Genomic DNA, 60,948 nt, shown 5'->3' with positions numbered 1-60,948 from the left:
CACGAGGAGAACATGCAAACTCCACACACAGGACGACCCCCAAGGTTGGACTACCCTGGGGCTCGAACCCAGCACCTTCTTGCTGTGAGGTGACAGCACTAACCACTGGGCCACAGCTTTTGGCTGTAAATGTCCTTATCATTAAAAAAAATACAAATCTGCATCAAGCATAGCCTTTGAGCATTCCTAAATATACCATAATTTTCTTGTTCAGGTAGGAAAACATTGCTTAAGGTGACTTCCAGTGATGTGGAGCAGCTGTTGTAGACCTGACCACTATCAAGTGTGCATTTTACTTTTTTCCACTAAACATTTAGACATACAATTACATGACATTAGACATACTAAACATTTGAAACACACACACACACACAAAAATCCATGAAAGTTCTCCATCCCACAAAAAGGTAAGAGCACAGCCTATCTCAAAGTCTGAAAAACATGTTTTATTATGTTTATACAGCATATTTGTCAGAAGTATACATGGTTTTTCCTCTTAAGTAAATTCATAAAATTTATAGCATATTCCTTCTTATAAGCTGAAATAATTCTCTAACCACAATATGATTTCTAGTCTCAGAAAAGATGTGACATTTGGGTTTGATGAAGACTGACCATTTAGCAGTAGCTGCTAAACACTGTCGACTTGTTATCCTCCACTTGTGTCAAGTTGCCTTTTTAAACCGCGCCCCACAGATAGCGGAGACAAACTGAAGGTGTGAAAACACCCTACAGCTTGGGTTAGAGGTTCATACTGAACCGCCCGATATTGTCCCAAGCCGCGTGATGGGAGGGTCACGGTCCTCAAGGTCTTGATGTTTCACTTTAAATTTAGTCAGCAAAGAAAACAAGGTGCTTTTTGTTTGAAGGAGAATGCAGCCATAGGAGGTTTTCAGCTAACATCAGCCGTATGATTCAAAGCAATATCTTGGGACTCGTAGGCGTCGCAGGCAACAGGGCAAGTCTCCTATTGTGAGGAGAGAGAGTTGGCACCATGGTCTTTTTTTTCCAACCTCCCATCAGAGGCAATTAATGTAGTCATACTGATGATACAGGGCAGAAAGTGAGTACTGTGTTAAAAGCTGGTACAGCCCACCCACAGACACAATTGGCTGTGTCTGTGGGTGGGAAGCCAGATGTGGGTATGTGTCCTGGTCACTGCACTAGCGCCTCCTCTGGTCGGTCAGGGCGCCTGTTCGGGGGGGGGGGGACTGGGGGGAATAGCGTGATCCTCCCACATGCTACGTCCCCCTGGCGAAACTCCTCACTGTCAGGTGAAAAGAAGCGGCTGGCGACTCCACGTGTATCGGAGGAGGCATGCGGTAGTCGGCAGCTCTCCCCGGATCGGCAGAGGGGGTGGAGCAGCGACCAGGATGGCTCGGAAGAGTGGGGTAATTAACTGGATGCAATTGGAGAGAAAAGGGGGGGGGGGGGAGCTGGTACTTCCAACACTGCTTTGTTATGTTGGCTCCAAGGAGAAGGTGACATGATGTCCTGCCCCAGATTTCAACATGTTTACCCCCGTATCCAGTGTCTGGATAACGTTTCTGTCTAGCCTTAGTTACTGTCAGTGCTTTTGTCCGATTCTAGTCTTGATCTGCAGCTGCCCCACATAAAATGTTATGTGAAAGATACACGTACATCATTGTGATTCCATCATTCAAAAATGAAAACACATTCAAATATAAAATTAAGGATAAATATCAATTGTACTAAATAAATTTTGGTGCAAAATCCTCCTTGTGCTACTGTCAGGTTCAGAGTCCTATCCACCTGAAGAACCCTGAAACAGATATGTGCATGATGCCAGTTAGGCTGGAGTCTGACTTCACATGGATATGGTTAATATGGTTTAGTGCATAACTGAAACAAGTGGTCATGGTCAGGGGACGTTCAGGTGGCCACCTCTGAACAAAATACTATCAACGTGTGTTTTTCTTCTCCGAGATACCCATGGATCATTTTAACAATAATCACCTGTGTATGGTTCCTGTCCGCTGCTGGTTCTCGAATTACAACACAGTTGACTTTCTTCTCCACAAATATCATCTCTTAAACCTCCTCCTTGGAGCAGGGCTCTCCGGCGCGCAGGGGCTGTGAGTCATGAGCACCAGGGACACTTTGCCAGGCTGCAGCCTGTGACGCCTACCAGTCTGGAGATTTAGTCTCTTCAAATGAGATGAGTGCTTTGAAAAGAACAAGGGAGTAGCCGTTTTTCTTTTGGCCTTTGTAATTGGACATTTTCCGCAATACGTCTGGGACAAAAGTGATTAATACTGATGACATGGAACAGCGTTACTGGATTTACTTGACAGTGCCTTTTATAATATGAAGATATGGTCATCTATCTACCCTTTTTCCAAAAACAAAACAGCTCGGTTATGCTCACACCTGGAGTTGTTACAAAATTAAAAACTGAAATAAAAACTTTTAGACTAAAACAGCATCAATCCAAACAACAAGAAAAAAAAGATATATTACAAAATCTGTTAGCAATAACTTATTTCACATCATGCAAAGTAAAAAAAGGACAAGAAAAAGATTGATCCCCGCCCTCTCCTTCCCCTCTCCTTTTGTCCTAAAATGTGTTGGAAAGCAAGTTAGAGTCCATTCTGCTGCAGATCAATCATGGATGTCGTTATTTTCGTTTTCGTTTTCTTTGTTTTGGAGGGGGGGTGGCACTTGTGTTGCTCTGACGTTGTCACTGTCGTCTGTCGAGATGTGGTGACAAAAAAAAAAGAAAAAAGATACGGTTGGAGTACAGGGATGAAGACGGGGCTGGCAGAGAGGAAGAGGAGGAGCGTGAGAAGAGTATGAAAGAGTGAGAGAGCACAAGCGAGGGCAGACACGGTCCCAGACGTGCTCAGATGTCCACCCAGCTTTGCTCAACGATGGCAGACACCCGCTTCTCGTACTCCCTCTTGTTTTCCTGATAGAGCTGCGCCGCCTGGCTGTTGGCTGGACTGTTGGGGTTTGGCTCATCCAGCAATGACTGAGAGGATAAAAATACAGTGACAGCACCAGTTAAACCAGTAACAATCTTCTATTCTGAGCCACTAGACATGTAGTTGCACACTTGGGTATCATCATGGATTACACAGACAGTTAAATCAGTTCATCTGGACACAACATTTATCGACAGAAACACTTCGTCCCTCATGTAAGTGACCTCTTCAGTCTCAACTGACTGCAGGTATCCCCACCCTTAGAAACAATACAGTGGCATAACAACTGAAAACAATGATCAGTTTCATATGCAAATTGCTGTGACCATGAAGACCCCGTTTAGACTGGCAGCCCAAATCTGATTTCTGGCAAATCCAGATTGGAATCTGATTTCTTTTATGTATTCCGAACAGCAAAAAACACACTGGAATCTGACCTTTGCAAATCGGATTTGAGCCACATTCAGAGGTGGTTTCATGTCTGATTCAGATCTGATTTCTAAAGATGTGTCTCAGTCTGGACGCTCTAGCCACTCAAATCGGATTTCAAACTGTCCATTACGTCACTCGCACGCGACACAACACAACACAACACAACACAACACAACACAACACATGTTAACGTCAGATTCTGAGCGCGGAGGTTCAAACCCACATGCAACGAGAAGGAAGACGACCTAAAAATGGAGAACAATAGTCCCTGGACAGACGAAGAAAACCCCACCTAGAATAGAATAGAAAGTTTATTTCGCCATATATAACCAGTGCTAGTACAGGTACATTGGGATTCTTGTTATTGCTCATCCTTACAGTGTCTTATCCGTTCTAATCAATTCCTTATTTCAGTTCCTAGGTTCACAACTAAACAGCTCATGCTAATGTGGCTATGACGGTAATATAGGCAGTGCTAATGTAAACATTCAAGTAATATTCACCTTGTTTTGAAGCCACGAATGATGCTTTGCAGGTGATCACCCACTGGAAGCCTGAAGTACTCGTTTCGCAGTGCAGACAAAGCGGTACAAACTTCATGCACAATCATGCACACAGTCGCTTTTCCCATCCCAAAGAGATGTGCAACGGTTCGGTATCCTGACCTGGTGGCTAGCCAATATAGGGCAACTGCGACCCGCTTCTCCACACATATTTCCCGCCTGAGCTGCGTGTCTCATCGTACGAGACTGGGTCGTAGGTGGTCACAGATCACATCAAATTTTCCCCGGCGCATTCTGAAGTTGGCCAGCCACTTGTCATCGTCAAATGTCCCGAGAACTACATTTTCCCACCAATCATCACTTTTCGGGTTGCACCACACCTCGCGTTCCCTAGCAAAGCCTGCCGTGACTGCAGCATGAAACATTGTGGTATATACCAGCCTCCTCCATCGCTGATATTGTCTGGTGTGATGGAGGAGTTCTGCACCACGACTTGACAGTGCCTGAAGGGTGAGATGACATATCTCCATGGTGTTTTATTGTTGTCTGTCTGCACAGAAGTCGCCAGCATATTACGTCACACAACACACATGCAACGTACCCACGCCTACGTCCTTACCACAGCAACCAATGCAGATCGGTCAACGATGTGGCTGCAGTCTGAACAAAGCCAAATCCGATCTGATCACTTGCAAATAACAGTCAGTCCTAAAGATCAGATTTGAGAAACAAATCGGATTTGCCTGCAGTCTAAATGGGACATAACTAGAGTTACAATGGCAATGTGTACTATTCCCAGAGGATTGGGGAATAGTTGCAGTTACAGCATTGTACAAACCCAATTCCAATGAAGTTAGGACGTTGTGTAAAATGTGAATAAAAACAGAATACAATGATTTGCAAATCCTTTTCGACCTATATTCAATTGAATACACTACAAAGACAAGATATTTAATGTTCAAACTGATAAACTTTATTGTTTTTTTGCAAATATTCACTCATTTTGAATTTGATGCCTGCAACACGTTCCAAAGAAGCTGGGACAGGGGCAACAAAAGACTGGGAAAGTTGAGGAATGCTTAAAAAACACCTGTTTGGAACGTTCCACAGGTGAACAGGTTAACTGGAAACAGGTGAGTGTCATGATTGGGTATAAAAGGAGCATCCCCAAAAGGCTCAGTCGTTCACAAGCAAGAATGGGGCGAGGTTCACCACTTTGTGAACAACTGCGTGAGCAAATAGTCCAACAGTTTAAGAACAACATTTCTCAACATACAATTGCAAGGAATTTAGGGATTTCATCATCTACAGTCCATAATATCATCAAAAGATTCAGAGAATCTGGAGAAATCTCTGCATGTAAGCGGCAAGGCCAAAAACCATCATTGAATGCCCGTGACCTTCAATCCCTCAGGCGGCACTGCATTAAAAACCGACATCATTCTGTAAAGGATATCACCACGTGGGCTCAGGAACACGTCGGAAAACCATCGTCAGTTAACACAGTTCGTTGCTACATCTACAAGTGCAAGTTAAAACTCTACCATGCAAAGCGAAAGCCATATATCAACAACATCCAGAAACCCCACCAGCTTCTCTGGGCCCGAGCTCATCTGAGATGCACTGACGCAAAGTGAACAAGTGTGCTGTGGTCTGACGAGTCCACATTTCAAATTGTTTTTGGGACCATCCAGATTGTTATCAGTGCAAAGTTCAAAAGCCAGCATCTGTGACGGTATGGGGGTGTGTTAGTGCCCATGGCATCATGGGTAATTTGCACATCTGTGAAGGCACCATTAATGCTGAAAGGTACATACAGGTTTTGGAGCAACATATGCTGCCATTAAGGCGATGTCTTTTTCAGGGACGTCCCTGCTTATTTCAGCAAGACAATGCCAGGCCACATTCTGCACGGTTAACACAGCATGGCCTCGTAGTAAAAGAGTGCGGGTACTAGACTGGCCTGCCTGCAGTCCAGACCTGTCTCCCATTGAAAATGTGTGGCGCATTACGAAGCGCAAAATACAACAACGGAGACCCCGGACTGTTGAGCAACTGAAGTTGTACATCAAGCAAGAATGGGAAAGAATTCCACCTACAAAGCTTCAACAATTAGTGTCCTCAGTTCCCAAACACTTATTGAGTGTTGTTAAAAGGAAAGGTGATGTAACACAGTGGTGAGCATGCCCCTGTCCCAGCTTTTTTGGAACGTGTTGAAGGCATCAAATTCAAAATGAGTGAATATTTGCAAAAAACAATAAAGTTTATCAGTTTGAACATTAAATATCTTGTCTTTGTAGTGTATTCAATTGAATATAGGTCAAAAAGGATTTGCAAATCATTGTATTCCGTTTTTATTTACGTTTTACACAACGTCCCAACTTCATTGGAATTGGGGTTTGTAAGACGGCAACAGATGTACTCTTAGCCCCCCACCCCACCCACCCTCAGTTTAGGGATGGCCGTTCCCTCTTCACATAGATGGCCTCTTTGGCTCCCCATTAAAACCAGCATTCCTCCCCATCAAGGATGTGCACACCCTCATCCTTGAAAGAGTGGCCACTGGCCTGTAGATGGGTGTAGACTGTGAAGTCCTGGCCTGACAAGGTAGCTCTTCTGTGTTGTGCCATCCTCTTTTCGAGCGTCTGTTTGGTTTCCCCAATGTACAAGTCACGGCAATCCTCCTGGCACTTAACAGTGTATACTATGTACACATGGCTAATGTATCTCTAGTTAATGGTCACACCCATATTTGCATATGAAACTGATCGTTGGGTTCGGTCGTTATGCCACTGTATTGTTTATAAGGGTGGGGATACCTGCAGTCAGTTGAGGCTGAAGAGGTCACTTGGATGAGTGATGAAACTTTTCTGTCAATAAACGTTGTGTCCAGATGAACTGATTCAACTTTCTGTGATCAATGACATGATACTTGTGCATGCATAAAGACATCATGGATCACAATTTTAAATTTCCCCAATTATAGGACTTCGACAAATTTGATTTCAATGACAGTGTTGACTTAAGTCTCGGACTAATAACTGCGATTCATAACCTAGATGAAAATACCTAATAAAATACTCATGGCAAAATGATTACAGTAATAACTAGAATCATAACAAGAATGAAAATTAGCTCCAACAAACTGCCATATGCTGTTAAATTCTGGACACGGCTGAAGGCCATTTCAGATAGATGAAAGAAAGAAAGAAAGAAAGAAAGAAAGAAAGAAAGAAAGAAAGAAAGAAAGAAAGGAAGAACACATCATTCAGACCCTGGTCTGAATTTAAGGATTTACCAATTCCTGTCGCAAGACTAAGGGTTTATTACGCTCCAAGACTATTCTTGATTTTTGGAAGTATATGGAGGGTGCCTGAGTCCTGCTTGTCCACTACTAAAGGACAGACAGACATACAGATGGACAGACAAATGCCATGTGCTAACAGAGGGGCTGACTGACCTGGATTGAGGTGAGTATGGAGGAGACATCGTACGTGGGGCTCCAGCGATTCTGTAGGATGTCTAAACATATACTGCCATCTGCATAAACTGCAAAACAGCAAAGTGAAAAATACACATGAATCACGCCTGTGCCGTCGTCAGTCAAACTAACTCCAGTACCTTTCATGCACACTGTGACTAAAGGATACGCTGGGTGTAGAGAACCAACACCACCTGCTTCTTCTTTAATAAGAGTGTCTGGCCAAGTCAATCAAAATGAATACTACAATACTCCTTTGGTGTCCTTTACTGAATCCACCTCAATCGTTCAGTGTGGTTTCAATTGAAGAACACAAAGACACTGGCACTGGAAATCTTCTAGTGGACTTTTTAACCTTGAGACAAATTTTTATATCATTTCTTTAAATATACCACGGGATTCTTATTAAGATCCCCTTCATTCTGCTGGACATTGTTTTGTGTTTATAGTTGGTTGAGCTCTCTGCATTACCCTGTTTTATTTTGTCAAACTACTTTACATGGGAGCAACTTTCAAATTGTCCCCCTAATTACATCTTTACATTAAGAGTAACCAAACTAGTCCCGAACCAGGAATGTACTCCTTACTTTCACCACAATAACTCACTATCACCCTTTCTTTCTTTTCATCCCTCTCTTTATCACGTTTCAAAAAAAATGTTTCAAAACTCCTGTTTTAAAATCCCTCTGACAATATTCAAACTAAACCCAAATTAAACTTTTACAAAAGGTGTTTTCCATATACAACTATGTACCTCCTGTTTTTCCATCCCTCCTTGACATCTATTGATTTCTTCAACTCTAAAAAACATGAACACTAGAGAAATCAAATTTTGCAGGCACCTTTAAGACAACTAGTAAGAAGTTTGCCCTAGCTCTCTTTAGAGATACATCATGTTTGTCTGTGTTTTCCATCACTTGTTCTTGCCAACACTTTCAGCGTGCCCACACATTCTCTGCTGAAAATGTATCTCACTGGTTTTTAATGTCCATATGAATGATATCAGTTTATTTTTGTTAACCGAGACATGTGCTGGGCCAAAAAAGGGGTCGCATATTTTCACCAGATGTATGCAGCTTTAACCTTCGAAACTCAGTTTGCTAAGAATATATCGCTCTAGCAACAATTAAGCCAATTTTAGAGGAGGAGATAAGGAAGTTGTCCAAGAATTCACTAAATTAGGCATATTTACATTGTTTGTCAGATGGACCACAAAATTCTTCTTCAAGAATACTCGTAAAAAAAGCAGACTTTTCCAGGTTTAATTCTCTATCGAGCAATAAGAGTTTCAGCCTTACTTGACTATGAGGGTCAATATGCTTTACACTTCATGCTTTGCAGTGTGACTATTGCATGTGTGTATATTGCAATATCGATTCTGAATTGATATACACTCACTGGCCACTTTATTAGGTACACCTTTCTAGTACCGGGTTGGACCCCCTTTTGCCTTCAGAACTGCCTTAATCCTTCGTGGCATAGATTCAACAAGGTACTGGAAACATTCCTCAGAGAGTTTGGTCCATATTGACATGATAGCATCACGCAGTTGCTGCAGATTTGTCGGCTGCACATCCATGATGCGAATCTCCCGGTCCATCACATCCCAAAGGTGCTCTATTGGATTGAGATCTGGTGACTTTGGAGGCCATTTGAGTACAGTGAACTCATTGTCAAGTTCAAGAAACCAGTCTGAGATGATTCGAGCTTTATGACATGGCGCGCTATCCTGCTGGAAGTAGCCATCAGAAGATGGGAACACTGTGGTCATAAAGGGATGGACATGGTCAGCAACAATACTCAGGTAGGCTGTGGCGTTGACACGATGCTCAATTGGTACTAAGGGGCCCAAAGTGTGCCAAGAAAATATCCCCCACACCATCACCCCACCACCACCAGCCTGAACCGTTGATACAAGGCAGGATGGATCCATGCTTTCATGTTGTTGACGCCAAATTCTGACCCTACCATCCGAATGTCGCAGCAGAAATCGAGACTCATCAGACCAGGCAACGTTTTTCCAATCTTCTATTGTCCAATTTTGGTGAGCCTGTGCGAATTGTAGCCTCAGTTTCCTGTTCTTAGCTGACAGGAGTGGCACCCGGTGTGGTCTTCTGCTGCTGTAGCCCATCTGCCTCAAGGTTCGACGTGTTGTGCGTTCAGAGATGTTCTTCTGCATACCTCGGTTGTAATGAGTGGTTATTTGAGTTACTGTTGCCTTTCTATCAGCTCGAACCAGTCTGGCCATTCTCCTCTGACCTCTGGCATCAACAAGGCATTTTCGCCCACAGAACTGCCGCTCACTGGATATTTTCTCTTTTTCGGACCATTCTCTGTAAACCCTAGAGATGGTTGTGCGTGAAAATCCCAGTAGATCAGCAGTTTCTGAAATACTCAGACCAGCCCGTCTGGCACCAACAACCATGCCACGTTCAAAGTCACTTAAATCACCTTTCTTCCCCATTCTGATGCTCAGTTTGAACTGCAGCAGATCGTCTTGACCAGGTCTACATGCCTAAATGCATTGAGTTGCTGCCATGTGATTGGCTGATTAGAAATTTGCGTTAACGAGCAGTTGGACAGGTGTGCCTAATAAAGCGGCTGGTGAGTGTATAGTTCACCCCTAGTATTCACACCACTAGCCAAAACCTCATGGGTTTTGAGCCTAGTATTGCTTCTTTTTTGTGGCACTTTAGGCGCTAATCAATAGGTATACATGCAATGCGTAAGGGTATGTCAAGTAAATGTTTGAAAAGTTGTGTAAAATTTTAATGAGAATCAATGGCATGTCCCTTGGCTTATTTGAAGTGATTAAAGTGGTCTCCCGGTGAGCAGTACTGCGTCATCGAGGCATGTGAGAAAAACAGGGAAGGGTTGACAAGAACAACTTGCTGTTATAGAATGTCAAGAGACTAGTTTCCATTGCCCCCCCCCACCTCATCCACATTGACGTCTTCTCACCTTGAGCCAACCAACATCCAACCCCCCACCCAATATTTTGAGATTAGTTTTTCCCCCAATAACTCCTTATTTTTTACTTCAAAACTTGCATCAAAGTAGTTTGATGGAAATACAGCTACTGTGAGCCAACCAAACATGATCTTCCCTGTGCAAATACGCTGGGGGCAGTCACCCAACATGTAGTGCAGTGGTACTCACTAATTTTCTTAGGAGAGCCCCTTATGAGTAAGACCATTCCTCAAAGAGCCACAGAGCTTGCAAAACATTTTGCAAATACAAAGCTACACACATAGGCTATACGTCTACCCATGATCCCACACTGTTACGTAGCCTACGTTCTTTGACGTATCTTCAGTATGCTGCCATCTGCTGGATAATTCATTTCAATGTGCTAAAACAGGACACAAACGGAACCTATAGAAGTAAGTTATAGTTATGTTCTTATTGTTATCAGGGGATCTATATGAGGTGCAAAACAAATTCTCGCGAGCCGCGTAAAGAGTAACACTGATATAGTGTGTAGCGTAACAACAGCACAAACAACTCTGTGTGTGTGTGTGTGTGTATAAACGTTTACCATTTGGGTGGAACATTTTGGAGACAAATCGAACTGTTGGCGGCTTATTTGGGTATTCTTCTGAAAACTCTATCACAAGCTTAAAAGTTCCTGCAAGAAGAAAAAGAGGTGGTGGTGGTGGTGGGGGGGTCAAGTGAGAGAGTCAAGTCAATTTTATTTGTATAGCCCAATATCACAAATGACAAATTTGCCTCAAACAAACACAACATCCTGTCCTTAGACCCTCGCATCAGATAAGGAGCAACTCCCTAAAAAAAAAATCCTTTAACAGGGAGAAAAAATAGAGAAAAACCTCCGGGAGAGCAAAATAGGAGGGATCTCTTTCCCAAGATGGACAACGTGCAATGGATGTTGTGTTAACACAATTTACACAATACAACATTGAAAGAGGATAACAGAAATATAATGGATTTATGAAATATATGAAGACTATGAAGAGGAAACGAGGAAGAGGACGGGTTGCGCGGACAGAAAGGAAATTTGCGAGTAAACAGGCGTGAGGGATCGCAGAGTGTGCAGAATGAGAACAAGCGAGTGAGTGGGAGAGGGAGACGGAGAGAGCGAGAGAGAGAGAAACAAATAAAAATAGCAAGGAATCCCCTCTCAGAGGAAAAGCAAAGTCTTTCTGGAGGCTGAAATGTCAGCTTGGCAGCCTAATGAAGAGGAAGATGACTGACAGAAGAAAACAGTGCGTAGCCCTGACTCAGCACGTCTGAAGCCCAATTCTACAGTTATGATTACACACAAAAAAAATTGAATTTACACGTTTTCCTTCTGTTATTGCTTCTTTCCTTATAACACCTTGCAGTCAAAGTGGAACGCTTTCATCAAATTCTGCGTTTGGATAAATGTCCTTGTGAAGCTGCACTGTACAACATCAATCAAGGTCTTACCGTCTTCAAATGGCGTTCCCACAGGCCTGAGAGGTAGAGTGAGCAACAGGGCGAAAGAGTAGGGAGGAGTGAGAGAGAAAAACAGAAAGAGAAGGGGAAAACACAAGGACAACAGAATTAGCTCCAATATCACGTCACCAAGGTTACCAATAAATCTTGACCAAGTCTGAAACCGAGGCCTGAAACAATTAGACTTTTGAGTCTTTATAATACAAGCAATTCAAACACATACAGAAAGAATGTGTGCATACGTGTGTATGCGTGCGTGTGTGCGTGTGTGTGTGTGTGTGTGTGTCAAGGTGTGAAAGACAGCCTTTGATGAGAGTGAATTAAAACGAGGGGTGCAAATTTTACTCTTGGCATCAAGCAGCACTGCATCTGAATTTCAAATGTACTTTGACAGGTTGCATTTCATGTTTTTTTTGTGTTTATTAAAAAAAAAAACCTTTGACGAGACATTCATTCCGATTGGTTATAACCTGTGCTTTCTTGTTACTTCTGCTGAGGAGTTGATCATTTTTCTGTAGATCGTCTGTCTGTCTGTCTGTCTGTCTGTCAGTGCTCAGTGTCTCAAAAACAGAGGGATGAGTTCTCATGAAATCCTGTAAGCAGGTGGGCTTTGGGCAGAGGAATAACTGATTGTGTTTTAGTGGTAAAATTCTTTTTACTTAGGGCTCCATTGGGGAACCAAAAATCTTTCAAGTGCAGCTAAATATTTTCATTGATCTTATCAATGCGCCTGAAATTTAGCAGATGTGTGTGTATAGCATCATTTTATTCCCACCCGCATTCTGCGAAGACATCCCACTGCATCCTACTCTGCCTCTGACCCTGACATTCTTATCCTAACCATCTCGCTCCTCACGCCTAAATCTAATCAACCTATCTAGCCAACAAAGCAACGAGTACTAGTGAATCAGAGGCAGAGTAGAGCGCGTCTTAGTGGAATGCAGGTGGGAAAAAAATAAGATATATGTGTGTGTATGAGACCGCACCCTGTAATCCTCCTCGAGCGACATCACAACCTTAAAACATACCGGTAATTCAAAATGAAGAGAACTATCAATATTTTTCTATCAAGAAAAATGCTGCAGTGCCTGTTACACCTGTCCCTAGCCCCGAAAGGCCCAGCCCAGACCTGAAATCATCGGCGGAGGTAACCGTTCCACCTGTCAGCTGTTATTTGAATTTGATTTATTTATTTGAGCTTATCAAGCCCTTTAAACATCCGCATTTTTTTTAAGTTCTTTTTTTTTAAATTGAGGTCATTGCAATTTCTTGTTGCGTGTGCTGGGATTTAAATAAATAAAAACATTTATCTGCACCTTTATTCCTGCTTACGATCATTTACATAATGTGTTAAGAAATTACCAATGTGTATGGGAACTGATAAAAAAAGCAAATGCTTAAAATTATTGCAGCGCTAAAAGGCGAAGTGAAAAATTTTGGGTGCACCTAAATTATGTGGCTGGTGCACCTAAATGAAAAAGTTAGGCATACCAGTGCAACCAATGTAAAAAGTTAAGTCTAGAGCCCTGTTAGTGAGCTATTAAACATTTTTGGCCATAAATAAATAAATACAATTTAAACTCATAGAAGTGAATGATGGGTATTTGGAATTTCCCAGAATGGGGTGGATCGGGTCTGCAGTAGTGTAGCGGTCTAAGCATTGGCTTTCTGTCGATGCAGTTGCCCACTAGGGACCGGGGTTCGTGCCCCGGTCTCGTCAGATCCGACTACGGCCGGACTTGATGAAGCAGCAATAATTGGCAGCGCTGTCTCTGGGAGGGGGGCGGAGTCGGCTTGTGTTCGCCACATGAATGCGTCTCTGTGTGTGTCGGATAAAGCAGTGGTTCGGCCCGGAGTCGCCTTGTCACTTAAGTGATGAGGCAACTCCTTCGAGACTGCTGGCTGGAGAGATGCAGTTGGCGAACGCACACAGTACGAGGGTGGGAGTTTCAACTAAAAAAGGGATCGATTGGCCACTAAATTGGGAGAAAAAGGGAAAATTCAGAAATAAATTATAAAAAAAAAAAGGAAAAAAAAGAATGGGATGGATCACATAATTCATTTCACATTTCCAATGGACCCTTTTCACACTTCTGTATACAGAGTAGGATGTCATAGGTAGGTAAACTAACAAACATGACAATGCAAATAGTGCATCCATCCATTATCCACACCGCTTATCCTACTCAGGGTCGCTGGAATGCTGGAGCCTATCCCAGCAGTCATTGAGCAGCAGGCGGGAAGACACCCGGACAGGCCGCCAGGCCATTACAGGGCCGACACATTCACACACACATTCACACCTAGGGACAATTTAGTATGGCCGATTCACCTGACCTACATGTCTTTGGACTGTGGAAGGAAACCAAAGCATCTGGAGGAAACCCACACAGACATGGGGAGAACATTCAAACTCCACACAGAGGATGACCCGGGACGACCCCCAAGGTTGGACTATCAACAGGGCTCGAACCCAGGATCTTCTTGCTGTGAGGCGACCATGCCAACTACTGAGCCACCATACCACCACAATGCCAGTAGTATTTTATAAAATTTTCAAATCCAGAATTTATATTGGGCAAGACAGATTGACTATCAGAGACAGTTCAAGGTAGCAACCGAGGAGGAGAAACCACCACTAGTTGAGCTCTGTTACATCATCAGGAAGAAAGAAGCTCATGACCCTGCGTAGAGCAGAATGACACAGAAGTCGGAGGAGAGAGAGCCAGGAAGCGAACTGTGTTTACAGCTGATCCATTTGGATTCACAAAGCAGCTGTTATGGCAGAAGCGCAGTGATTGTCTTGCCTGCTCTAAGGAAGAGGTAGACCACTTGCTGCACAACACTTCGAGTGACCCTGATACAGAGCAAGAGCTAGTGCCCCTCAGAGCTCTTTTGGACATACCATCTCCCACGTTGAAGTTCAACACCAGAGAGCCCACCTGAAAGGAAGTCCAGGAGGTGGTTACTGCCAGACCTAGCTCTGCTCCGGGACCCAGTGGAGTACCCCATAAGGTGTACAAGCGCTGCCCAGAGCTCCACTAAGTCACCACTAAGTGGTCTCGAGCAATGTCCCACCCACAGCACTATCTGATTGGTTACGTCATGATTAATTGCCTATCAACCCGCATTTGCAGACTGGAGCAGCTCTGGTGAATGAGCGGAACTATTTCGAAGGTAAGGCAGCATATTGCTGAAGGTGCAATAGACATCACAATATTCTACACTGAAGTTGTAAAACACCAAAATATTATGATCTATTTCTATAATGACAAGCATGTCCAGTTTCCCAGTTACACTACTGAAAATGCCTGAATAATGCACCTTGTTGCAGTGGCATACAGCTAAATGCATACAGCTAAATATAATGAGATAGTAGAGCTAATTTAAGAAGCGATAGCTATATCTTTGAGTAAACTTAGTGCCAGTGCAACTGGAACTTATTTTAGCTACCATATTGCAAACGTAACATTGCTCGCATGCAATGGCGGACTGGCCATCTGGAGCACTGATAGTTTTCCCGGTGGGCCACCTGACAATTGGGGTCAATGCAATGCAAAATATAAATAACCCCAGCCCCCACTTAAATAAAGTGTTGTGTGTCTGACTGGCCCAGGCGAGTGGGCTGCCGGCCCACCGCGGTTGGGTATTAAATCTGTCAGCCTCTCTCTCCCAGCCAATTACTTTTGGTTCAGTCCATTCTAACGTTTTCTGGGCCCCGCTCCTTTCCCGTCTCTGTTAAGTGGCAACATCTGGATAGATAGTGGAGTGGAGCATGATGAACAAACAGAAAGAAAAAAATGTAAAGGTGGTTAAAATTATTTCTTTCACTGGCCAGATGGTTCCAGAGATTCTTGCCACCTTGCTGCCAGTGCCATTGTGCCAAAATGTGCTCCTCCTAGCCAGCCACCTCCTAAGAGCAACATGTTCCCCTTGCTCTATTTTACATCTATTTTACTAAAGTTATTGTTATAAATATTGTTCAGTAATCTTGTTTACATAAAGTGTGGCGTAGTTTGTGTGGGTGGTGGTGGTGTATCACTGGGGGGGGGGGGGATCTGAGTCAAAAATCCAGGGCCATTTTTCATTCCCAGTCCGCCCCTGCTCGCATTTATGAGTTGGTTTACACGTTACTATTGCAGTGCCCGCTCATCCAACCTTCACACTCGACACTTGAAGGAATATGGGTGTCCTCCAACCACAATGTCTGTTGCAACGACAGAGTGCTGCGGTTTCTGTTTCTGCTCACTGACTCCACGGGAAGTGAAGAAGCAGAAGGAATACGGGTGTAAATTCCCCATGGATGTGAAATTCCCTCTCCGACCACAAATAAACAAACAAATAAACAAACAATTTCACACTCGAAACTGCACTTCCTTGGATCATCAGCAACACACCCTCCAAGTGTGAAGTCGATTAGATGAACGGTTGTCAGGAAAATCCCATCCCTTATAATATGGGGTCCTCCTGTATGGAAAATAAAATGCTGTGTCCCATAATGAATCAATTAGGGACGCAATTTGTCCTGTATTTTCATACATGTCATTTCATATATACACTAGGTCTTCACAGTACTTAGAAGAACATAACATCAAGTAAAATCAAACCAGTTATACAAGCAGAGTGAGATTAATTTCAGTGGTGAGCTACGGACTGACAAGCTCTGCTTGCCGTGTGAGATTGCATGTCAGCGTTATGTCGTCATCATTGCCATTAGGCCTAACTCAGTGGTTGCCCTGTACAGTTAAAAATAGCACCCTCAATTGTTTGCAGTTACTGATGGTTTCCGTTTGTTTGGGATGGACCCAATATTATGTTTGTGGTGTTTCAGTCTTGTTCGTGTCAAACCAATCAGTATTACAAATCCAAAATATAATACAAATATTTTTGTTACACTTGTAATTCTAAGTGCTTCTGTTATTTTTTTCTTGCAATAAATAAAGCACATCAAACCATGTGTATCAGGGTATTGGATTCCCAAAAAAATCATTACATCATCGGGGGGGGGGGGTGTAGGACTTGCGGTGGGGGGCAGGGAGCTTGGGAAGCGTCCCTTATATCTCTCTACATAGAAAGTGGCAAACCTAGGACAGACATAAATACATGCATACAGAACGACACTCCTTCCATTTTAGCTAGATAGGTAGCCAATGGTCATAATAACGTAAGCTAATGTTGAGTCTCACAGAGCTGACTTGAATGTCATAGTGAATGTCAACAAGTTCATTTGTTGATCCATAATTTAGCCATCTGACTTGCAAAAAAATAAATAAAAATTATCTCTTGCTGCAGGGAGCTCCCTGCACTTTTTGTTTTAAGATAATGGAGAATTTTCTTAAGCAAACATATGCTTAATGGCATTTCAATTAAGTTTTGTGTTGGAGTTTGTGTTATTCTAAATTGTGACACCAAGATTTTCATTTTTACTGCAAATGTCTTTCGGTTCCAAATGTCAGTTATCAGTCTCCTTGATTATCAGTATCAGCCCTGAAAAAAACATATTGGTCGACGGGTGACCCCTCACACACACACACACACACACACACACACACACACACACACACACACACACACACACACACACACACACACACACACACACACACACACACACACAGTCTGGTTTCATTATCCTTTTGTGGACCCCTCATTGACTACATTCATTTCCTAGCCCTTAACCCTAACCTTAACCACGCAAACTACACGCCTAACCCTAACCCTTATTCTAACCGTAACCCTAAAACCAAGTCCTAACCCTAAAATAGACCCTTTTCCTTGTGAGGACCTCTGAAACACACACACACACAAATCTCTCTCTCTCTCTCTCTTTCTCTAAGGACAAGATGGGTGTTGCTGTAAAGCCCCTTGAGGCAAATTTGTAATTTGTGATATTGGGCTATACAAATAAAATTGACTTGACTTGAATCTCTCTCTCGCTCTCTCTCTCTATATTTATATATATATAATCCAGTGAGTCAAGTGAATTCTTCATGAGACAGTAGAAGCCTGTTTCATGCCATAAGCACTCATTGCTTATGGCATGAAACAGACCATAATGGTCACAATGGTCACAATGGTCATATAGTCATGAAACAGGCTTGTACTGTCTCATAAAGATTTTACTTGAATATATATATATATATATATATATATATATATATAGTATATATATGCAAGTGCCTCTATCTTCAAAAAGCACTGAAGGAAAATGAAAAACAAATAAAGAACGGGCAAAGCGTCACCCAGGGCAATGCTGGTCGCTTGGCTTTAGTAAAGATGAAGGGGCGAGGCAGGATTTTGAGAATGACTCACCCAAAAATAACGGCGTTCCAAAGCATGATATTGTTTTCTGATGGTGCTCCGCTAACGCCAGTGGGGGGGTCTTCTTGAAGTCTGAGTGAGAACAGAGAAGCCAAGAGAGAAATCGTGAAAAGGGAGGAACACAGCTTTAATTAAAACCGGGACTGCAGGATTACCCCCCCCATACCAAGCAGTATATCAGCATGCATTGGGTATGACAATAGCCAGCTGCTAAGCTTGCAGCATCAATCATACACACAAAAACAACATAACTTTTGCCTTTTATAACTAGCAGTCATGTCGTTTTACATGCGTCATTGGGTGGATACTTTTGTCCGAAGTTCTCACAAACCCATTCAATTCCATTGTTTTTAGGACAAGTGCCCCCAGTGGGAGCCAACGCCCTGCCCCTAGCAATGCGAGTACCATGCTCTTTTGGGATCAGCCACACAGGGAAAAACGGGTGTCCCTTCCAGCTGTTACTGTCTAATTCTGAAGAACTACAGTCATCCCAGCAATAAAAATCACTCTGAACAGAGGGAAAGACTCCACTGTGAAAATTCAAAATGCTAGTCCACAATAAACCCAATGCTACCCTTTAAATGAAGTCATTTACAATAGCCACACCGTTTCGTGAGATACCGATGAAGACATTTAAGTTGGCTGGGAATCAATTTCTGGTAAGACCCCTGCATGAGAACTATTAGGCACCTGGCTGAAACACTGTGAGATTTATGAGCCCAAGAAGTGTAAAATTAGTTATTTTATTTCACCATCCATGGTCAGTACTTGTAGTCTAAAATCACAAATCTCCATTTTAGGTCTATGAACTCCCAGTGAAAAAGCTCACTGAAAATCAGCTTAGGGCTGTTGAACTAGGTATGATGAATTTATTTGTGTATGTGTGTGTGTGGCGTGTGTGTGTGTCAGTAGGTCCAACTCTAAATCCCTGGCTGCAGACAGACCCACTGCAATTAACCTCATTTACAGTAATCTGCCTGAGTTCTCTGCCAGAGGTGATGTTGCACTTCACTTTACTGCTTTACACTTTATCAAGCCTGGTCATGGTGGTGGATACTGACTGTTTCCTGTGACATTTGAAATATATTTTAGGGTTTCTTCTAGGGATGCACCAATATCACTTTTTCGCGGCTGATACCGATTCAGAGTATGAATCTTTAAGTACAGGCTGATACGGAGTACCGAGTCGAGCCACTAATTTTGCTGAACAGTGCAGACTTAGACCATTAGGTTTGGGATCAATGGGAAAAATAATTGCAACAGAATCAGTTTTTCCCCCATTGAATACAGGCTACAATGGGCAGAAAATGCAGTGTATCAAGCCATTTTGCTGTTATTCATGACATGTTGCTCGTGGTTTTCGGCATCAGATTTTAGTCTTGGGTAAAATCTCCGGTATTGAGACACTATTTTAGCCTGGTATTGACCCGATATTGGATACCAGTATGGGTATCACATGCAGCTCTGATTTGATCCTACTCTGTCAGTGATTTAAAGGATAACTACATTTTTTTTTTTACAACTTGGGTCTTATTTTTGTAGCTTTTCCCATCGTGCATATCGGTTACGATAACATTTTACTCACTGGTTTCATTGTAAAGATCTTGGATATGGGACCACCACTGGACACAGCTTTGCAATTTCAGCTTATGGGGCAACAAAACACAAACGCCAGACATGTTTCAAAAAGTCCAGTTTATTCCAAATGTTTAAACCACTTCTTTGGAAGTGAAAAATCAAAGTGCAAGTTAAAAGTTATTACCCAAAACGTCTAATATTATCAATGGCTGATCACACTGCTGAGGTACTTCCTGGTTCAACTTGCAGGAATGACCACCTTATTTACCCTAGGCAGTGTACTCAATTAACTAACTACCCACTCAGCACAATTAAGAAACCACTAAATAATGGCAAATCATTTATACAGTTTCAATAAGGCAGGAGGTTTTTTTTGTTGCTGTTGAAAGGACAGGTGTTCAGCTGCCCTGAGAAATGCCACTGTAAAGCAGGGTCTTGCATATCAAAAATCTCAACAATGAAGCCAGTGAGTAAAATTATATCATAATCAATATTCAAAATGGCAAAAGATGAAAATAAAAAATAAACAAACATGTTTTGACTTCCTATATGGAGGTCAAATATGATTTACAGTCATCTATAATAATCAGTAACAAGACATTATTACTTAAATTGTATTTTCTAACGCTGTTTATGAGCCACCATGAAGAAATGTTACAACTTCAAAAATCTAACAGAAGTAAAAATACTCATATTAAGAATATGAATAGAAATGAACAATTTCTTTATAACAGAACACAATATTAATTTCTTACAACTCTTTAATGAAAAATTGACAAGTCATTTCACTTTTCATTTGATATCAAAATACCCACAAATGAAAGCTTGCAATCAGAACACCATAAGGTCATTTCCCATTCAACGTAAGGAGCATCCGAATAACTCCATTTATTGTTTAAAAGACATGCAGTGCAAATTGTCTGATTTGAGGTTTAATCTAGTTTAGGGCATCTATAGGAAGAATCATGCAAAACTGAATTAAAACCAACAACCCTTCGCTGGGTCACAAAGACCACCTCCACTATGCTCAGCAAGGAGGGGCCCAGTGTGGTCATCTCCAAGCTGTCTGATGTGTACCATTTGGTATCTACAAGGGCACAGTTACACTGACATTTTATCTACTTGGTTTTAAGGGATGCCTGTGTGAAATAGTCTATTGTTTTCCACTGACAAGTGTGTGAATAACACACACACACACATACAAGCCATATGGAGTCAACAGACTGGCGTGGATATCCAAGGGAACCAATACAAAACAAATTCTTCTTGCCTTCCAAGATTGTTTGACAAATTATGCCCTTGAAGAAAGGAAAGGCTGATGGTGGTGATGTATCGACTGACTCAAAGCAAGATGAGGCCAAGTATTTATGAAATTAAGTGGTATGGCAAACACAAACAGACGCCTGTAGTTGTGCAACACTGCGATCCAGCGCGGGGTTGGTTATGTTGAAACGTGTTAGTTGGACAGAACAGATCACTCGCACTGTTTACCATTAACGTTTAAAAGAAAGCTGGTGGCTTTCGACCAGCGTGGAGCCACCGCATTCCAGCACAGCGCTTCCAGAGAAAATGAATGGTCGTACAGATAAGCTAACTTAAATAGTCAAGTGATTCGTAAAATGATGACGACATCGGTAAAAGTCAGCTAGTCCCTATGTGTATTCTGCTGTTGAGACAGCCTGGCCGGGAAAGATGGTGAGAGTAAGCAATTCCCAAAGCCGGGACACAAACGTTACACTTCACGTCCAGCGTTAGGGTATGTGCTAGCGTTGGTTTATAGTTTAAGCAAGCCTCCATTATTAATCAACTTATTTAACTCTACAGTAGACAAATTTCTTCACAGAACACAGAGACACTAACAGAGGATTTACACATTGTAACTAAATGTACAGGTACGACTATATACGAACAGCAGCCCGGTATCCGGACATCAATTTAGCCTGCACCAGCAGCTAACCAAACTAGGCTAGGCTAACTACCGCCAGCCTCCTCGGCTAGCTAAACACAACAACACAAGTGACGTCGGCCCAAAACGTTGCGGTACCTTTTAAAATCTCTCATAAGCCGTCTTCTAGCCGGGGTCGACATGCCTGAAGAAAAAAAAACTAACCCTCGGTCATAAAACGTGCAAAACCCCCCAAATTTGAAGAGGTTATATCTTCCGCTTGGCGTTAATTCCCTTTTCTTCTAAACAACTGGTTTACCAGCGACGGTGACGTCAGTCGCTAAGACTGGCCAAAAAGCACAGGACTCTCCGATAGGAGCGCCCGTCTCTGCCATGAACTCGTTTGCCGTAGTCGCTTCACAGAGGCCGGTTGAAATCTCGTTTCATTTTTGGTCTCAATCATAATCTATTTTTGTGCTTTTTCTCGCAGATAAATTAACCCCTGACATAATCATCGGAACCCCTCTTTCTTTGAGCAGGCGCATAGAGGGTCAACGAGCGTCCTAGTTCTATTTTATACCAATCATGAAGTTAAACTATAGTAGCTCGATTATCTGTTAATAATAATAAATTAAACTTATATGGCGCTTTTTTTAACTCCCAAAGTCGCTTTACAATATACGGGGTGAAACAAGCCAACAGATAAACATAACGCAGACGTCAGACATACAGGGGTGGATGGGAAGGGGGGCTACGAGAGGGAGAGGCGGCAGCCACGCGCCCACACGCGACGCCAGCAGTGCTCTCTGACTTAGACAGCTACAAACTGTTGTCTCTAAACCAATGACAACCATCCTTTAAACTTTGTCATTTTTCATAGGCGCCAGCATCCCCGCGACCCCGGGAGCAGGATAAGCGGTTTGGGTAACGGATGGATGGAAATCAGAACCAGAATCATGTTTATTGGCCCTGTAGGTTTGCACCACATGGAACCTGACTCCGGTTTTGTGACTCTCTCGGTGTACTTAACGCAGAATTATAACACTACAACACAACAATCTTCAGATCTATACAAAAGGGTTGGCTTATACAGGCGAAATAAGAGGTAATAACGTGCAATGGTGAAGAGAATATATCAGAGATGCTGAAATAGTTGTTAGCAGGTTACTTACATACATGCATGAGGTAGATGGACACGACAGAGCATACCAGTGTACATACAATGTGCAGTTCAGTATAGTATATACAAAATGGTTGGATTTATTTGACAGTGTTAAGCGTTAATTTGAATGACAGCCCACAGAAAGAAACTGTTTTTATGTCTTGTTGTTTTGGGGTACAGTGCTCTGTAGCGCCTACCAGAGGGGAGGAGTTTGTGAGCAGGGTGCGATGGTCTGCAGTGATGTTGCCTTCCTGTTTCCTGAGTCTGGAAGTGTATAAGTGCTGGATGGAGGGCAGGTTGTCACCAACGATTTTCTCTGCAGACCTAACTGTCCACTGCCCCTGTCCTGTTTGGTAGCCAAACCAAACCAGACAGTGATGGACTGGATTATTGCAGTGTAGAACTGAATCGACAGTTCCTGAGGCAGGTTGAATTTCTTAAGCTGGCAGAGAAAGTACATCCTCTGCCAGGCCTTTTTGATGATTGTGTCTATGTTGGATGTCCACTTTAGGTCCCGGGAGATTGTGGAACCCCGAAATCTGCAGATTTCCACCATAGACACCGTGCTGTTGAGTATGGTGGGGGAAGGACAGTGTTGGGGGACTCTTCCTGCAGTCCATGGTGTTGAGTCTTGATATTTGCCCTCCATGTCAACAGTGAAATCAACAATGAACGCGATTTTATGTATCTATTTAGCAGCAAGTAACTCAAGCATAGTTGGCTTTTGAGACAACAGATTCAAGTCAAGTCAATTTTATTTGTGTAGCCCAATATCACAAATTACAAATTTGCCTCAAGGGGCCTTACAGCACCCACAAAATCCTGTCCTTAGACCCTCGCATCAGAAAAGGAACAACTCCTTAAAAAAAAAAACTGTTTTAACAGGGAGAACAAACAGGAAGAAACCTCAGGGAGAGCAACAGAGGAGGGAGCTCTCTCCCACAATGGATGTTGTGTTTACATAATTTACAGAAAACAGCATTGAAAGAAAATAACAGAATTATAAAATTTATGAAGAATATGATGAGCAGGATGCCAAGCAGTGTCCAGATACCACCGGAACAGCCCAGGACCCAAGCCACGCGACCAGCATTACCATGAAAAAAAAAAGTCACACATCTTAGTGAGAAGGATGTAACATTAAAACAGGATATCAAACTTATATGGATTTATAAGATATATAAAAAGAAAATGTGATGAGGGGGATGCCAAGCAGCGTCCAGGTGGCGACCACTGTCACCACGGAGACCTGGGAGGAGGACCGACTGCACGTGCAGTCGTGCACACAAGAGAGACTCACATGACACCATTCACACGCAAAAAAAGAGAAAGGAGAAGACATCATTCAGCGAGGGAGCGAAAAGACATGTGAGAGAAGAGAACAGTTTGCAATAGTCAATCTATATGCTATAATCTGCCCCCATGTGCAGGATGCCAGGGGGTGCTCGTGATCACGCCTACAGTGGTGAAAGTGGAGGGGAGAGTCAGCTGGACACATGACAGCTACTGCAAAAAGGTACCACCACTCAAGATGGAGGTCTAGGGTGAGAAGACCCACTCCGCTCACAAATGAGGAAGAGAAGTAGACGTGGCCAGCTCTCACTGAGGTTTAAAGACCTACTGAGAGCCAGCGGTTGCTATGCTACAGGGAAGAGCATTATTCTATCTAATGGATCCTGATTACAATAAAGCACCAATGAAGTACTCTGTAGTAAAGCAATCCCTGGCATCCTTTCTAGGAGAATGGGTTTTAGTCTCAGGGGAATGATGGGTTGTCTTGCAATACTGACTATTGTGATTATTAGTCCCATTTTATGAATTTTTGATTCTCTACGAGAGAACAGTGTGATAACAACAACGCCATTACGTTCTCATCCACCATCTTTTGCCCCCATTACAGCTAAATTGCCAAATGTGAAGATGACAGGAGATTATCTTTCTTGTGCAGGTGAGATAAGTGTGATAAAGATAGCAGCTTACCAACCATTAACTCTACATGTCTTTATGCATGCTCAATAATCCAGGTAAGAAAATCAACGACAGTTGAATCAGCTCATCCAGACACACATATATTGAGACAGAAACATTTCATCACTAATCTAAATGACCTGTTGAGTCTAAACTGACTATAGGAATCCTCACCAGGTATAACCAAAAATGACTGGTTTCATATGCAAATTGCAATGAGAATTAACTAGAGTTTCAATGGCAATGTGTACTATTCACAGAGGATTAGGGAATGGTTGCAATCACAGCATTGTAAAATGGCGACAGATGTACTGCTGTTAATTATGGAGGGGATGAAACAATTGTCTCTTATGATGTTAAGTCTCTCTTCATGGGCGTTCCTGTTGATGAAATGGTGGAGGTAGTCCGTATGAAATTACAAAACGACCCCACCCTTAGCAATAGGACCACCCTTTACACTGACCAAGTGTGTCTGCTCCTGAAGCTGTCGTCAGTCCACATACTTCACATACAGGGGCCATGTGTACTATTAACAGAGGATCTGGGAATGTTTGCAATCACAGCATTGTAAGATGCCCCCCCCCCCCCCCATTGATTCAGGGATGGTCATTCCCTCTTCACATAGATGGCTTCTTTGACTTCCCGTTCAAACCAGCATTCTTCCATATCAAGGATGGGCACATCCTCATCCTTAGATGGGTGTAGACTGCGGAGTCCTGGCCTGATATATTCGCTCTTCTGTGTTGTGCCATTGTCTTGGCCAGCATCTGTTTGGTTTCCCCGGTGTCCAAATCACAGCAATCCTCCTGGCACTTGGGGTGGAGCAACTTGTGGCACAGTGTGTTTTGGGGTTTGAAAGCAACTGAGGCGCGGTGTTTGGAAAATACGCGTCTCAGCTTTTCCAACAGTCCCGCTACATACGGACTCACCACTGGTTTACACTTAGGCAGCAGTTGTCCTTCTCCTCTCTTCGATCGGCTGGTGCACTGTTTGAGTGTCTTCCTAGATTTGGCAAACGCGCAGTTAGGATAACCACACACTAAATCAAGGCTTGTTTAATGCAGCATTTCTCCCCTCCCCCGGCTGCTTGTGTCAGTGGGGAAATTGTCAGCTCAGTGGTACAGCATCCTGATGACTCCTACGTAGTTTGTGCTCCAGTGGAGCACAAACTATGTTACATTTAGTAACATTCTCACCACTGGACTATCAAGGTTTAAAGCAAACACCAGTGTCCGTTCAAACTAGTTATATCACCCTCTTGGCTGATGGAGATCATAGCTATCAATAGAGCCACAGGATGGCCTTCTAGGATTTCACTATTATAAGAATTTAGGTCACAGACACTAGACATTTCATATGTATTGTGTCCAGAGTGCATCCAGATGCAATTTATATCCTTTCAATAGTCAAGAAAGAAAGCCAATTTCAAATTCTCAGTGCTTTCCTGTGCGTCATGACAAATCCTTTAGCCTAATTTTTACCTGCCTGGGAGGAGCAGAGAGATGACGTATATGTTATGGAGAAACTAAGCCGACTCATAGCCACAGTGTGTTCTCTACAGCTGGTTTAAAGCAACTGGATTACAACCCATCCCCAAAGAGTCCCAGGTCCAGTAACACATGATTTTTTTTAAGCCAATGTACAATTGGATTGCCATTGATCATTGAAGATGCATTTGATGCCCCATGTAAATGGGCCTAGACACCAAGGGCCCAGCCTGAATGGATTTATGGATTTATTTTCTGGCGCTCTCGAAAGCCAGAAATGAATAGTATTTTTTCCATGGGTAATCTGTAATAGAATTAAGTCATCTCTTACTCTCTGGCCTATGGGGGGGGGGGGGGGGCTATGGGATTTGATAAATGAACTTGATGCAGTCTATTTGTGTACTTAAAGTATTGTGGAGTTGAGCCAAGGTATTCAACCATGACTGGAGGGTGTTTGGAGACAAATTTGCTCAATTTTGGTTTTTGTTATATGCAAGTTAGTCGTAGTGCAGCCACTGCCATGAATTGCTTAATTGTGAGTGAAAGCTCTCAACTATCAAAATAGAAAATAAAGATAAAATATAATGCAAAAGGATAAACATATTATATATAAAGGTAAAATATGACGGCAACACCAAAATATATAAAGGCAAAAGCATATGCTGTTCCTAATGTTACATATCATTAAAAATGCTTGCATGTAACAAGTCAATGGTAACTGCAAATGCAGTGGCGCAGCAGATGGGTAATATGAAAATACAACTCTCGTTTACTGGCGCTGATTACTTGAGCTAACATATTTGAAAAACCTATTCTTTTTCAATAACTTCAAATGTCATGTGTGGATATAGTATGTAGCATGGTGGTAGTGAACAGTTTGTCTCCTCAGTGTGTGTGTGTGTGTGTGCATGCTTGCATGGGTAATTGAATATACGTACAGAGACACTGCTGTCTCTGTGTATGCATCCCTGCTCATCTGTTATATTGGCTGCCTGCCCCCCCCTCCACACACACACACACACACACACACACACACACACAGTCTCTATAGATAGAGATCGTTGAGGCTATTCACAGTTCTCACTGTATCACAATAACAACCCATTAGTCTCCATGGAAACCTGTTGGTGGCCAGAGGACGTTCGCATGGGTGACAAGGCCAGGATGGGGCCATCCTGAATGTACATTGGCCATTGATGCTAATGAGCAGCAAAGTGTAGGGATTGTACAAGCTAATTGTCCTATTAGTGTAGTAATGTCTTGTTATGTCTGCAGGGGCAATGAGGGAATTGAATTGCAGTTATTTGAGTTACAGTGACAGCCTGAGGATTTTGAATGGACTTGGACTGTTGTTCCACATCCAAACCATTCCACAAATTCACCCCACAAATCGAAATACACATACTCATGATCACATAGTTTCTTTAAATTGAAATTTCCTCTCAAATTATAACCCCCACTCGTAGTAAATTATTTCTTGCTTTATACATGATTTGTGCTGTGTTAAATGCTACGAGATCCATGAACTTCAAGACATGTAACTTTAAAAACAGCATGTTAGTGTGTTTGCAAAATCCTACATTGTTAATTATCATTAGGACACTTTTTTGCAGTATGCATAATGGATGTGAGTTGCTTTTGTAGGTGTTACCCCATACCTCCACACAGTAATTCAGATATGGCATTACAGGTGAACAACATCGTGTGTACAATGCTTTATGAGCCAGAATGTGCTTTATTTTTCTCAGGACTGCAATGACCCTTGCCAGCTTTGCTTGCACATATTTTATATGAAGTTTTCAGCAGATTTTGTGGCCTGTTATCACACCTAGAAATTTATTTTCATATACTTTTTCCATGTTGACATTGTCTATCGTCATTTGTACTTGAGTGTTTATTTTACAATTTCCGAACAACACAATCTTTGTTTTGTTCAAATTTAATGATAATTTGTTTATGTCAAACCACATTTTTTATTTTCTTATTTCTACTATGGTCACCTCCAAAAGCTGCTGTAAATTATCCCCAGAACAGAAAATATGGGTGTCTTCCGCAAACAGAACAAATTTCAATATTTTTGGTACTCTGCATATATCATTTATGTACAGAATAATCAATTTTGGGCCTAATACTGACCCCTGACTGACACAATTAATATCCATGCATGTTGATTTATGCTCACCTATCTTCACAAATTGTTGCCTGTTTCTTAAACAGCTTCTCAACCAATTCTGCACAACTCCTCTGATACCATACCTATCCAGTTTATAAAATAATATATTCTGATCAATGGTATCAAAAGCTTTCTTTTAGATCTATAAATATTCCTACTGCATATTTTTTGTACAAGCAATAAGTAAATTCTTATATTAATTCAATTCACACCATTGATGTTGATCTGTTTGTTCTGAATCCAAACTGGATGTCAGTCAGCAATTTGTGCTTCTTAGTGAATTTGTCTAATCTGTCAGTAAAGTATTTTTCCAATATCTTGGAGAATTAGGAAACTAAAGAAACAGCCTTGTAATTTGTGAAGTGGTGTCCCAGTTTTATATAATGGTATAACTTTTGCAGTTTTCATTTTGCTTGAAAAATGTGTGTTGTGGGTTAGTATGGGTGGATAATAACTGGAGCATCGGGACTCTTTTTGTGGAAATACACCACCAGATGGTTTTGATCCTTTTCCCTCATCTGGTCAATGTCTGTATGTACCGTAGTGCCCATTTGTAAGACACCAAACCCTTTACCGCACCAGGAGGCCCCAGTCCCACTTGGGACACTGGGAAGGGGAGAGAGTTGCATTCTTTACTTTCCCCAAAGTATTGCAGTTGATCCCTAGGATTTGAACCTGCAACTTCCCAGTCACATGTCGGCTAGTCTTACATAGCCAGACCTATCTCCACACTTCGTTTTAGTGCTGTGCCAGTGCTGGAGAACGGTGTGGCTAAACCCATTATCATCCTGGTATGGGGGGGGGGGTGCTCGGGCTCATTGGCGTCACCAGGTCATTTTGCCGGGGCTTAAGCCCCGAACATTTTGAGTGTAGCCCCGAATATGATTTTAAATTTAAGCCTATGTGAAGCCCAACAAAAAATGTAGCATGTGTGAATGTCTGATAGTCTTCATAACATAACAGCCTGTCAAAATAAATGCAGGTCTCTAAACTAACTCTGTGTGCGTGTGTGTGTGTGTGTGTGTGTGTGTTTGTGTGTGTGTGTGGGTGCATTCGCATGCGTGCACACCGCACAAGTTTTAGAGGGTCTGATGGTCAGTGTTGAGTGATGTGACACAAGTTAAAGCAGGAAGAGATGAGTAGAGGAGACATGGCAGAGCGTGCAAGAAAAAAAACAACTCAATCGTTTTGGATTTTTCCAAAAGAGAAGGAATGGTAAGAATTTATTCTATGTAATAACATTTCAATAATGGCTGAAATTGCCTGTTGATTTCAAGCAGCACTACCAACTCCTGTTAGCAGTTGCGAAAGGTCATTCAGTGCTCTGCACCGGCTGCACCCGTGGTTGAGAAGAACCATGGGCCAGGACAGGCTCAATCACCTGGCACTGATGTCAACTGGAAGGGAGGCTGTGTGTGCCACAGATCGTAACATCATCATAGACCAAACCAAGGAAGTACACTTTGATGATTCCACCCTCTAGCAGACAATGAAGAGAGACAGACAGAAAGCAGATGATAGACAGAAGACAGACAGCAGCAGATGAGAGAGAGAGAGAAGAGAGAGGGAGCATCACATGATGGTGAGAAAAGAGAGACAGAGAGAGACAGCAGCAGGTGACAGAGAGAAAAAAGAGATGGTGCCTTTGCCAAATAGTGTCGGGGGGGCTTGTTTTGGTGGAACATTTGCATTTGGGGGGCGAGCCCTGGCATTAACATGGCTAAATGCCTGCAAAAGAAAACACCACATAAAACAGTAAAAGGTGTATGTCGTCTATGTGATATGACTTTAACTGATAAAAAAGACAAACATAAGTTGATCATTGGTGCCCTAGAGGTGAAGCCTGCCTATACTTAAGCTATGGAGGAGCTAACTGGACTCGTTAAAACCACAAACAATTTAATAGCTGTATGTAGCTTTTCAGAACGTTATTAAAACGATGTCACAGAAGCTGGTGTGAAGTGGAACGGATAGGCACATTGGTCAAGTCAATGTCAGTGGTGCGTGCCGCTGCCAGAGTTAAAAGATGTGCCAAATCAACTCTGACTAACGATGGCCGTGTTAGAAAATGGCTCAACATCGGGCATGAGAGACTTGTGAGATGGATTCTGGGATTTTCCGAGGTGCATTCACAAGTTGCTGTGGTCCTGCAATTGTAGTTCAGATTCGATACATAGATTGGTGCATACATACATAGAAGCTAAATCTAAGACTCATATAGTCCTGTCACTGATGATTGATTGATGACTTGTCATTTCCATCGTGTAGGTTGCTAGCTCAGAGGTTGTTGTTGTTGTTTCACGTAACGATGGGGACTTTGAAAACAGCAAAACAGAAGAAGCAGGGGAGGAAACTTTCGACTGAAATAATCGGCCAATGGCAGGCTTATACCCACAGCCTACTTCCAATGAGTCCCATGTCGGTTTCTCCAACTGTCTCCCTTGGGTATTTCAAGCAGGGCATGAAAGATCCAACCTGACAGCATTGTGGCTATCTACTGTCCACCAGGTAGCCATTATCCATTATTGTGTTCCGTTTTCTTTTCTTTTGCCATCGTTAAATTGTTATGCTACCTCTCATGAATATAGACTTTATAAGTCTTACCTCATGATTGCATTGATTTGTATGTCCATAAATGTGACCTTGTCCACTATTTGGACAAGAACAATAAATAAATTTATTTGTGCCGAGAAACTATGCAGCGTATACTGTGCCCTGCTTTAGTTGGCCATATTGTAGCATACTGTGACGTTTGGTTTTGATACCCGTGTGGAGGTTTGTTGTGGTCATTAACTGATTATATTATGTTGCTGTTGTGGCGGCACGGTGGCACAGTGGTTAGCATGGTGGTCTCACAGTGAGAAGGTCCTGGGTTTGAGCCCCGGGGTAGTCCAACCTTGGGGGTTGTCTCGGGTGGTCTTCTGTGTGGAGTTTGCATGTTCTCCCCGTGTCTGCATGGGGGTGCTCCGGTTTCCTCCCCCAGTCCAAAGACATTTAGGTCAGGTGAATCAGCTGTACTAAATTGTCCCTAGGTGTGTGTGTGTGTGTTGGCCCTGTGATGGCCTGGTGGCCTGTCCAGGGTGTCTCCCCACCTGCTGCCCAATGACTGCTGGGATAGGCCCCAGCATCCCCATGACCCTGAGAGCAGGATAAGCAGTTTGGATAATGGATGGATTGATAAATAAATAAAATGGAACAGACCTTTTAATTCAATTGTACTATATGATTAACATCCATACTAACTTATTTTTTCTGTTATTTTCTGTTTTCTGTTCTCTCAAATAATGACCATAGATTTCACATGAACCTCAAATACTTGTGTTCCAGCTCACCAGCTGGCAAGTGAAGCTCCAAAGATGAACAATATATATATGAAATCTTTATGGGCCTGCTATTACTTGCAAATTGTCACTAACTAATATTAGAAGAGAGCTGTATAAGTAAAAAGCTTTATATTTCTCAGATTGCTTTTAGAGAAGCCTCCGTTTCCTTTGAAGAAAAGCTATGAATAAAAACATTTGTCAGTGTCCTTTATCCATGATGAAAATGAGAGGATAACAAATTCCAAAGTCCAATTTAAGAACAAAAGCAGTGATGATTTCATCATCGCTGAGTTGAAATTTGATTTTGTTATCATTTTGCTTTCGGGAGGCCCACTGAAAACCATATTTATGTTGTAGATTTCGTCAATGAAATTGACAAACTAGCTCGAAGTGTTGACTCAAAAAAAATAATATTTTTTTTGGATTTCCCCCCCTTTTTCTCCCAATTGTATCCAGCCAATTACCCCACTCTTCCAAGCCGCCCCGGTCACTGCTCCTCCCCCTCTGCCCTGCACACTACCACATGCCTCCTTCGATACATGTGGAGTCGCCAGTCGCTTCCTTTCATCTGACAGTGAGGAGTTTCACCAGGGGGATGTAGCGCGTGGAAGGATCACACTATTCCCCCCCGTTCCCCCTCCCCCCTGAACAGGCGCCCCGACTGACCAGAGGAGGAGCTAGTGCAGCGATCAGGACACATACCCACACCGGTTCCTTACCCGCAGGCATGGCCAATTGGGTTTGTATGGACGCCTGACCAAGATGGAGGTAACACGGGGATTCGAACTGGTGATCCCCGTGTTGGCAGACAATGGAATAGATCGCTACACTACCTGGACGCCCTGCCTGTAGACAACCTAGTCACCTGCTCAGCTTCTGATGAGCCGAAGACTACACTCTGTACTTCCTGTGACCACAAAGCAGCTGCAGCCACAAGTCACACCTCGGAAAGCTGTACACGAGAGGAGAAAGTTGTGCAGGCACTGCCAGCAGTTTTATTACACAGATCTACCAGACCTTAAATAAATTAAATAAATTTGATCATGCCTGCATCATGGTCAGGCATGATCATAATTCATCATCTGTTTTTTTGGCAGTAAGGAGATGATGAATTATTAGGAGGTGAACAGCTCTCTTCTCCTTGTTGCTGTTTACAACTGACGGTTAAATGTAGAGGGAAGACTCAGTATTTTTGCCAACCCCTCTCTGACTTATCGCTAATCGATACCACCCGAGGAACTTTAACCTACTTTGTCTGTAAAGTACCAGCCCTTGCCCACCAGTCATATTATTAGCAGAACTACAGTCACTGGGGAATGACGTCGTTCCCCTAAAAGGTTTTTAAAAGGAGTCATCCTGAAACCCCACAGAAGTCTTTTGTAAACATTTCTCATTTCTATTACTGGATCTTTCTTTCTCCAGTACCGAAAGAGGTAAACAGAACGGTTTGAATGCAATGAGAATAGATATTGATTTCCGGTCACTGATTTAAAAATCACAAAACCTTCCCTTCACCAAACAGAATAATGCAGCACTATGAAAACAAGATGGATGTTGCTCTTCTCCACCCCTGCAGCATCACAGCTCTGACAATAAACAGCCTATATAAATAAAAAAATTATCTTTGTATCCCCTGTGGCTGCAAAACAGCAACGGGTAAAGACCTCCCGTTCAGTGAAACTAGCAAACCGAAAGTCAACTCACAGCTACAGTCACAATTCATATCATGCCCCGGTGAAGAGATGTCAAAAGATGCTCTCCAGAGTGTCCGGGTAGCATAGCGGTCTATTCCGTTGCCTACCAATACGGGGCTCGCCGATTCGAATCCCCGTGTTACCTCCAGCTTGGTCGGGCCTCCCTACAGACACAATTGGCCATGTCATGGGGTTGGAAAGCCGAATGTGGGTATGTGTCCAGGTCACTGCACTAGCGCCTCCTCTGGTCAGTCGAGGCACCTGTTCAGGGGAACTGGGTCCTGGTGAAACTCCTCACTGTCAGGTGAAAAGAAGCGACTGGCAACTCCACGTGTATCGCAGGAGACATGTGGTAGTCTGCAGCCCTCCCCGGATCAGCAGAGGGGGTGGAGCAACAACCAGGATGGCTCGGAAGAGTGGGGTAATTGGCTGGATACAATTGGGGAGAACCTCACCCTCACCTAGGTCATCCGTCAGGATGACCCGAATAGGGTTTCGGTTGAGCATGTTTGTTTAAAGCATGGGGCGCTACTACACATGCAGTTCTATGGTTCTCTGCTAACTGGAGATTTTGTGCCTTTCCATTGTCGAGATGCATTGATCATCTGCAAAGCCATGATGTCTCCTGGTCCATAACATCAGTGTATCAATGAATGCACCTAAGACTACTGCTACCTATAGGAATAGCAGGATTTATTATCGAGTTTTACTCCTCTAGATCCGCCGTGTTCTGATCTGTTGTCTCCTGACAACGTTAACAGCATTACCACGAGGAGGGTGTGGCTCTTCACCACGCATGGACGGTCATTCATCATGGAGACGCTATATTTTGCGCTTCACTTGATGCTGGGGTGTATGGAGACCAGTCTAGGATGCCACGAAAGGCCATATGGGAAAGGTACTACTCTTATACTTAACCCCTTAATCAATTGGGGAGAAAAGGGGGGGGGGAAGAGACGTTCACCACCTGATTCAATATGTGCAAGGAATTTCATGAAATTATTTCAATTACACTTTAAAGACTGAAATTGTTCCCTCTTTTGTTTTTCATCCCTGCAGGAATTCCTTACTAAAAACTATGTTTAGCGTGAGCAGCACTGATGGGGATGTATGAGACCCACTGTTTTACAGATTTAACTTGGCAGCTACATTAAGCAACTCTGCAGAGGCAGTAAGATTAAAAAGATTAAATGCCTTGCACATGGGGCACTTACTGCAAAGGCAGTTATTTAGTGAAAGAGGAGCATTTTTCCATTTCCTGTCTGCACTCAGATTCTCCCCCAACCAACTGAAAGTTTCAAACCTCTGACTACGAACTATCAATTCAATTATTATTGTTTTCTTTTAAAATTAATTCATCATTCATCTGCTCAAAGTTTTACTTATTTGTTTCTTGATAGGATTTTAGAGAAGGACAAGCGTTTAGGTGAGGTAGGAAGGAGGCTGTCGACACCAGACTGGGGGTTAGTCATGGAGGACAGCCTAATAATGCCTATTTCCCAGTCCACCATCAAGCATCCCATATTCTTCTCTGGAGAAGACCTCCCTTATACCAGCAACCTCCGTCAGGACTGCCATCAACTCCTCCCAGCAACCTCATTTGCTTTATAGAAAGCACCGCTGGGCTGACTCCAGCTTACACACAGACTCAGCATCACTTGATTCATCAGGTTTGTGAGGCTGCAGTATATTTCAAAAATCTTCTTCAGTATCATATTTGCTCTGATGTTTTCTATATCCTGTTTTTTGACACTGAAGCGAATGTGTGCGTTTCTTTTAGTTTGTGTACTGTTTTCTATGGACACATTGCCATTTGAGCTCTCTCGGCCCAATGCGGAGACCTGAGCTCTGTTCAGAGCCCAGTGCTGTGAGCGCGCCACCTGTTCCCGAAATTAAATCAATTTTAATTTTGGCTGAAGCTCTCAGATTATCAATGTCACTGGTATTTCCGTCAACCAATAAGGGTGAAGGAGGGGCGGGAGCAGAAAGGGGGCAGAGAGGACAAACAAAAACAATCAAACAAATATTTCCCAATATATATATATTGAGTGATAGGAGAAACACAGTTTATTTTCCATTATATATGCAGATTATCATTATATAGATAAAGCAAAACCAGAAGGAATATTTATTTTGTTGCAAGATTTATCTCATATTTACCTTTTTAAACTGATCTTATTTTTAGTGGACAGACGCCACTATGAGAGCTGCACAGAGGAGATGGCTCGCACTGCAGTTAGGACACTGACAGACTTAGGGGTGAGTGACAGGCTCTGTGTGTGTGTGTGTGTGTGTGTGTGTGTGTGTGTGTGTGTGTGTGTGTGTGTGTGTGTGTGTGTGTGTGCACAAATGTTCTTTTCAGTGGAGAATTAGATCTTGACTAAAGATCTAACATCACTTCCTCCAAAACTACAGAATAAAATAATGAATTCTGTTGAAATGTGAGGCACTTGTGAGGTTTAACCCAATTTAGAAAAAAAAATTTTTTTGACCTGACCACAAACTGGACCTAATCTTGAGGCATTTATTTATGAATTCAGCTCAACCCCATCCATTCAGTTCCAGTTAGGTTCAAAGCAGATTTGTGAAGCCCTTTTATTTCTATTTGTTTCTATTTTCTTATCTTGTAACTTGTTAGTTTTTAGTTATTTGAGCATGAGTGTCTTTGATAGAACCCAATTTTCCCTCTGGGATGAATAAAGTATTCTGATTCTTATCTATCCGTCTGTCTGAGTGTCTGTCTGTCTGTGTGTCTATGTGTCTTGTCTCTTTTTCTTTCAAAGATCTAATTACGCCCACCTAGCTCCAAGCCCTTGGATGGAACAACCTCTGTGCTTAACTATGAGTGACAGGTTCTGCATCGATTTCACTGATCCCCCCCCCCTCTCACGAGGGTGCGGTGGTAGTTAAATAGATAAAGGGCTCTCCACCATTGCCAAGGTGTGGGTCATTGTTTCCATAACACCATATAAATAAATAAAAGGGAGGGTCTGTGTGACTCATCTCAGAATTATTTTGTGGTTGAACTCCCATCTCAACAGGCACAGATAAGTAAACGCAACAAAACAGAGCAGAGTTAGAACAAATGGAGCAGATGGAGAAAAGAAGAGAGAGGATAAGAGATGAAGAAAAGAACAGAACAAAACAGAAACAAACAGCGAAGACCAGAGAAGGGAAGAACACAAAAAACAGAACACATGAGGAAAAAACAGAACATAAAACAGGACAGAACAGGCATGAGCAGAACAGAACAGAACAGAAAAAAGCTGAACACAACAGAGCAGATCACAGCAGAACAGAATGAAACAGAACAGAACAGAATAGAACAGAAACAGAAGAATAAAACAAAACAGAACAGAACAGAATAGAACAGACTAGAGCAGAAACAGAAGAATAAAACAAAACAGAACAGAACCGCATAGAATAGAACAAAATAAAATAGAATAGAACAGAACAGAACCAAAAGAGAACAGAAACAGAAACAGAACAGAATCAGAACCGACACAGAAATAGAACAGAAACAGAACAGAACCAGAACAAAGAAAGAAAGAAATAAAAGAAATAGAACAGAAACAGAACAGAAACAGAAATAGAACAGAAACAGAACCAGAACAAAAAAGAAAAAAATAGAACAGAAACAGAACAGAAACAGAACAGAAATAGAACCGAAACAGAAATAGAACAGATCAGAAACAGAACAGAAATAGAGCAGGAGGGAGTTGGTAGGGTATGTTAGGACAGGATATTTTAGAACTAAGACAGAAGGGAAGAAAGCTTACTGACCAGGTGAGGATAGGACAGGACGGGATATGAGACGCCACCATACTCAAGCACACGAGAGAGAATAGATGAGCTAAGATGGGGTAGGATGTGAGGAAGAACAAGACAAGGAGGGGACAGACCTGGGGAGTGCAAAGCGGAGGTTGGGATAGTTGGGATAGGACTCATCTGGTCACAGCAGAACAGATTTAAACTGCTTTTAGACAGTCAACAGTCAACCTAACATCATTCATACAACAATCTATAACTTTCACAAGTTGTACTTTGACCTTGTGTATGTCTGCTTATATGATGGCTTTCTATAGCCAAAAAAAAAGTTTGTCAAATAATAATGCAACTTTTTGTTCTTGTGTCTGTTTATCACCCACTAATGCATATTTGTAGGTGCATATGTGATGCCAGCGATATGTCGATTACAAAAGCAAGTCTAGATGAAATTCTTCAACTTAAGAAGTCTCTGGTCACTACAGATCGATAACTTATTGACTGAGAGATCAGGTAATAAGTGTCCGGTATAATTGCATAATTAATGCATTATCCCTTGTTATAACATAAAAATAAAACATATTTTCATATCTCCTTGCATCATATTTCATTTCATCATTATAGATGTCTGCATAGTGCTGTATGAATGAATGACTTCAATCTGTCAGACATACTAGAACTGTCTACAATTAGATAAGGTGTTCACACTGCTGATATTTTAGGACTGCTAGTTCGTACTATGCCTTCTCATAAATAAAGATAGTAGAAGTTGTGACATACAACGTTTAGACTACAAAAAAAAATCAAAAGGACCATATCACAAATGAAAAACAAACAGACCAATAAATGGACCAAAAAAAGGCTCTTAGAAAAGGGGATACCTGGGCGACAATGACGTCAAGACCTCGTTACTCCCTTCACCGGAGTTCCCCTTACCAAACAGCAGATGGCGCTCAAGAGCTGGGGTGGTGACGTTACCTGTCGTTGCCATGGTTTCCGGTATCCCAGAGACCTGAAGAGAAGAAGGAGATTTGGGTTCTGGCTCGCAATTCTATTTTGATGTCTCGATGCCTCTGTTTTTGTCTCATTCTCTTCATCTTTCTCCCTCCCTCTCTCTCTCCCCCCTTTTCTCTCTGCCTATGTGCCTTACTCTTGCTATCTTTCTGTGTCTGTCTGTCTGTCTCTCCCCATATTTGGGGTTTTTCCTTCTCTGTTCTCTCAAGGTTATTTTAAGGTCGGTCATCATATGACTTCCCCCCGTGTGACTGATGTAATGTCCTGCAAGCCTGTCAAGCTATTGTTTGAAAGCATTGGTTTCCACGGTGGGCACCGACTGTCTCCCCATCCCCAAGTTTTGGTTCTCCGTCACCTCTCCTCGGCTCTCAGAGGTCAGAGGCAGGAATATCATTGTATTATCTTGATCTATTTACTGAGTTCCTATGATGACTGCAGGTGGAAGGTTTGAGCCAAAGTAACCAGACTGCTTGGTGTCCACAGTAGATAAATTCTCCATATCTGCCGGGTCCGGCCTTTAAATGGCTTTTATTGAAATCTCTTTGGCACAGAAGAACTTGAATGCAGATGGTGAAAAGCGACAACAGGTTTAGCAGCTTTGCGCCATTTTACACACAACTTTTTCCCCCATCCGGTGCAATAACAGAGGCTACCATCTGCAGATAAACTGGAGCCTTTTACGAGGTGCTGACAGTATCCTAAGTTTATCCTTCATGCGGTATTAGATATCATGATAGCTCCATCACTAGACAATGTGACTGCCTGTGCTACAAAGGATTAGGCTCTCACATTGTGCTATGTGTCCCTGTGGCTGTCACCCAAAAGCCTCTCATGCAATGAAAGTCAATATTACCAAGCTTATATTGCTGATAATGTTGCTCAACAACATTTTGGATCACTGGACATTGATTAAAAAAAATCTCGTATCCCATATTTTCCATTTTGTGAAAGGCAGAGGTAAAAACTCAATAGTCTCAAAACGTATATTCCTCCACAATCACCGATTACAAAGTTTCCATTTGTAACGCACTCTGTTTTGTTAGCATTTTGGAAATGGATGCATGCATCCTCGCCAAGTAAGTATAGGAATCTAAATCAGCTAGATTTTATAAAACAATCTCGCAAATATAAACCCACAACCTTCACTGTGGATGTTTGTTAAGGTGTCCAAAATGTCCTTTGTGCAGCAGGTTTGTAGAACACAAAGTAGCAGTAGCATTTGGACAAACGAGCTCAGAAATCAAAACAAAAATAAAACAAATGAAAGCCAGGCTTAGCGCACCCAGGCCAGTCGGTCACATGGGGCGAGTAAATGAGCAGGACAGGCATGACGGGTTGGAGGCCTGCCCAGCCTGCTGCCTGAGCAAAACAGGACTGCCGGATAGGTCAGCCTGGATGCTAGACATGTTGATGTGGAAAACAAAGAGCCAGGCTAAATGGTAGCTATTTTTAAAGGTCTATAAAGAGGCTGCTGAACCTGTCAAGACCCTCTGGATTTTATAGCCTCTTTTTACCCAACATGTTTTGGGGGGTCTACTGACAATCAACTTAATTTGGACATGGTTATTTCTATTTTGGGCATTGTTGACACCATACTATCTGATCACTATTATGTATCTTTTTACGTTATGAAAAATTGTAAACAGATCAGCACAGAACTGACTGTTATGAAGCATCATATTACACCACCTGAAGCTCAGTGGTTCATTTCTCTTTGTAACACTTTTACTTCTCACAATTTTTTAATTTCTTTTATTTTTTATGTCTTTGTATCTCTATCCTGGTTCTGTGCTTCAACCTGGTTGCACTGACTTGGTAAATCAGTTCAATGCTAAATTGCAAACCTGTATTGACTCAGTGACAGCAGTTAAGGTAAAAACATTTGTATCGAAACAAAAGCCATATCTGAGATGAAGGGATGCTCGCAGGTCCGAGCTGAGATGGAGAAAAAGGACACTGCCGGTGCATTATCATTCCCTGAGACATCAGCTGACTGCCTTCAACAAGGCCATTAATCTGGCTGGACAAAATCATTTTTCATAGCCGATTACTGACAACTGTGATAACCCCAGAGGGCTTTTCTCCACCACTGACCGCCATCTGAACCCTCTCCCTGCATACCCAACTGATCCTATAACCTTCACAACAAAGATAGACAGCAGTTGTGCTTCATGTCAATGACGCTCCATATGGCTCAATTCAACTGCAATATACAACCTGTAGCTTTCCACATCTGCAACGTTTCACAGCTTGTGTAGTTCTGAGATTAGCTCTTGTTTCTGCTTGCATCATACTTCAAGAACTGTGATGTTTTGGACATGTTATTAAAAAGCGATGGCTACACTGGTAGGACATTTTTCATGTGACAGATTGCACCATAAACAACAGCAGTAAAACCAATCTGCCACCGTAGTCTGCTATGTCCACTCGGCAACTATTGCACACATAACCTCCATTCAGGAAGAAGAATCCCTCCTCAAATGCTCTTTTTGAGGTCTCCCCTCCTCTTTTTTTCCCCCTTGTAAAGGTTTCTTTTTCCTCATCCAAGCTGCAGGTCTCTGGATGGAGGATGTTGTTCGTGGTGGTTTACTGTATCTACCTGTTTCTCACTGTAAAGCCTTTTCTTAAGAGCAAAACAAATAAACCTGACTTGACATTACTTTTTTTATAGACAGTGTCATCGCAGTGAACTCATCATCCGCTGGACTGTTTGACTGATGTGTATAATGTTATGAAAGGAAACAAGTATCAGCATATTTTAGAAAACAGCTGTCTTAGGAGGGACCGCTGATTAAAGTGGAAGAATTCACTTTAATCACAGAAACAATGAAAGTAAGAACGTTTGTTGGTGGGGGACCTGGTGGGCATGGATAAACATAATGACAGCAACATAACAACAACAACTGTGGTCTGACATCGTTATAGTGATAAAAGAAAATCGTGCAAGTAATGCTACATATACTTCAGTAAGGGACTACCAGACAAAGAGGAAAGATCTATGGTGGAGGGCTGACACACTGTTTTTCTCATTCACATGACACTAACCTGGATTAATTTACAATAAGTGAGCAGGAATGTCTATGTATGCTCAGTAATCCAGGAAAGAAAATCACAGAAAGTTGAATCAGTTCATCTGGACACAGCATTTATTGAGAGAAACGTTTGATCACTCATCTAAGTGACCTCTTTAGTCTCAACTGACTGCAGTTATCCCCACCCTTATAAACAATACAGTGGCATAATGACTGAAAACAACGATCGGTTTCATATGCAAACTGCGGTGAGCATTAACTAGAGTTTCAATATGTACTATTCATAGAGGATGTGGGAACGGCTGCAATCACAGCATTGTAAGATGCAACGGGGAGTGAACAGGGAGTCAGAGAGGCCATCTATGTGAAGAGGGAACGACCATCCCTGAACCACTGAAACTCTAGTTAATGGTCACGGCAATATGAATATGAAACTGGTTGTTAGTTTTGGTCATTACGCCACTGTATTGTTTATAAGGGTGGGGATACCTGCAGTCAGTTTAGACTGAAGAGGTCACTTATGCCCCTTTTCCACTACATGGTACTGGCTCAACTCGACTCGACTCGCTTCTGTGTCGTTTTCCATTATCGGAACAGTACCCCCTCAGTGTAGGTTTTTGGTACCTGCTCCAGTTTTTTTTTTAACCTCGACAAAGGTGGTACCAGAAAAGTGGTAACAGTTACCAAAATGCCAGTATTTTACAGTAATGGAAAACGAAAAAAGGGTGAGTCAAGTCGAGTTAAGATGGTACCATGTAGTGGAAAGGGGGCATTAGACGAGTGATAAAACATTTCTCTCTCAATAAACTTTGTGTCCAGATGAACTGATTCAACTTTCTGTGAGCAGGAATGAGTTAATGCTTTGTTCAAGGACCTGTCAACAGTACATGATTGTTGTGGGAACGAAAATTGAGACATTATAATTATCAAACAATCTCTCCGACTACAAACTGGCCAGTAAATTCCTTCTTAGTTGACATTAGTTTTACACAATAATAATGAGGACACTACTTAAATTACAGTCAGTAAATTAGAATGTTTTATTTCCCCAACTGCAAGCAATATGGATTCCCTGCAGCTCAAAAGTAATTTATACAACGTCGTTATGCATGCTCAATCCATCCATCCATCCATTATCCAAACTGCTTATCTTGCTCTCAGGGTCACGGGGATGCTGGAGCCTATCCCAGCAGTCATTGGGCGGTAGGCAGGGAGACACCCTGGACAGGCCGCCAGGCCATAATCCAGGTAAAGAAAATCACAGAAAGTTGAATCAGTTCCTCTGGATACGTTTATTGAAAGAGAAACGTTTCATCACTCATGTAAGTGACCTTTTCAGTCTCAACTTACTGTAGGGAGAAGGGGATTTTGCAAGATGACCTAGCAGAACATCAAACATGAGCCAAGGGAGGTGCAGTGCGACAGTGAAGGAAGAGATGAAACTCACTCTAGGGCCATAAAGCGAGACAGAAGCCACTGATGAGCCAGTAAACCCTGCAACCATTCCCAAATCCTCTGTGAATATTTCCATTGAACAGGGGTGGATCTAGGATTGTTCTAAAGCAGGGGCCTAAAGGAGCCGCATTTTACACAGTGGGGCCAAGAATATGTCCAACATCCTTGCACAATTCCTTATTCGGTAAGTTGTATATACATTTCAGGGGTAATTTCTTGTTTGCTGTTGGCGCTATAGCTTTGAGCAAAGAGGCACATCCTTGAATATATTTTGCAAATTGTGCCTTGTTCAAACACATTGTGTACTTCAAAAAAGCTTAGAAAATAAAGAAACATTCTTAATTTTCATACGTATTTCATTTTAAAGTAGGGTGCAGAGAAAACATAATACAGCTTAGCCATGACTTCCCAGCACTTTGAATCTAGCACCTCCGGGGTGTAGTCTTCAAATATTTGTATGGGCGTTCCATGGTACTGGAGATGTCCTCATCTCTTGTGGGCTTTGCGGACGATTAGGGTCTTGGTCTGGCAGCGGTGGAGCTAGATGATTACAGGTCATGGTCTCGACCCTGGCTGCGGTCTGGCTGCAGGCAACCTGTGTGCACGATCCAACTTGGTAGCAGATTGAAGAACCTGATCGCCTAGCAATTCGACCAGGAGTTTTGAGAAGAAGTCTGTAGGTCCAGGCCCCTCATTAGATTTGGGGAGTACAATAATAGGGACATTATTCCTACGGCTCCGACTCTCCAAATCCGCTGTCTTGGCAATAAACTTGGCATTGCTATTGGCTAAGACCTTGCGTCACTCTTCCAGCACTTTGATTCACTGATCACGTAGGTTAGCCGTCAACTCCAGAGACTAGACACGTGTTCAGTTACTGTAGCCTGGGTTTTGCTCAACTTCTCCTCAAAAGCCACTTTAAAATCAGCAGAGATGTTAGCTCTGTGCTCTTCTAGCAGGCTAGCTATGCTAGCCATACTTGGGCTATCACATGGTGTGGTCAAAACTTCAACGTCTCCCCTCTTAGATGACTTCGTTGATTTCGACATTATCTCGTTATGTACTATGTATAACAGTTTCTGTTCACAGATATATTTTTTTATTGTCAGGGGTTATGAAAAAGTACCATTTTCAAGTAAACTCATGGGAGATCGAGACCAACATGTCTTCTACATTCCGATGCCACCAGAAGTCCTGGACCTCAGACCAGCTCTTCGGTTTGAGCTCGCCTACAGATTACGCTGAGAAGCGGAGCTAATAAGGTGTTCTCTTCGGCCGAGGAGGCTGTAGCCTTTGCTGCTAGCCACCAACAGGAGCTGATGTCGAACTAGCTTAGCTGCTAAACTGGGTTGGGCTTATCCCACACCCCTTGCAGAGTGGGAAGATGGCGGCGTGAATTCACGTTTGCAGCGGCCTCACCCAGTACCGGTGTGAGAAGATGGCAGCGCGAATTCACAATTGCAGCAGCCTCACCCAGTACCATCCATGCAGTGTCTTTGTCCACGTCTGCATCTAAGTTTTTGTCTTCGTTTGTTGGCTGGGAAAGCTGGCACTGGATCGGCTGCGAGAGCTTGGTCTGCTGCGCTGTGGGCCCAGAGACCGTGGCCTTGCCCGGAGCTGCACTCGAGGAGGTAACAATGAGGGTGGTCAAACAGGAGGCAAACGCGGGCAGGCTAAGCTAACTGCTAGCCCATGCAGACCAGCAGTTCCGATAACATTGACTGGTGTTTTTGATGTTGTCGTGTGGAGTGCGGGGAGGTGTGTCAAGTGTGTCTGGCTGGGAGAGCTGGCGCTGGATCAGCTAGGACGGCTTGGTCTGCTTTATCCGGTTGCCACAGGGACCACAGCCCCTGAGCCCCTGAGCTACACTCGAGGAGGAAACATGGAGGGCGGTCTTACAGAACGTGTAATCGGGGCAGGCTAGGCTAACTGCTGGCCCATGCAGACCAGCGGTTCCGACAGTCATCCTGGCTGGCGTTTGTTCCCTTGAACAGTTTTTAAAAAATTTTTTTTAGTTTGGCTATACGTGTTAGTTTGAATATGTGTGTTGTTGTAGTTCTTGAATGTGTTTTTGTCTGTATGTTGCACTGCTGTGGGGGGGGGGGCGGCATTTCGTTTCACTTCATGTGCGCAAGTACATGAGGCGAAATGACAAATAAACTGTTCCTGATTCCTGATTCCTGACTGGCCATCACAGTACACTTCACACATCGCCTGGTTTTTGTGCTTTATGAAGAGCCCATGGGACTAACATGAGCTCAGCGAGCCATCATTTTGTGAATACTATTCGGTTCGGCTGGGGCCGACACTGTAGATCACGACTTTAGCATACGAGGCCCATTGTTTTCGGAGATTGCCCCACATCGTAGCCACAGCTAGCTTGGGAATTTAGCAGCTAACAAATGGTGGTGGCTTCACTTGCCACACTCCACAATATATACGGTGACCATTTTTGCTTTTCTCTTTGTGATGTGCCACAGTATATTAACAATTTCACGGATGTTGTTCCCCAACATTTTATAATGCCTTTTCATGTTATCGGGTCACGCCATGTTCATTACCATTTCTAATAGAACTAGTTTAATATTGATAGAGCTTCTTGGTAGGTTTACATTATTGGTGGTGTTCTGCAATGTTTTATATTGTGGTTTGTCATGAGTAAGCTCAGGTTGTGCTCTCAGAGCTCTTTTGGTGCTACATTTTATATGTTAAGTGTATGTGTATGTATGCATATGTATACATGTCTGTATGTGTGTGTATGTGTGTGCATATATGCATGTGTAGCATGTGTGTGTGTATATATATGTGTTTGTATGTGTGTATGTATATATGTATATGCATATGTATGCATGTGTCTATGTATTTATATATATATATATATATATATATATAATTTTTACTTATTTTATTTTTTCATTTATATATATTCTTGCTATTGAATGTATGACTAAGAAACGCCGCAGTGCGACCCTATACTTCCGTATCATTAATGCATATGAAATACACAAAGATGTTTGTTCTTATTTTTATTTAATTAGTTTTCTGTTTTGTCTTCTCCTGCTTTGTCCTGTGTCTAATAGAGCTATTTTAGTACTGACCGAGCCTTCTGGTATGTTTACACCACTGGTAATGTTTTCCAATGATTTCTTTTACCACGGGCACTTTGTTATTCTTTTAAATCATTACAATTTTCTTGCCATGGAATTTGTGAATTTATTGTTCATATATATAACATACATGTTCACAACTGTTTACATTTGTTAATATAGGGTTTTAGTAATGGGATGGGGTGCTGAGACGTCTTGAGAAGGAAGGATGATAAAGAAAGGACAATTTGTGTCAATTTGTTTGGCAGAGAAGCTTTGTATTAAGGGAAGCAAAGGGACAGGGAGGTGGGAGGGAGCAGAACAGCGGAGGGTTAGATCTCTCGGGGCTACAAGTCTGGGTTGGGTTGGGAGGGATAGAATGGGGAGGGAGAGCCAGGTTATGGTGGGTGGGAAGACCTCTTTGTTTGTCTACTCTTCAAATGGGAGTTCTTTTTCATTGAGCTCATGTACATTATATTGTGTTGTTTCTGTGTTGTATTTCCTCTACTCATTGTTGCTCGCATTGTAGGACCGACCTGACATTCCTAAAGTTAATGCAATGTCATGGCTAGCGTGGCTGGTATAGAGACTGGTGGCGGACAGGCAGTGATGATCATCTCGCTAAACACTGGTGGGTTGAATGCACCTGTGAAGCATGCAAAGATTTTTGCACATATCAGAAGTCTAAACGCGGACATAATGTTTATTCAGGAGACACATTTATGTAACTCTGACTAGCAGAAACTAAGTAGGCCTTGGATTGGACAGGTACTCCATTCCAACTTTAATCTGAAAACCAGGGGTACAGCCATACTAATTAGAAAAAATCTACATTTTACTCCTAACACCGTCATCATCAACATAAATGGATGCTATGTCATTGCCTCTGGCATACTTTATCAGAAACCAGTTGTTTTAGCATCCGTTTATGCCCCCAACTGGGATGACGATAGCTTAATGAAATTGCTGTTGTCCTCTATCCCAAATTTAAGTTCACACTTACTGATACTGGGAGGAGACAAGAATTGTGTTATAGACCCAACACTTGACAGATCCAGCCCAAGACATATTGCATCCTCAAAAATATCTCAGACTCTCTCTGCTTTTATGGACCAATATGGTTATGGCGACCCATGGAGATTCCTAAACCCCTCTACTAGAAAATATCCATTTTTCTTTCATGCACATCATTCATTCTCTCTTATAGATTATTTCATCGTGGGTAAAACACTCATCCCATCTATTGTATCCACCCAATATTCACCAATAACTGTATCAAACCATTCTACTGTGATTCTAGCCCTTCACTTTGACCTTATACCCAAGGGATTTATATTCTGGCGTTTTGACCCTCTTTTATTAGCTGATAAAAACTTTTGCAATTACATCTCAGGGTCAATTACGTTCTTTTGTGAGACAAATAAAAATGAAGAGACTCCTGCGCTTCTGATATGGGAAACCCTCAAAGCCTTTATTAAGGGTAAAATTATTTCACATACGTCTCATGCCAATAAACTTTATAGAGCACGCCAAAAGGAACTAGAAGAGTGTGGTGTATGAAACACTAATACGGTTCTAAAACTGTTTAAGTAGATAACTGGAAAGTGCACACGGCAGACTTATGACAGTAACGTAGTATATTTATTATTACACTGTAACAACCTAGCTATCCCGAGTAGAGCGGAGTACCAAGAGAACGCCCTGGTGGCGATTCTGCCTTATATACTCTTCAGGAACAATCAATAGCTGACCTCCACCTCATTCAGCACCAATCACATTTGAATGTGCACATTTAAAACCAACCAACCCACACTGGTTAATATTCTGTGTTGGGAACACCACAAAGAGTCCATTGCCAACATAGAAAACCAGCTCACAACTGTCCATCCATCCACTGTCTTAACCGCTTAGCCTGCTCTCAGGGTCGCGGGGATGCTGGAGCCTATTCCAGCAGTCATTGGGCGGCAGGCGGGGAGACCCCTGGACAGACCACCAGGCCATCACAGGGCAGCTCACAACTAATCAATCTATATAAAGAAAGGATGGGACTCAAAATGGAACTTGATCTTCTCCTAACAAGAAAGGCAGAAAGTCTCTTCCCTTACTTCTGACCCGGGTGAGATTAATATTTAAAACATTCTACTCCCAGCTTTACACATCAGAATTTACCAAGGATGAAGCTCGACTGCTTTTTTGAGAATTTAGACATGCCCAAGATTTCTACCATTGATTGATTGATCACTTTCTGAAATCAAAGAAGCAATTAAGTTAATTTATAGCAGCAAGTTCCCAGAGCCTGATGGATACCCGGTGAAATTTTATAAAAAGTTTTCAGATCAGTTAGCCCCATTATTACTTGAAATGTTTAATCAGTCTTGCCACCAGGGCTCGCTACCGCCTACCCTTATGCAGGCCTCTATCTGTCTGATTTTTAAGAAAGGCAAGGCTCCGTTGAACTGTGTGTCGTATCGCCCAATCTCACTTTTATCTGTGGATGTGAAAATACGAGCTAACGTCTTTGTTCGGTGATTAGAATATGTTATGCCCTCAATCATTTTGGAAGACGGGACTCATAAAGAGGAGGCACTCTTTCACGAACATACGAAGACTTCTCAGCATCATTCACACTCTACTCTCTACTGAACCAGAGGTGACCATATCTTGATGCTGAGAAAGCCTTTGATAGGGTGGAGTGGGCCTATTTGTTTGCTACGCTACAACAGTTCAGTTTTAGTGAAGGCTTTGTTTCGTAGATTCAGTTACTTTACTCTTCCCCTCACGCATTGGTGCGTACAAACACCCACCGCTCTGAGCCCCCCCCCTTCCGTGGGATGAGTCAAGGATGTCTGTTGTCGTCGCTCTTGTTTGCGATTGCTATCGAGACACTGTCAATTGCGCTAAAGGCAGAGAGCGGGCTTAAGGGCATCCGGAGGTGGGGTACAGAACACAGAGTCTCGCTATATGCTGATGACCTGCATTTATATATGTGTGACCCCTTGTCTAGTATCCCTCATATTCTTTCAGTCTTGGAATCTTTTGGTGTGCGCTCAGGTTATAAATTAAATATCCAAAAATAAAAGCGTATGTTTCCCCATCAATCAATTGACTGCAGATTTACCAATGTTGTCAATACCTTTCAAACTATCAAACTCAGGATTTAAATACTTGGGCATCGTTATTAATAGATCCATTCATTCACTATGGGAATAAAACCTTATGGCACTAATGGCAACAGTCAAATCTGATCTACAGAGGTGGAGTCATCTAACACTTTCTTTAGTGGGAAGGGCACAGATTATCAAAATGAACATTTTACCTAGATACTTATATGTTTTCCAATGTCTCCCTATCTTTTTGCCTAGATCGTTTTTCAGCTCTCCTGATGGCATTATGTCCTCATTTATCTGGGCTGGTAAGCATGCGAGAATTGGTAGAACCTCTCTACAGAAAGACAGGTCGTTGGGTGGGCTTGTCTTACCCAGCTTCCTTGGCTACTACTGGGCCACCAATGCACACAAGGTCATGCTCTGGTTTGTTTCACCTCAAAGTAGCTGGTATCAGACTGAGGCTGACTCATGCTCTTCATCTTCACCCCAGGCCTTGGCATGCAACACTTTGCCCCTCTCCCCCTCGCGGTACACATCTAACCCCGCTGTCATCGGCACTCTGAGAATCTAGGCACAGATTAGGTGTCACTTTGGGTGGCTCACTCTCCCCCAGGTGACCCCTATTTGCAATAATAATTTATTTTTGCCAGCTGGAATTGACCCTAGATTTACCCCTCTAAAGAGGAAAGGCATCTGCCACTTGGAAAACTTATATATAGACAGCCTGTTTGCCAACTTTGATCAATTACGTGCAGCTTTCGATTTAGGCAGCTCTGATTTTTCTAGATATTCAGCTATGGGATTTTGCTAGAATCAGATAATGAATGGATGGATGTGTTGCTGTGTATGTGAGTGCTCGATTTGAATTCATGCTTCACGCTGTTTCAATCTCATCAAGGAGGGCTTTGGGGTAGGAATCCTCTAGTTGGCTCATAGAGGCCCTGGTTTGAGGGAAAGCGGGTTTGAAATTGTAAAATATGAAAATACCTGTTCTTTTGTGGTTGTGCTTTTGTGTTACATCCTTGTCCTAATAAAATATTGTCAAAAAAAAGAAAGAAAGAAAACATAATACATGAAACGCTTTTTTCCCCAAATATGTAATACATAAAATAAAAAAAACAGGTAATGTATAGTAGAACAGTATATACAGACATAAAATAATAGTTTGCAATTAATTTTATAGTAATAGATTTTATAGTAACCGATTCATCGACTAATCATTGCAGATCTAATATACACATTTTCTACCTGAAGCAAAATCCAGACACAACGTACATTTTGCTCATCTCAAAATAGAGCAATTCTGCGGTTTTTGTGACTGGGGCTGAAACGCCTCACAAATTCGTTCATATTCAATGACTTTGTCCATCCGGACTCAATGCTCAAGACATCAAGGTGACTCAAATGGTCATCAAAGTGAGAACAATTTGAATGGAATGTTGTAAGTACAGGTTACTCAAAAGTCACCGGAGAAGTTTATAAAGTAATTGAAAGCACTTTGAGTGGCTGTTGCAGCTAGAAAAGTGCTATAAGAAATGCAACTTGATTGACTGATCTCCCATGTTGTTCTCAGGTGGTTTTTAATAAGGCTCAGGGCTGAAAAGCTTCGCTCACATGTAGCACTGCTGACGGGTGTTACAATGGCAATCCTGCGTGGCCTGAAAAGCTTGTGAAATAAGCCCTTGAAAGGTTCTAGAAATAATACTACAAATCCAAGAAGAGCAGTGAACCTCTGCATTCCACTTTTTTCTTTCCTCTCCAAAACCCTCTTGATCTGATACAGCTCATTTGTCAAGTCATCAACATACATACATCCATTATCTAAACCGCTTTTCCTGCTCTCAGGGTTGTGGGCAGCAATCATTGGCCGACAGGCGGGGAGACAGCCTAGACAGGCCGCCAGGCCATCACAAGGCTGACACAATTAGGTACGGCCAATTCACCTGACCTACATGTCTTTGGACTGTGGGAGGAAACCGGAGCACCCGGATGAAACCCACGCAGACACGGGGAGAACATGCAAACTCCACACAGAGGACGATCTGGGACAACCCCCCAAGGTTTGACTACTCCAGGGCTCGAACCCAGAACCTTATTGCTGTGAGGTGGCTGCGCTAACCACTGCACCACCATGCCACCCAAAGTCATCAACATTTGACTCAAAAATCTCAGCAAAGGAAAAAAGGGCCTCTTCCCATAAAAAAGGTACTGCTTTATGGGTGGAGTGCTTGGATTCCCTTCACGATTTTACAGCTTGGTTTAGAGACTCGCCTTTTCAGTTCACCAGTCATTGAGTGACTGGTTGGGCTGGGGACCACGGCCCCTGCCTGGAGCTGCGCCCGAGGAGGAAACGCCGAGGGCAGTCTGACAGGACGCAGAAGCGGGGCAGGCTAAGGTAACTGCTACTCCGAGCGTCATCCTGGCCTGGCTGGCTATCCCTTGGACAGTGATTTTTTTGTTGTTGTTTAGTTTGGATATATGTGTTAGTTTGGGTATGTGTGTTCTTGTAGTTTTTGGGTGTGTTTTTGTACTGCTGTGGACTGGGGTAAATGGCATTTCGTTTCATTTCATATACGCAAGTGCATGAAGTGAAATGAGAAATAAAGTGTTCCTGATTCCTGAGATTGTGACGTTTACTCATCTGTAAAGAGTCAAGTGACAAGTGACAGGACAGGGGCACTTCAGGCCAATCAGGTTTCAGCTGGGGCCAGTGTCCCTCTGGCCCCACATCTGGATCCGCCCATGCATTGAAACTAATTAATGGTCACGGGAATTTGCATATGAAACCGAACGTTGATTTCGGTCGTTATGCAACTGTATTGTTAATAAGGATGGGGATATCTGCAGCCAGTTGAGACTGAGGAGGTCACTTACATGAGTGATGAAACATTTCTCGCAATAATAATCTGCGCCTATGGAATTCTCTTCCACAAGACATTCACAACATTGACTCTCTTTCAACCTTCAAATCCCATCTCAAAACAATACCTATTCAAACTGTAATATTCAGCCTGATCCACGCTTCATTGAGTTTTGTGCAGAGGTTTTTATAATTACCTGTTCTATTACATTTTTATTGTCTACCCTGTTTTGTTTTGATTTTATGCTGACTGATACAGTGCTGCTTGTTTTTTAACTGTGTTCTGTAAAGTGTCCTTTAGTGCTCTGGAAGGCACCCACAAATAAAATGTATTATTATACTATTATCATTATTAATAAACGTGTCCAGATGAACTGATTCAACTTTCTGTGATAAAGCAACCTACTCTGCCTTGGCTAAAAAATTTAAAAAAAAATTCAGAGGAAAAATTAAACATCCAGTTCTCCACAGATTCATATATCCGGTTCAAATTGAATGTATGGCCTCCTCTTTCACATGGCATTCTCCTTTCATCTTGCGAGGCTTTTCATCATGATTTAAAAAAACAAAACAAACTACTAACCAACCAGACAGGATTAAAGGAGGATATGATGGTTATTAATGAAGGAGATACTTGTGCGTCAATCAGTAGATCAGACGTGTGTCTTTGAATGACTGTTTTGTTTGAATTCTTGTCTGGTCAATGCAGATGAGAGGAGGGATGCTGTGCTGGCTGGTCATGACAAGTACCGTGGGTTTTCTTTTTGATGGATAAATTTTGGATCGTTTTCTGCTAGGAAAAAAAACCCAAAACCAAAACAACTGTTGTACCTTTTTGCATGTTACCTATATGCATGTGCATGCACAAACACATACACAAATACATTAATAATGGGTCTGTGTAATTAAGATGTACCAGCATACCTATCAGTATTGACAGAAAGACAGACAGCACTAAAATGGTCAATAGTACTGTCAACACTGGTTATTTGGTACACGTACATCCAACAGAGCCATTATTAATGCTCTTGTCTGTAGTTGTGTTTATCCTGCTATACCTACATCACAGAGCACCAAGATCAGCCTGCCATGTTTTTAACCTTTACATGGTTTTTAACTTGTAGATGTCAGAAAACTCACTAAAATGGTCTAAGGTTTAGTTACTCGTTAAGGTCCATCTGAGTTCACAGAGCCAGAAAGATCATAAGGTGAAACACTGATGTTGCATGTCAGGTGATGTGCAACATATCACTGAAACTTGTGACTGGGTTCCAGGGAAGTGCCTCTCAGCATTATCGTGGACTTAAAGAGAAACAGGACGGAGTTTCGGTGGCCTACATTCTCAAAAAAAATACTGTAGCAATTAATATTTTTATCTGTCAACCATAGCTTGAAATCTATTGTTTGAAAAATATCTGTAAGAACCACCTTCCTTAATTACTGCTGTGATGCCCAACAAATTTTTGAGATTAATTCTGCCCTGATCGACCCCTGCAAATTAAACTATGACACCTTGTTAACATTTCCCTCAGGTCTATCAATTAATCAAGGATTATAATACATTGCATTAAGCTGCCCTCTGTTGCTCTCGCCTGGGGCGTTGGAGCAGTGTTGCAGCTCAGAGAATACTGCTGTTTCTTTGAATAGATTGGTGAACTGCTGCGTCAATAACTTCTTTGCAGTGAATTTGCCTGTGAATTTGTGGTGTATGACTAAGTACAGGTTATCTGAGAATGAGTAAGCAAAAGGTGGAAAGGGGACAAGTAGGTGAGCCCGAGGGGAATGTTAGCATATGGAATGTACCTACTTCTATGAAATGCAAATGAAATGGGCGGCAGAGTGGAGCTGGACCACCCAGAGGATTTGAATGAATCCATTACTAGATTTTTTTGATGACTGCAAAGATCGGATTATCACTTCATTTGAGTGAAAAACCCAAAAACCAATTGTTTCCATAAATAAACAGTTGGTCTGGTTGGTACTCGATATTGATCTCGATGAGTCATAGTGTTATGGTGGGGTTTTTTTTTTTGTCCAGATGGGTGCTTTTCAATTTTCACCATTGAAATGAACTGTCCCAGTTCAGAGTAGTCATGATATGGGACCGCCGCTGGACACAGCTTTAAAACAGCATCTTATGAACCTGACGAGTAAAATAATATCATAAGGGACAAAACATGTCCTACACTGAAAAGTCTTCTCTGCATTAAAAATCAAGAAATTAATAATAATAAAAATACTTTAAAATTTAAATCTGAAGGACGTCTGTATATTCATGAAATGATTTTCATATATTTTTAAACAATTTCATTAGAATTTGTCAAAATGTGGGCTCTGTACTCCAAAAATACATGTAATTTAACCTATCCTCACCAAGAAGTCACAATGTCAAACTGCCAAAAAAGTTTTAAAAAATGCTACAAATGCATAAATATAAATATCAAATGAAATGAATGGTTAAATAAGATATCACATGATACATAAAGTGAACTTTTAATAGTTTTTTCCATAAAAAAAAAACTGCCTATCAAAGTTGTGTCCTCACTTTCTGTCAACTCTGTCAGATTTTTTAGAAATCCCGAATAAATCAGGCAATGTCATGGTCAGCTATAACCCTGAGGACCCCTTTTCTACTTCCTGCCGTTGGTGTATTCAACAGTAGGACACTTGGTATGGTAAGTTTTAAATTTTATGATATTTTACTTGTACCAACAACATTGTTTGTTTACCAACAAACAATGTTGATATCACTGCAGTCACAGCTTTGACATACCAACACCGTCTTCCCATTATGATAATCTTAGTTAAGAATTGTGGAATAGATGTTGGCCTTTTAGTTTAGGGTGTAGAGGCAGCTAGCAACTGAGGAAAAAACAAAATGGCTCCATTGTACAAGACACAGTTGAGATGAAAAGACAATTCATTTTGTCAACTCCGTCAGAGGTCAATGCCATCATCAGATTTTATGTCTGACAGAGTTGACGTTTAAATTGATGGGGTTGACAAGTGTTCCCAAAAACTCTTTATACAATGGAGCCATTTCGTGGATTACAACCACATATGCCCACATAAGACAAACCTATATTTATTGCTTTTATCTCTACTGCAGGCAAGCATGGCTAGAATGAAACTGTCATTGGGAGAGCAAAGAAAGAGAAATAGGGAGTATCAAAGAAGGAGACGAGAGAAATTAAACAGTGACCGAGACAGCAGAAGTGAGATTCTAGAGAAGGAAAGACAAATGTGGAAGAAGAGGGTTCAAGACAAAAAAGTGAGACAAGTAGGAGAATTGCCACCAAGGGAGCAGAGATGTCAGAGAAGGTATTGGAGGGATGCTCAGAAAAGGTCTAGAAAGTACAGGGCTATGCAGAATGCAGTGCAGCAAGTAGACACCACCCCACTTAGTCTACTAGACCAGAGTACTGAAGAGCCAAGAATGAGCAGACGTGCTCTTGCGAGTGAGAGGGAGAGAAGAAAAACTAGGAAAAGACATTCAAGGGAAATAAAGGCTTTGAAAAAGAAATTAAGAAGATAACAAAACAGTAAAACCAACTGAGAAAGCAAAAATGGTGAAAAATAAGGCTCAAATAATTGACAAATAAAAAGACAACCAAAAAAAGAAGAGATAAAGCGCAAATAGACTCTCCACAGACAGAAACTGAGAGGATGATATCAGGCAACATTATCAGGCAAGATTCTAAAGAAATAAATAAGAAAATACAGAAGGACAACCCCCCCCCCCCCCCCCAGTAGGAACAAGACAGAATACATACGCATGAATGAGAGGGAGGACAGTGGAACGTTGAGGATGCAAGGAGTCGAGGTGATGAAGGCATATGAGTTTAAATACTCGGGGTCAACTGTACAATGTAACGGGGGGTGCAGAAGAAAGGTGAAGAAGAGAGTGCAGGCAGGGTGAAGAAGGGTGTCAGGAGTGCTTTGCGATGGAAGGGTACCAGCAAGAGTTAATGGGAAGGTTTACAAAATGGTTGTGAGACCAGCTATGTTATATGGTTTGGAGAGAGTGGCACTGACAAAAAGACAGGAAGCGGAGCTGGAGGTGGCCGACTTGAAGATGTTAAGATTTTCAATGGGAGTGACAAAGAAGGACAGGATTAGGAATGAGTATATTAGAAGGACAGCTCAGGTTGGATGATTTGGAGACAAAGCAAGAGAGGCAAGATTGAGATGGCTTGGACATGTGTGGAGGAGAGATGCTGGGTATATTGGGAGAGGGATGCTGAATATGGAGCTGCCCGGGAAGAGGAAAAGAGGAAGGTCAAAGAGAAGGTTTTTTGATGTGGTGAGAGAGGACATGTAGGTGCTGGTGTGACAGAGGAACATGCAGAGGACATGGAGAGATGGAAACGGATGACCCATTGTGGTGACCCCTAACGGGAGCAGCCGAAAGTAGTAGTAGTAGTTGTAGTTGTTCAGCAACCTGACTGCCTGTGGAAAGAAACTATTACTGAGATGGGTGGTGTGTGAGTTGATGCTCTGGTAGCATATTTTAGATGGAAGGAGCGAGAAAAGAACACGAGCGGGGTGGCTGGTGTCCTTAATGATGTTTTGGGCTTTCCTTTTGCAGCAAGTGGTATAAATATTATGAAGTTGTGGTAGATTTTTGCTGTTGTCCTTACAATAATTTGAAGCAGTCTGAAGTCCTGAGCAGTCAGGTTGCCAAAACACACTGTGATACAGCCTGACAAGATACTCTCCATGGTATTGCCATAAAAGTTCATCAAGAGTTTTCGTACTCATACCAAAACTTTTGAGACGCCTCAGAAAGTACAATCTCAGGAGACATACCCACATCCGGCTTCCCACCCGCAGACACGGCCAATTGTGTCTGTAGAGACGTTCGACCAAGCCGGAGGTAACACCAGGATTCGAACTGGCGATCCCCGCATTGGTAGACAATTGAATAGACCGCTCCGTTACCCGGACGCCCATAATTTTTTTAAATTTTTTATTATTATGCATCCTTAGGTTTGAATGTGTCGGCCCTGTGATGGACTGGCGGCCTGTCCAGGGTGTCTCCCCGCCTGCCGCCCAATGACTGTGACCCCCGATTGGGATAAGTGGCTTGAATAATTGATGAATGGATGGATCATTATACATAAATGATATATTAACAAATTATACTGATACTATTATACTTTTATACTAAAGTTATATACCAATGTACTGATACTAATATACTCTACTAATACTCCTATAATGATATGATATAGCCCTGTGATGGACTGGTGGCCTGTCCAGGGTGTCTCCCAGCCTGCTGCCCAATGACTGCTGGGATAGGCTTCAGCATCCCTGCAACCCTGAGTACGGGATAAGCTGTTTGGATAAAGGATGGCTGTATATACATTTAAATATATAAATACTAATACTCCTGACTAGATCCTTGCTTGTGTTGTATTTATCCTCAGATGTCCGTTGCTTTGCTTTGGATAAAAGCGTCTGCTAAATGAAATTGTAACATTGTAATACTAGTATAATAACAACTTAACACTCATATTCCTTTTATTAGAATATAAAACACATTCCATATAGTTTTCCCCTTAAGTACATTGCTACCACAAACATTTCGGCGTCATCAGCTTGTAAAGCTGCATGTTGTATTTATTTTGGCGTTTCCTGATATCTCCTCTTCTAATCAATAAACCAATCAGAGGGCAGGGACGGCTCCCCACTCGACCAATCACAACGTAGCGGTGGGTCGCTCTGCGGCTCTCTCCCAGGGTGGGACGCGGAGAGCTGACGTCTTCACTGTGGTCCTCCCTCCCTCCACCACCACCATCACCACCACTCCCCTTGTTGTCATCGCTGCTTAATCATACCTAGCAACTGGAGGTACATGCGTCTCTGTACAGGGACCGCGTAAACCCCTTGGCTGAGGCGTTTTTGGACACGGGGTTAGACGAGAAGCGTTATTATTTGCAGATACCGTTTCAAATCGGCGTCGGCGCAACGCTCGATAACCGCCGCAAGACAGCGACCCGACACGGCGATGGACGAGAAAGTGTTCACGAAGGAACTCGATCTGTGGATCGAGCAGCTCAACGAATGCAAGCAGCTGACAGAGGGCCAGGTCAAAACACTGTGCGAGAAGGTGAGATAAAAGTTGTTTTCCCGTGTGATAAGTTGCTGTCAGTTTCTCCCCCCCCCCTCGCCGCTTTCCAGGCATTCTTAAAATGGCGTCTTTAGTGTACATTTCATCGCACTTGGCCCATCTTTTGCCAAGAATCATTCAATGCCGAGTCTCTCGAGTAAACGTGAATCGTTGCCTGCCGGTTTTTATGGGAGGCTGCGAAATGTAAATGTTTAGTGGGTCTGTTACGAGTTTTATCCGTTGCTCCAAACTAACGGTGCGGCAGTTACAGGACTGTATTTATACAGTGGAATTCAAGTCGCGTACCACGTTTCAACCTCACTGATTGAGATTGTCCGTGTGACCTGTGGCAAGTCTTGAAAAATATGGCACTGAAATCCTGCCAAGTCAGGGAAATCGCATATAGTGGGCGATAGGCAAGCACTATTATCGCCATAAATTCAACTAGCTTCATCTCTGCAGATTGATGACTTTACTATTGGAGTGGTGCATTTCTGACTCGTCCTGTGTTTTACTTAAATTTCGTCTAATAAGCGGTGATACTGTACTGGCTTGAACGTCAAAGGCTGTATGAATACTCACATTGCCTCAATATGAATACTCTCATACTCAATATGAATACTCTCACGTTTAGTGTCACAAATGTCTCATTACATAGCCCTGTCCCTCAAAGTTAAGGCCTCTCTTCACTGTATCTTATGTAATTTTCAAAGATAACCGGGAAAAGGTTTGTTTGTAAATATCAGAGTGCAACACAGGAAGTAATCTAGCCTATTTCAGACCAGTGGCTATATGTGGCTCCCGTCAGATGACACAGCATTGACTCATAGGGGATGGCCAAGGGGATGGTGGTCCAGTTGACAGTTTCTATGTGCTATCTTCTCAGTGGATTCTTGAATCCAGGGTTTCCTGCTGAGCTAGTGCAAGAAAACTGATACAGTAAAACTCTGGTTTAAACTCACGGTGTTCATTGTGTGGGCTTTGTCCTAACCACGTAGACCATGTCAATAACAAACTTGAGATGTGAAGAGGTTGCATAAAAATCTCCTGTACTGTTATGCTAACTAACCCTTTTTCCCCCCCTCTACCTTTTTACTCGTGATTTTCTTGCCTTACATATTTAGTGATGGTCTCTATTTTTCACTACAAAGACATTGTGTGTTTGCTGTATGCTTCCCACTGACAACTGGATGACATTATTATATGTAATGACACCATCATGAGATGAGATGCCAATTGGTCCTTAGACTTGTCTGGTCTGAGTCAGGGCTTAATCTTAATCTATGCTGGAGACCTCTTTCTCTGGAACAAGCATTTCAGTTTAAGATCTGTGTATCTGGACCTTAGATGGCTGTCTTATAACTATTACAAGTGTCCCATGTGTGTACAGGATGCTATATGCTGGGTATTTGCTCTGGAAACCTTGACTCCAGCCACACCTAATACTGGCATACGATCGTTATCCAGAGACAGTTTTTTCCCCACTGGACTAAGAACTCTCAACTCCATCCCCTCCTAACCATGACCCCTGATACCCCTTAATGACTATGTTCTTGTTGTGTGTATCCTATAAGTGTTTATTGTCTGTATTTATGGTGGGAAATTGGGTATGTTAACACAGAGCCACCATGCTGTACTGTAAACACATACCACCAACCTGATGGTGTGACAAAGTTTCTTGAATCCAAATATGTCATCTGTATAAAGAAGTGGTCTAAATGCAAGATGTAAAAGCATGCAGCTCATTGCAATCGGAGTGTGATTGGATTCACCAGTCCACCTTCAGAGAATGCTCACACCCTGATCAGATCTCAGCCAGAATTAGCTAGGTGTAAATGCAATCCATACAGTATGCTGACATTGGTAAGAAAGTCCTGCCCAGAGGGTAGAAAGCTTATCCCTGCAGCCAAACATATTGCAGCTCATTATGGTTGCCATGTACTCAGACTCAGTGTACTTTTGCAGAAATGTTTCCCACAATTGCTGTTGTAATGTTCATAATAGTTGCAAACTGGATTGTGCGAAAATGACCAGCTATATCTGATGCCTCCGAGCTGTTAAAATGACCCCTATAGCAAAATGTTTTGTCTCGTTGTTTTAGTATATTGTTGTTGATGACATAAACTCGCCACCTTCCCACGCACTCCAAAATGGGGACACAATGGGGACAATGTGAATCTGTATAAATGAGATGGTTAATGCAAACACTGTGATTGGATGATTCATTATTGAGGTAATATGCAGATCGCATGATAACAGCCAGTGTTTCTTGACTTTGACATTAAGTCCAGCAGTTCTTTTAATGCATGTTAAATAACATGCATTAATAACAAGCTTGGTTGTTTTCTCTACTTTCATACAAGGGTTTGTTGAATTGTACAATGAGAGAAGTAGCCGTTCTAAAACTTGAGCTGTCTGTGTAGGCTGTGATGGATGCAAACAATTGATGTTATTGGATGGATTCCTACAGTGTTTGAACATCAGTTGTTGGGCCTGTTTTTCTTTCTATAACATGGTTCTCTCCCAAGCACTGAAAAGGAAGGCCAACATCCTTGTTTGGAGCAGTTTTGGCTGACGGTATAAGGTCATGGTATTCTCGAATGGCTTATAAATGCCAGTATTTGTTTTCTTTCTTGTATCTGCCCTGAAACGGCAACTTGAAAAGTTTCAGGTGCATTCAAGGCCCTGGTGTACTTACTTTGGATTGAATCGCCTCAAAAATGGGCAGTGAGGTGGAGCACACAGTACCACTACATTTTCTGTGTTTAGGCCTCGGTTTTTACAGGTTGAAAAAGTTTCTGAAGCTTTATCTTCAAGGATGTGTGGTGTCCACCAGTATAGCCACCTCTGTCTTTGTTGTGCATGTTAGGAATGGCTTTATATTTTAGTTTAGCATTGAGAAAGTATTGGTATTTTGATGGGAGTTAAATGGGTTCAAATTTTACTTTAGGAAGTGTTTAGTTTTCTCTTTCCTTATAGCTCTGTCTACCTCCATTGTATAGCATAAAAACACTGGATAAGTACTACAGGTCAGATTGCCCACTTTCTCCTCAAGGTGCCATATGTAGTTCTACTTCATGACCACTATCTGTTCAGAGTATTGTGATTGTTATGCATGTAGCAAG

The 60,948-nt window shown here is 42.3% G+C and overlaps 2 protein-coding genes across 2 annotated transcripts in view; one reads left to right on the top strand and one right to left on the bottom strand.

Annotated features, from left to right (window-relative positions):
- Positions 1 to 425: 425 nt before the first annotated feature.
- On the bottom strand, positions 426 to 21,937 carry ube2b (ubiquitin-conjugating enzyme E2B (RAD6 homolog)). Its single transcript, XM_056284573.1, has 6 exons — positions 21,745 to 21,937; positions 18,114 to 18,194; positions 11,793 to 11,818; positions 10,900 to 10,989; positions 7,341 to 7,429; positions 426 to 2,992 (listed from the first exon to the last, which is right to left on the bottom strand). Exons 1-6 carry the CDS (start codon positions 21,786 to 21,788, stop codon positions 2,864 to 2,866), a joined length of 459 nt encoding a protein of 152 aa, XP_056140548.1. The 5' UTR covers positions 21,789 to 21,937; the 3' UTR covers positions 426 to 2,863.
- Positions 21,938 to 57,479: 35,542 nt separating this feature from the next.
- The window catches only part of ppp2cab (protein phosphatase 2 catalytic subunit alpha b), a 14,221-nt gene continuing 10,752 nt past the window's right edge, over positions 57,480 to 60,948 (top strand). The window contains exon 1 of the mRNA XM_056285339.1: positions 57,480 to 57,823. Within this exon, the coding sequence (XP_056141314.1) occupies positions 57,722 to 57,823 (102 nt within the window). The 5' untranslated portion in view covers positions 57,480 to 57,721. The remainder of the gene's footprint in view (positions 57,824 to 60,948) is intronic.

This window comes from Lampris incognitus, chromosome 8 (genome assembly GCF_029633865.1).
Source record: "Lampris incognitus isolate fLamInc1 chromosome 8, fLamInc1.hap2, whole genome shotgun sequence".
Taxonomy (NCBI): domain Eukaryota; kingdom Metazoa; phylum Chordata; class Actinopteri; order Lampriformes; family Lampridae; genus Lampris; species Lampris incognitus.
The sequence above is the reverse complement of the archived record's forward strand: the minus strand, read 5'-3'. Positions and strand labels throughout refer to the sequence as shown.

Excerpts from the sequence above, each read along its gene's own strand:
- ube2b (XM_056284573.1), bottom strand. The coding sequence starts at position 21,788 with ATGTCGACCCCGGCTAGAAGACGGCTTATGAGAGATTTTAAAAG. Across the intron at positions 11,819-18,113 it reads TGGAACGCCGTTATTTTTGG|GCCTGTGGGAACGCCATTTG; the intron begins GTGAGTCATTCT and ends TCTACCTCTCAG. Across the intron at positions 2,993-7,340 it reads CCATACTCACCTCAATCCAG|TCATTGCTGGATGAGCCAAA; the intron begins GTCAGTCAGCCC and ends TTATCCTCTCAG.